Consider the following 72,089-nt stretch of genomic DNA (forward strand, 5'->3'; position numbering starts at 1 on the left):
CCCTGTCGATACCCGGCCACCACACTAGGTCTCGGCATCGTTGTTTGAGCTTCACTATGCCCAAGTGGCCCTCATGCGCCATGGATAAAACACGCGCACAAAGGGCACTTGGGACCACAGTGCAGAGCCCACGTGCAACACAGGAGTCATTCCAGCAGGAGAGCTCCTCTTTAACTCTGGAGTAGGCAGACAGTTCCTCAGGCACCTTGCGAGGCCAGCCATCTCTGATGAAGGTGCACAGCTGGGAGAGGGCCGGATCCTGTTCAGAGGCCTCTTTGAGCTCCTGGAGAGAGACTGTGGTTTGGAGAGGCGTGTGCAGCATCTGGACGATATCCTGTTCCACATGGTCAGACCCAACGAGTGGGGCTGGGGCAGAGACAATGCGGGAGAGCTGATCTGCAACAACATTGTCACATCCTGGTGTGAACTGGAGACTGAAATTTTATTGGCAGAGGCGGTCAGAACAGCGGTGTAGACGCAGTGGTCTGTGGCCCGTGCCGGATGTCGACAGCAGGGCAGTGAGAGCCTGGTGATCGGTTCGCAGGGTGAAGGCACGGCCATACCTGTACAGGTGCCACTGCTCACATGCCCAGACGCACGGCAGCGCCTCACGCTCGCCTACTGAGTACTTCTGTTCGGTGGGGCTAAGGGCTCGGGAGGCAAAGGTGATTGGTTTCTCCACTCCATTCTGTATCTGCGATAACACCGCCCCCACAGCTGCAGCGAACGCGTCGCAGGTGACGAGGGTGGGGCTGGCAATGTCAAAGTGAGCCAACACTGGAGGCGACGTGAGCTGCGATTTGAGGAGGCGAACAGCTTCCGTACAGGCTTGTGACCACACCCAGGGCTCATCCTTTCGCAGGAGCTGGCGCAGTGGGGCTGTGGTGGCTGATTACTGGGGCAAAAACTTCAGGTAGTACCCAGTCATGCCAAGGAAGGAGGCAACCTGTGCTGCAGAGCTGGGTTCTGGGATGCTGTGAATGGCATCCACGTTTGACTGGAGTGGGGATATACCGTCAGCCGACAACCGAAACCCCACAAATTCGATCTCTGAAACAGCAAAGACACACTTTTCGCCATTCGGTGTGAGCTTGTGTTTTGCTAGAGCTGTGAAAACTCTGTAAAGGCGTTCGTCGTGAGTGGAGAACGAGGGCCCATGCACGACAATGTCATCCAGGTAGATGGCCACCCCAGGAATGCCCGCAAGCACAGAGGACATCACCTTTTGGAAGCAGCTGGGTGCAGAGCTAAGTCCAAATGGCATCCTGGTACCGAAAGACGCCAGCATGTGTCACAGAAGCAGTGAGTTTCCTGCTGCTGGGGTGGAGGGGAACCTGTAGATAGCCCTGTCGAAGGTCCAGTTTCGAGAACAGGATGGAACCATAGAACTGCGCTGTGAGTTCCTCTGACGTGGGCAGTGGATACTTGTCAGGGATTACGGCCTTATTCACTGCTCGAAGATCGACGCAGACGCGTAGACCACCTGACTTTTTCATTGCGGCCACCAGGTTGGAGACCCATGAGGAGGCATAACTGGTTCGATGATGCCAGCTTCCAGTAGCTGCTTCAGTTCAGCTGTGACCCCGTCATGGAGAGCAAGCGGAATGCGGCGCAGTGGCTGAATGACGGGCGTAATGGTGGAGTCAACCATGGGCTGGTGGGTGAAGGCAGTCAGGCAGCCCAGACCCTCGAAGAGTGCTGGCCATGTTTGGCGCCACGGTGAGGCGACGTGCAGAATCGCAGACCCGCCGGTGTCCAAGAGAGAAAAACCCAGGTCAGTGAAAAGATCCAGTCCCATCAGGTTAGCTCCTTGGCGTGCCACATGAAAACAAAAATCTGGCAAAACTTTTGCTCCATAGCGTACAGTGAGGTTGACTGAGCCCACTAGTGCAATTTTCGAATTACCATACCCGCAAAGGGCAGTGGAGGGTGCAGAGAGTGGCAGGGAGCTGAAAAAGCGTTTGAATGTGTCCACATTCAACAGTGAGACGCTGGCACCGGTATCCAACAACAGCGGAATGCACACATCATTCAGGTTAATTGTGCATGACTTGAAAGCCACTTCTGGCCCAGAGCTCATGTTGTGAATTATAGTGCTTGAGGATTGAGAGTGTTCATTTGTAGCAACCGGGGCAGAGCGGCAGACATTGGCAAAGTGATTTTGTTTTCCACAATTGCGACAGGCTTGGCTGCGCGCGGGGCAATTCTGCGCTCTGGTAGCATGTGAACGAGATCCGCAGTTTCCACACTATTGCCGCAGTGGTGCGCGTTGCTGCCATCGCGCGAGCATTACCGTGTCAGAGCTGTCGGGGCCGAGGGCACTGTCACTGGGTGTGTGTGCTAGTTTCGCTGCACATTCGGCTGCAGACTCCACTTGAAAGGCAATGTTGACTGCCTGTGACAACGACAGATTGTCGGACTCGAGTAACAGTCTTTCACGCACTCTCACGTTGTTGGTGTGCTCTATCAGTTGATCACGCACCATCTCATCTTGTAGTGCACCGAACTTGCATGAGTTAGCTAACCCCCTCAAATTAACCACGTATTGATGCACCGACTCGCCGGGGAGTTGGTGACGCTGTCTAAAAATGAATCGCCGCAGGAGGGCACTTTGTGGGACAGAGAAGTGTGTGCTTAACAGGGCCACAGCCTCATCATATGTTTGAATTGAGTCTGCTGTGCATAATGTCCCAAGAACACGCTGGCCCTCCGCTCCCAAGCAATGGGATAACAGTGCCTTTTTCCGTGATGTACTCACATTTTCTAGTCCAAGAGCAATGAGATAGGTTTCAAAGGACTGTAACCAGTGAACCCATGGGATCAGCGGCTCACCAGGTAGTGCAAGGAAGGGAGGAGGTGGTGGAAAAGAGATTTCAGCCATCCTTGTCACCAAATATTGCGTTTGCAAAGATAATCCAGAGACCGTAAGCAGAGTTCAGTTCATGTTACTTTTTTAATGGCTGCTCCACACACACACTCCCAGGCAAAAGCAATCGAATACCTATACACATATTAGCATCGAGAGGGAGGAGGTACTAGCGGTTTTAGCAGGCCAAAAAGTGGATAAATCCCCAGGCCCGGACGAGATGTATCCCAGGCTGTTGTGTGAGGCAAGGGAGGAGATTGCGGGGGCTCTGACACAAATTTTCAGAACCTCTCTGGCCACAGGGGATGTACCAGAGGACTGGAGAACAGCTAACATAGTACCATTATTCAAGAAGGGTAGCAGAGATAAACCAGGGAATTACAGGCCAGTGAGCCTAACATCTGTGGTAGGGAAATTATTGGAAAAAATTCTGAGGGACAGAATTAGTCTCCACTTGGAGAGGCAAGGATTAATCGGGGATAGTCAGCATGGCTTTGTCAAGGGTAAATCATGTCTGACCAATCTGATTGAATTTTTCGAGGGGGTGACTAGCTGTGTAGATGAGGGAAATGCTGTGGATGTGGTTTACATGGACTTCAGTAAAGCTTTTGACAAAGTCCCGCATAGGAGACTGGTCAAGAAGGTAAGAGCCCATGGGATCCAGGGGGCCTTGGCGCGTTGGATCCTAAACTGGCTGAGTGGCAGGAGGCAGAGGGTGATGGTCGAAGGTTGCTTTTGTGACTGGAAGCCTGTGTCCAGTGGGGTACCTCAGGGATCGGTGCTGGGTCCCTTGCTGTTTGTGATCTACATTAATGATTTGGATGAGAATGTAAAGGGTATGATCAGTAAGTTCGCGGATGACACGAAAATTGGTGGGGTGGTAAATTGCGAGGAGGAAAGTCTCAGGCTACAGGACGATATTAACGGGTTGGTCAGATGGGCGGAAAAGTGGCAAATGGAATTTAACCCGGAAAAATGCGAGGTGATGCATTTTGGACGGTCAAATAAGGCAAGGGAATACACAATGGGTGGTAGGGCCCTAGGAAGTACAGAGGGTCAGAGGGACCTTGGTGTACATGTACATAGATCCCTGAAGGCAGCGGAGCAGGTAGATAAGGTGGTTAAAAAGGCATATGGGATACTTGCCTTCATTAGCAGAGGCATAGAATATAAGAGTAGGGAGGTTATGATGGAGCTGTACAAAACGCTGGTGAGGCCACAGCTGGAGTACTGTGTGCAGTTCTGGTCGCCTCACTATAGGAAGGATGTGATTGCTCTGGAGAGGGTGCAGAGAAGATTCACCAGGATGTTACCTGGGATGGAGCGCCTTAGCTATGAAGAGAGACTCTACAGGCTGGGGTTGTTTTCCTTGGAGCAAAGGAGGCTGAGGGGGGACCTGATTGAGGTGTACAAAATGATGAGGGGCATAGATAGGGTAGATAAAGAGGAACTTTTCCCCTTAGTAGGGGGGTCAATAACAAGGGGGCACAGATTCAGGGTAAGGGGCAGGAGATTTAGGGGGGATTTGAGGAGGAACTTTTTCACCCAGAGGGTGGTTGGAAGCTGGAACTCACTGCCTGAAAGGGTGGTAGAGGCAGGAACCCTCACAACATTCAAGAAGCATTTGGATGAGCACTTGAAATGCCATTGCATACAAGGCTATGGACCAAATGCTGGAAAATGGGATTAGACTGGACAGGGATGGATGGGCGGCGCAGACACGATGGGCCGAAGGGCCTCTTTCTGTGCTGTAAAACTCTATGACTCTATGACTCTATGACAATGATAACAGCACTATCAAACTCCATGTGCTCAGGCCAAGGCAATCGAGTACCTATCACCTTGTCAGACATAACATTGTCGTTAAAAACCCATCTGGTTCACTAATGTCCTTCAGGGCAGGAAATCTGCCGGTCTGGCCTATATGTGACTCCAGACCCACAGCCTGTGTGGTTGACTCTTAATCTGTCCTCTGAAATGGCCGAGCAAGCCAATCACTTAAGGGCAGTTAGGGATGGGCAATAAATGCTGGCCTTGCCAGTGACATCCCCATCCCGTGAATTAATATAAAACAAAAAAAAACAACTTAACCTCATTGGAGTGCATCTCGCAAAGTGAATGGATCACATCTAATTTCAATGGGGTAGATCTTAACTTTTCGCCAGAGTGTAAAATGGGCGATAGTGAGTCGGCAGCCCCTGTTAAATCTCTCCCCATTTTTATATCCGTCAACTTAAATCAGCAGAGATGTAAACAGGCTGCCGACTCGCTATTGTCTGTGTTACAGTCTCGGGCAAAGTCAAGATCTACACCATTGGAATTGGACAGGATCCGTCACAATGATCTGTTCATGTTTGCGCTTTGTTAAAATCGTGAAAACATAACAAAGAGCAAACTTTTCTTAAATATATGATTGTACCTTTCACACAGCTTGCCGCGGCTTGATAAACGTTAGTTATTTTAATCTGATGAAATAAGGTGATGTTTCTTTGGCTCACCAAATCTGTGAAGAATGAAGTATCAATTCTCACAAGACTGAGCATTAAACACAATCCATATTTAACACCTGTCAGAGCAGTTGGGCCTCATGAAATATCAAAACATATGTACTGTCAGAGCCCCAGTGTTACACAAGCATGAGATTCTAATCTCTAGATGTCATTGTTCTCGGATGAAAGCATTTGTGAAACGATTAATATTACTTTTTTGTTGTTCTGTGAAGTGTATAGTCAGGGGCTCAAAGTATTAAAAATACTTATCTAAAATCAAATAAAGAAAAGACTTGCATTTCTATAGCGCCTTTCATGACCACCGGTCATCCCAAAGTGCTTTACAGCCAATTAAATACTTTTTGGAGTGTAGTCACTGTTGTAATAAATACTTATCTAAAATCAAATAAAGAAAAAACTTGCATTTCTATAGCGCCTTTCACGACCACCGGACATCCCAAAGTGCTTTACAGCCAATTAAATACTTTTTGGAGTGTTGTCACTGTTGTAATTTTCCGTCGTTTTCCAACTGGCAGGCAGTGACTACTGGGGTACCGCAAGGATCGGTCCTAGGACCCCAGCTGTTCACAATATATATTAATGATCTGGACAAGGGAATTGGATGTAATATCTCCAAATTTGCAGACGACACAAAGCTGGGTGGGAGGGTAAGCTGTGAGGAGGATGTCGTGAAACTCCAGTACGATTTGGACAGGTTGGGTGATTGGGCAGAAACATGGCAAATGCACTATAATGTGGATAAATGTGAGGTTATCCACTTTGGTGGCAAAAACAGGAAGGCAGATTATTATTTAAGTGGCAGTAGATTGGGAGAAGGGGAAGTGTAAAGAGACCTGGGTGTTCTTGTGCACCAGTCGCTGAAGGTAAGCATGCAGGTGCAGCAGGCGGTTAAGAAGGCAAATGGTATGTTGGCCTTCGTAACAAGAGGGTTCAAGTACAGGAACAAGGATGTCTTGCTACAGTTGTACAGGGCCTTGGTGAGACCACAACTTGAGTATTGTGTGCAGTTTTGGTCGCCTTACCTGAGGAAGGACGTTCTTGCCATGGAAGGAGAGCAGCGAAGATTCACCAGGCTGATACCTGGGATGGCAGGAATGACGTATGAGGAGAGATTGTGTCGATTGGACTTATACTCACTGGAGTTTAGAAGATTGAGAGGGGATCTCATCAAAACCTATAAAATTCTGTCAGGCCTGGACAGACTAGATGCAGGAAGGATGTTTCTGATGGCCGGGGAGTCCAGAACCAGGGGTCATAGTCTAAGGATAAGGGGTAAGCCAATTAGGACTGAAATGAGGAGGAATTTCTTCACCCAGAGAGTGGTGAACCTGTGGAATTCTCTGCCACAGAGGGCGGTGGAGGCCAGTTCATTAAATATATTCAAGAAAGAGTTGGATATATTTCTTAAGGCTAAAGGGATCAAGGGATATGGGCAGAAGGCAGGGACAGGGTACTGAATTTGGATGATCAGCCATGATCTCATTGAATGGTGGAGTGGGCTCGAGGGGCCAAATGGCCTACTCCTGCTCCTATCTTCTATGTTTCTATGAAACGCGGCAGCCAATTTGCGCACAGCAAACTCCCACAAACAGCTATGTGATAATGACCAGAATACCTGTTTTCAGTGATGTTGGTTGAGGGATAAATATTGGCCCCAGGACAAACTCCCCTGCTCTTCTTCAAAATAGTGCCACAGGATCTTTTACCTCCAGCTGAGAGAGCAGACGGGGCCTCGGTTTAACGTCTCATCCGAAAGACAGCACCTCCGACATTATAGCACTCGAGTGTCAGCCTGGATTTTTGTGCTCAAGTCTCTGGAGTGGGACGTGAACCCACAACCTTCTGACTCAAGGGGCAAGGGAGCTATCAACTGAGCCACAGCTGATTCGATACAAATGCAGATTTCTTCCCTTCCTGTGGTAGTATTTTTGATTTTAATTGTCGTTTGGGGATGTACAGCTCAATATTCTGAGCAGTGTTGTCACTCTTTTTTCGTGTACATTGGCTCTGTCCATTATCTTCCATTATATTGCCAATACATCTGATTGGTCAGTGGCCACTGTGATTGGTGAACTTGTACATTAATGGTATTCATTTTGAGTTCTCACAACAGCATGCAGATGTTGACACGTTCCCTGTTAAAAAGAAACTCCAGGTCACTTTTGAAACGTTGGGAAGTCATCTTAACCTCATTGTTGATAGGGCAAATTTTGGTCTCATTCTCTTCCATTTTGCCTCCTCGATGCAATGCTTTTGTGTGGGGATATTGGAATAGATTTTGCAGGCACAGAGCTTTATACGTTAGGGACTGCACATTGGGGATTTTGTGCTTCGGAATCAGTGCACCCACCCCACTTAGTTTTAAATTTAACCAATGGAAAGTCAGACGAGAAGCATTCCTAAGTTTCCAACATGCACTCTAAGCATGCGAAACTCTGCGTGGGGAGTGCTCATTTTCAAAATCCACTCTATCTGTCAACAAGAGAAAGAAGTCGCACTTATATACAAAGGAAGATGGCTGTGGTGGTTGAAGGTCAATTATCACAGCCTCAGGACATCACTGCAGGTGTTCTTCAGGGCAGTGTCCTAGGCCCAACCATCTTCAGCTGCTTCATCAATGACCTTCCCTCCAACATAAAGCCAGAAATGTGGATGTTTGCTGATGACTGCACAGTGTTCAGCGACATTCACAACTCCTCAGATAATGAAGCAGTCCATGCCCGCATGCAACAAGACCTGGACGATGTTCAGACTTGGGCTGATAAGTAGTAGGTAACATTCGCACCATAGAAGTGCCAAGCAGTGACTATCTCCAACAAGCAAGAGTCTAACCACCTTCTCCTGACATTCAACGGCATTACCATTGCCGAATCCCCCACCATCAACATCCTGGGGGTCACCATTGACCAGAAACTTAACTGGACCAGCCACATAAATACTGTGGCAACAAGAGCAGGTCAGAGGCTGGGATTCTGTGGTGAGTGTCTCACCTCCTGACTCCCCAATGCTTTTCCACCATCTACAAGGCACAAGTAAGGATTGTGATGGAATACTCTCCACTTGCCTGGATGAGTGCAGCTCCAACAACACTCAAGAAGTTCGACACCATCCAGGACAAAGCAGCCTACTTGATTGGCACCCCATCCACCACCTTAAATATTCACTCCCTCCACTACCGGCGCACCGTGGCTGCAGTGTGTACCATCTACAAGATGCACTGCAGCAACTCGCCAAGGCTTCTTTGGCAGCTCCTCATTAACCCGCGACCTCTTACACCTAGAAGGACAAGGGCAGCAGACACATGGGAACACCACCACCTCCAAGTTCCCCTCCAAATCACACACCATCCTGACTTAGAAGTATATCACCGATCCTTCATTGTCACTGAGTCAAAATCCTGGAACTCCCTCCCTAACAGCACTGTGGGAGCACCTTCACCACACGGACAGCAGCGGTTCAAGAAGGGGGCTCACCACCACCTTCTCAAGGGGCAAGTAGGGATGGGCAATAAATGCTGGCCTTGCCAGCGACGCCCACATCTCATAAATGAATTAAAAAAAACTATATAGCGCCTTCCACTTCCTCAGGACCTCCTCAAGAGCTTTACAGAACATGAATTGCTTTCAAAGTGTTGTTTTGTGGACAAATGCGGCAGCCAATTTGTGCACAGCAAACTCCCCCAAAATGAGACCAATGTCCAGATAATCTGTTTTGCTGGAGTTGGCTGTGGGACAATTGCTGGCCATAATACTTATTCCATGCTCTTCTACAAACAGTGCCATGGGATCTTTTTGCATCCATTTTGAACAGGCAGTGTAGACCTCAGTTTAACATATAGCCTGTGAGCTTCTGTGCGAGCTTTCGAACAGCAGTGTGTGGAGAGCAGCAGGGACTGGATCTCCGAGGCACTGACGTTACCTGTTGCCTCAATGCAGATTAAACGATGCAGGCCCGGAACAGGATGAAACCTGGGATCGCCCTGTCCTTTATGGTATCAGGACCGCACTGGTTGATGTGTTAATCCACCCAGGCACCAGAGAGGGCAGAGACAAGAAAGAAAGACTTACATTTCTACAGCGCCTTTCACAACCAGCGGACATCTCAAAGCGCTTTACAGCCATTGAAGTACCTTTTTAAAAAAAAAATACAACAGAAAACGCAGGAAAAACTCAGCAGGCCAGGCAACATCCATGGAGAGAGAAACAGAGTCAATGTTTCAGGTCGAAACCCTTCGTCAGGACTGAGAAAAAAGCAGGAAATGAAACAGATTAAAAAGCAAGTTTGGGGGCTGGGAAATGGGGGAGGGGATGAAAGAACAAAAGGGAAGGTCTGGGAGAGGTGAAGAGACATTAAGAGATATTCAAGGCGAGACGAGATGGTAATAGGACAGGTAAAGGGACAAAAGATGGCTCTCGATGAAGTGTGAAATGCGCTGGCAGAGTGAGAGACAGCTGCCATGTGGGAGAGAGACAAAGGAAAAGGCACAAACCAAAGGTGTGGATAAAGAATATATAAAAATATAATAGGGGCCGAGGTTATGATCTGAAATTGTTGAACTCGATATTGAGTCCGGATGGCTGTAAAGTGTCTAATTGGAAGATGAGGTGCTGTTCCTTTTTTAAGTGTGGTTACTGATATAATATAGGAAACACAACAACCAATTTACACACAGCAAGCTCCCACAAACAGCAATGTGATAATGACCAGATAATCTTTTTCAGTGAGGTTGATTGAGGGATAAATGTTGGCCAAGACAAACTCCCCTGCTCTTCTTCGAAATAATGCCATAGGATCGTTTAGCTGAGGGAGCAGACAGGGCCTCAGTTCAGCGTCTCACTCCCTCAGCACTGCACTGGGTGTGTCAGCCTAGATTTTGTGCTCAAGTCTCATGGGGTGGGACCCACAACCTTCTGACTCCGAGGCAAAGGTGCTCCCAACTGAGCCATTGGCTGACACTGCTGAGAGAGCTCAGTAGCCCTGCTAAAACAATAGCGGGGGGGGGGGTTTAAATTTGGAAGCACCCATTTTTGGGCCTTCCCCCACACCATATTAATACACCCGCAGACAAATGGTGAGGCCAAAGGAGACCGAGGTTTTATGACCTCGGACCACATTACAATGAAGATGGCGTTGCGGGAGGAGGCCACATGGGTAAGTGGCCGGGTCAGATCGCGGAGGTCGGGGGACACGGGTGGGCTGTGGAGGCCGTGATCGGAAGTCAAGGGGTGGGGTGGGGGTGCATCTGTAAATGGTCAAGGCCTACTTCAGGTGTGGGTGAAGGACGCCTCTTACTTGTTCTTTCCCAATATGGTGGGCGGCGCATTTATGATTGGAAGTGTGCACGTGCTTCCTAACAGCCATTTTGATGCCTTAGGAGGCTGCGTAACGCTTACAAAAACGGGTGCTACATGGCCCAATTTAACCACCCTAGTAGTAGGGAAAATGATATAATCTATCATTAGAGATGAGGTAACAGGGCACTTAGTAAAACATAATATTGGCCCAGAAATTCGGGTCGGAGGCTTCCCGCGGGTGCAAGCCTCCGACCTGCACTTACCTAGCGCGCCGCCCATTGTGCTGTGGGCCCGCGTGGGATTCCGATCCTGGGCCTCCTCCAACTGCCGGCGCGCAGTGCTTGCGTATCCCAGGGGTGCAGTTAGTTTGAAGCGTCCCCTGGGATCACGTGGGCCACGGAGAGCCAATTGTAGCAGGGAATCTATTCATAGATTTGACAGGAAGACCTGTCAAATCTATGAATACAATTCAGCCCCAAAACATCACTAAAACTTCAAACAATTTTTTTTTAAATATCACGTTTTTAAAATACCTATAAATTACATAAAATAACTATTTAAACAATAATTTAAATTTTTGAAAAAATTAATTACAGTTTCCAACAGGGCTAAAAATAAACTTACCTTTCTTTAAAGTATTTAAAAATAATAAACCTGTGGAAAAAATGTTTTAATTTTACTTAATTCACCACTTACCTTGTTAAAAGCAGACTTTGCGGCTGCTTTTTAGAAGCGTAGCTCCTGGAGACTTACCCTCCCAGAAAAACCTGCAAAAAAATGTAAGTTCCAGGCGTACGGGCTGCCTCTCCGGCGCACACGTTCAACCTGTGAACCCCTTCCATTAAGGGAACGGAAGTTACGATTTCCCGCGCATGCGCAGTGCATGCACGAAACCGGCACTTTCGTTGGGCCTACGCGTGAGTACCCAGCGCGTACTCACCCGTGGGGACCTGAAGTTCTGGCCCATAATGATCAGGCAGAGTCAATACGGATTTATGAAAGGGAAATTGTGATTGACGAATCTGTTGGAGTTTTTTGAGTTTGTAACTAGCAGGTTAGATAAGGGGGAACCAGTGGATGTATTTTCAAAAAGCATTCGATAAGGAGCCACAGAAAAGGTTATTACACAAAATTAGGGCTCATGGGATTGAGGATAATATATTAGCATGGATTGAGGATTGGTTAACCAACAGAAAGCAGAGAGTAGGAAAATACTGGTCATTTTCTGGTTGGCAGGCTGTAACTAGTGGGGTACAACAAGGATCAGTGCTTGATTCCCAGCTATTTACAATCTAAATCAAGGACATAAATGAGAGGACTGAGTGTAATATATCCAAGTTTGCTGACGATACAAAGCAAAGTGGGAAAGTAAGTTGTGAGGAGGATGCAAAGTGGCTGCAAAGGAATATCAACAAGCTGAGTGGGCAAGAACATGGTAGATGGAATACAATGTGGACAAATGTGAAGTTATCTATTTTGGTAGGAAAAATAGAAAAGCAGAATATTTTTTAAATGGTGAGCGATTGGGAAATGTTGGTGCTCAGGGGGACCTGGGTGTCCTTGTACACAAATCACTGAATGTTAACATGCAGGTGCAGCAAGTAATTAGGAAAGCAAATGGTATGTTGGCCTTTATTACAAAAGAATTGAAGTATAAGAGTAAAGATATCTTACTGCAATTATATAGGGCCCTGGTGAGACCACACCTGGAGTATTGTGTACAGTTTTGGTCTCCTTGCCTAAGGAAGGATATACTTGTCTTAGAGGGAGTGTAATGAAAGTTAAATAGACTGGTTCCTGGAATGGGGGGGTTGTCCCATAAGGAGAGATTGAGTAGACTAGGCCTATATTCTCTAGAGTTTAGAAGAATGAGAGGTGATCTCATTGAAACATACAAATGTCTTACAGGGCTTGACAGGGTAGATGCTGGGACAATGTTTCCCCTGGCTGGGGAGTCTAGAACCAGTGGTCACAGTCTCAGAATAAGGGGTCGGCCATTTAACACTGAGATGAAAATACATTTTTTCACTCAGAGGGCGGTGAATCTTTGGAATTCGCTGCCCCAGAAGGCTGGTGATGCTCAATCGTTGAGTATATTCAAGACAGAGGTCAATAGATTTTTGGACTCTAGGGGAATCAAGGGATATGGGGATCAGGCAGGAAAGCGGAGTTGAGGTAGAAGATCAGCCCTGATCTTATTGAATGGCGGAGCAGGCTCAAGGGGCCGAATGGCCGACTCCTGCTCCTATTTCTTATGTTCTTACATTCCTATAACTTTCCGTTGTTCTGTAGCTTTTTTTAATCCGTTAACATTGGCGGCATATTTAACAGCTCCTGTCCACCTCTCTTTTTTCATCATGTGCTTGCCTGGTTTTAAAAAGCGCACTGAAAATGACAGGATAACAAGCTGTAAGTATATTGCTAGCAATTGTCAACAAGATCTGAGCAGCATTACAGAAAGCCTGAAGAAAAGGAAGCATCAAAGTTTGTCTTGTGAAGAAAAAATGTTGTTTACACCTAAAAGATGACACAGAAGAGCTTGGAATGAGCATGGATGGTTTCCGCCTGAGTCCCTGTCTGTGTAGCTAGAGAGGCACTGGCTGTCTCTGAAACTTCAACAGTGCATTGGGCTGATTATCTTCATAAAGTCATTGGCCCAGAAATTCAGGTCAGGGGCTTCCCGCGGGTGCAAGCCCCCGACCTGCACTTACCTAGCGCGCTGGCCGTTGAGCTGTGGGCCCCCGTGGAATTGCGATCCTGGGCATCCTCCAACTGCCGGCGTGCAGTGCTTGCGTATCCCAGGGACGCAGTTAGTTCAATGCGTCCCCGGGGATCACGTGGGCCATGGGGAGCCAATCGGAGCAGGGAATGCTTCATTCATAAGTTTGACAGGAAGGGCTGTCAAACTTATAAATACTATAAGCCTCAAAACACCACTAAATCTTCAAATACATTTTTTAAAAATCAAATTTTTTAAATAAACTATAAATTACATGAAATAACTATTTTAAACAATAATTTAAATTTTTGAAAAAAATAAGTTTATTTTCTAACGGGGCTAAAAATAAACTTACCTTTCTTTAAAGTATTTAAAAATAATAAACCTGTGGGAAAAAATGTTTTAATTTTAATTAATTCACCACTTATCTTGTAAAAAGCAGGCCTTATGCCTGCTTTTTACATGTCTAACTTCTGGAGACTTACCCTCCCGGAAAAACCTGCAAAAAAAGTAAGTTCGATGTGCACGCGCTGCCTCTCCCGCGTACGCGTTCGACCTCTGAACCCCTTCTTTCAGGGGAACGGAAGTGCCGGTTTCCCGCGCATGCGCAGTGCATGCAGGAAACCGGCACTTCCATTGGGCGTACTCACCCGTGGAGACCCGAATTTCTGGGCCAATTGCCGGCTCTTTGGTAAAGCTATCCAATTAGACCCACACCCCCGCTCTTTTCCCAAAGCCCTGTAATTTTTCTCCCCCCTTCAAGAATTTATCCAATTCTCTTCGGAATGTTACCATTGAATCTGCTTCCACCGCCCTTTCAGGCAGCGCACTCCAGATCACAACAACTCGCTGCATAAACAAATGTTTTCTCGTGTCGCCTCTGGTTCTTTTGCCAATCACCTTAAATCTGTGTCCTCTGGTTACCGACCCTTCTGCCACTGTAAACAGTTTCTCCCTATTTACTCTATCTAAACCATTCATGATTTTGAACACCTCTATCACATCTCCTCGTAACCATCTCTGCTCTAAGGAGAACAATTCCAGCTTCTCCAGTCTCTCCACATCACTGAAGTCCCTCATCCCTGGGACCATTCTAGTAAGTCTCTGCTGCACCCTCTTCAAGCCTTCACATCCTTCCTAAAGTGTGGTGCCCAGAATTGAACACAATAAAGCCCACGATCACATATGATTTTTTAACAGCCTTCTCAACTTGTCCTGCTGCCTTCTAAGATTTCTGCACACACACCCCCAGGTCTCTCTGTTCCTGCACCCCCTTTAAAATTGTACCATTTAGTTTATATTGCCTCTCCTCATTCTTCCTACCAAAATGAATCACTTCACACTTTTCTGCGTTACATTTCATCTGCCATGTGTCTGCCCATTTCACCAGTCTGTCTGTGCCCACCTGCAGTCTGTTACTATCCTCCTCAATGTTTACTACATTTCCGAGCTTCGTATCATCTGCAAACTTTGAAAGTGTGCCCTGTACACCCAAGTCCAGGTCATTAATATATATCAAAAAGAGCAGTGGTCCCAATACTGACCCCTGGGATATACATCCCTTCAATCTGAAAAACAACCGTTCATCATTACTCTCTGTTCTCTGTCCCTTACTCAATTTTGTATTCATGCTGCCACTGCCCCTGTAATATCATGGGCTTCAATTTTGATAACAAGTCTATTGTGCATTTATATAGCACCTTTCATAGACAGCCAATTTATGCACAGCAAGGTCAAACAAACAGCAATGTGATAATAATCCGACAATCTGTTTTAGTGATGTTGGTTGAGGAAGCAATGTTGGCCAGGACACCGGGGAGAACTCCCCTGCTCTTCTTCGAAATAGTGGCATAGGATCCTTTATATCCACCTGAGAGGGCAGATGGGGCCTCGGTTTAATGTCTCTTTCAAAAGACGACATCTCCGACAGTGGAGCACTCCCTCAGCGCTGCACTGGAGTGTCAGATCAGGTTTTGTGCTCAAGTCTCACGGAGTGGGACCTGAACTCACAACCTTCTGACTCAGAGATGAGAGTGCTGCCCAGTGAGCCACAGTAGAGGCGGTTGCCAAGCCGACCCTCTCTGACACTCTGATTGGAGAGCAGCTGCCGCAGGACCTGAGCCCCGCTTCTTCTCAGCGCTCCTGAAAATGGCCGCCATGCCGGTGAACGAAGAGGAAGATGGAGGGAGACCCCCGACTGCTTCATTAACGCAGCTGCCCTTAGTCCGCACTTACTGTGGGCTGAGAGGCTGAGGACTCCGTCCATTTTTCTGCACTTTGTCCTCCAGGGAATAAACATTCCTTGGTGTAAAGGCGCAGGGAAGTCAGGTCCTAATAAATCATATCCTGTTGTTACTGGTGTTTCGAGTTTGGAAACCGTGATTCCGCCCATTTATAATTAAGGCTTGTGTTGACTGAATAAGTGAAATTCAGGTTTTATTACGTGGGATTCTGAAATCTGGAACGCGCTGCCTGAAAGGGCGGTGGGGACAGATTCAATAATAACTTTCAAAAGGGAAATGGATAAATACTTGAAGGGGAAACCTTTTTCAGGGTAGGGCAGCGGGACCTGTTGGACAGCGCTTTCACTAAAAATATAAGATGATCTAGTCATTATCACACTGCCGTTCGTGGCACCTTGCTGTGCGCAAATTGTCTGCTGCGTTTCCCACATTACAACAGTGACTATAGTTCAGAAAGTTCTGACGAAGGGTTCGACTCGAAACGTTGACTCTGTTTCTCTCTCCTCGATGCTGCCTGACCTGCTGAGTGTCTCCAGCACTTTCTGTTTTTATTTCAGATTTCCAGCATCCGCAGTATTTTTGCTACTGTAATAGTTCAGAAAGTACTTCATTGGCTGTAAAGCACATTGGGACCTGCTGAGGACGTGAAAGGCGCTATAGAAATGCAAGTCTTTCTTCTTTTTTTTCTTTCAAAGAGCGGGCACAAGGGCATGATGGGCCGAATGGCCTCCTTCTGTGCTGTGTCATTCTATGATTCTAAGGGGGAAAAAGTCAGTTGTTTGCGCCTCCTGTTAGCGCCTTAAGAGGGCGCTAATGGGGCGCAAAACAACTAGTGCCCGGGCGCGGCGATGTTTGCGCTGCTTGCGAAATTAACTAGACATTTTGCGGCGGCGCTAAACACTACCGCCACGATCTCCTGCGCCGGCAGATCGTGACGTCAGTCGAGCGCGCAATGCCCCGTTAGCGCCCCGGACCGGATATTGAGTGGCGCCCCCTGCCTTACCGCCTGCCGCTAGCAACGACAGGTTGAGGGGAGCGTTATGCTGTCAGAAAGGGACTGGGGGAGCGCTATTTAAAGGTGACCGCTTCCTGCCTTTTTTTGTCGGTGACATTTTTGCACCACGCATTCTGAGAGAGAGAGAGAGACTTCTGGAGAGATTCAACGCTGTGTGAAGGAGTTTTGGGTACTGAGCAGCACTTTGCAGGTTCATTTTGATTTGCCCTTCCTTGCTTTGCCAGCGCTGTGAGGTAGCGCCTCGCTCCTCGGCCTTTGCGCCTTAAGACAGGTGTGAAGCGCCTGATTTAGCGCTCCAATCACCTCCAGGGGCGATAAAAGCCAAGTTTGCTGTCGGAGGCGATAATTAGTGCCAGGCGCTAAACTTTGCGCACGGTCGATAATGGCGCCCCAAATGGGGCGATACTGAATTTTTCCCTCTAAGGTTGGTGCTGTTTTTTTTTTGAGATTTTATTCTTCCATTCTTTGCATTATCCTCCTGGAAACCCAAACTGACTGGCTTGTTCAGACAGTTCCACTCTCTCATTTAATTACTGTAAATATTTCAGAGTGGTGTCTAACTTAGGGCCCTCACAGTTACTGACACTAATTTTTGCCCTCCTGAAGGTAATGTCGAAAACATGTAAAATAAGAAGAAAGGAGAAAGCGGCTTTTGGTATGAGCAGCGGTTGTGTTACCATGGTAACAATTAGACTGCTGGCATATCAGTCCTTGTTTCAGATCATCCGAGGATGCCTATTAAATCATTTAAAGTGGCAAAAAGAAAGGAGGTTGCATTTCTCTCAAACTCGGTCCTCTGTCTGCTTGCAAGGGGCTGAATTTGCTGCTTCCAGATTGGTTGTGCAGTCAGGGCCCACTTTCTAAGTTAGGCCCTGACCCCAGGGGTAAACCGCCTACATGTGAAGGCCTGTCATTAATAAGCTGACAGCCCGGCTCATCACCTGAACTCCCATCGTGGGTGGCTGCTCCTGCCCGCTCGCTCTTGCTTTTTTTTAAAAAAGGTAATCGCTGTCCCATCCCATAATAGTCGGCTGTAACTGAAATACAGCGAAAGCTGTACATGACGGACACCTAAGGGACTGGCATCAGGTGAGCATTTTTTTTTAATGTGCAGCTGTCCTTCTTTTAAAGATGGTCATTGTTCGCATGGTGAAAATGTTCCCAACAAATTTGAAGAACTGGCTGAGATTATGATCAGCAACTAATCAGCTGCAACAATGCTAAGAACCTAAGTTTGGAAGCCGATATTACAACAAAGCTGCTGTGCCGAGTACAGTACCTGTACCGTGGATCCTGCTCCTAAAGACTCAGACGACCTTACGGTCGAGTGCGTATCTTCGGGGCTCGCGTTTGGTCGGGCTCATATCTTCCGGGCTCGCGTTTGATCGGCTCCGCTTTTAGCTTCTGGTTCTCCGTTTGGTCAGGTCCGTGTTTATTTTCTGTCAGTGTGTGTCAGCTGTGGCTCAGTTGGTAGCACCCTTGCCTTTGAGTCAGAAGGTTATGGGTTCATAGTCCCACTCCAGAGACTTGGGCACAAAAATCTAGGCTGACACTCCCAGTATAGTGCTGAGGGAGTGCTGCACTGTCTGAGGTGCCACCTTTCAGATGAGACGTTAAACCGAGGCCTGGTCTGCTCTCAGGTGGATGTAAAAGATCCCATGGCACTATTCAAAGAAGAACAGGGGAGTTCTCCCCGTTGTCCTGGCCAATATTTATTCCTCAATTAACATAACTAAAAACAGATTATCTGGTCATTATCTCACTGCTGTTTGTGGGACCTTGCTGTGCGCAAATTGGCTTCCATGTTTCCCTGATTACAACAGTGAAAACATTCTTCAAAATTACTTAATTGGCTGTTAAGCGCTTTGGGACGTCTGGTGGTTATGGAAGGCTATATAAATGCAAGTCTTTCTTTCTTTCTGGTTCCGTGTTTGGTTGGGTCCACATTTATCTTCTGGTTCCGTGTTTGGGCGGGTCTGCGTTTATCTTCTGGTTCCGTGTTTGGGCGGGTCTGCGTTTATCTTCTGGTTCCACATTTGGTTGGGTCTGCGTTTATCCACTGGGTTTGCGTTTGGCCGAGTCCGTGTTTATCTTTTGGGTCCATGTTTGGTCGAGTCTGCATTTATCTTCTGGGTCCGCGTGGAGCCAGGTGAGTGTGCACCTTCTGCTGTGTGTTGCTCACAAGGTTGCTGCTGGAAGCAGGGACAGTGGCCGTTGGAGTGATTCTAACCCCAGGGACGGACTGGGACAAAAAGGAATCCAGGAACAATCCATCGGACATCACAATCTTCAGACTCGGATACAGTGCGCTTACTTACTGTGTGCCATGTTTTAAGTTGCAAAAGGGCTCGGTGCATTGAAGGCTGTCCATACTTTGGAATATGCGAGTGTCCGTGGATTCAGAGTGCCTCTTGTATATTTTACCATGGAGGATATTTGGATCTCTCAATAAGTGTCTGTTTTTGGGAAGTCTCGGTTTATACAGGTTTCACTGTAATATAATGGAGCAGGATTTTTCAAGAAGTTTTTTTATCCTGATTTTTTTTAAATTAAAAGTAGTAGCAAGGAATAGCATTAGATGGGCAAGGCTGAAATTGTCTGAGACGAGAGGAAATTGATAATACGAAAATGGAAAAATGTGGAGATATTGGGGATAATTTACCTCCCCCTGCCTGGGGCAAGTCAAACAGAAAGCACTTGAAGTGTCCTGGGCCAATATTTATCCCACAACCAACATCACTTAAACAGATTATCTGGTCATTATCACATTGCTGTTTCTGGGAGCTTGCTGTGCACAAATTGGCTGCTGCTTTTCCTGCATTACAACAGTGACTACACTCCAAAAAACACTTAATTGGCTGTAAAGCGCTTTGGGATGTCCTGAGGTTATGAAAGGCGCTGTAGAAATGCAAGTCTTTTTTTTCTCCACCTGACCTGGCCTGAACTAAAGGTGCATTTGCAGATTCAGGGCATTAAACTAGGCCCAATGCACCTCGGGTCAGGGCCTGCTCCTGGCTGGGCCTTGTACCAGGAAAGAAGGGTGTGTGGAAATGCAGCCACTTGCTGCAGACCCAGGAGTCTTGCAGTAGCAGTAATGGCTTCAGATATCAAGGTCTTGTGGCTGCTGTCCAAAGACTGTACCCAGATGCCCCCAGTGCCAACTGCTGCCGTCCCTCCTCACACACACCCCCCCAATCCCTTACCATTTTGGATCCTTGAGCCTTTGTTCCCTTACCCTCTGATGGGAGCCCCTAAAAATCGACAAGCTTTCAGTTTTGAGGAAGGGTCAGTCTTGCCCCCTTCTAGACGGTAGTGGTGGCTTAACTCACGGGGCCTAATCACTGGTGTCCAGGGCCTCAAGAATTCTTAATCTTGCTCAGCCAGACAGTAAAGCCCCCTCCATGGCTTTACTCTCATGGCTGCCCTTTAGTTGTATCTGCTTAAGGCACAAGCAATCTGCCTCTCCTTTAGGGGGTTACTCCGGAAATCGCTGAGGAGTTTAATGGGTGAAGAAACCAGGCATCCTTCTAGCTTGGGACTGAGCATCCCCCAAGCACGTTGAAAAGGAAAATTGGCCCCACTTTTTGGTTTCTCCAGGCACCGTGCTGGCTGTAATTATTTTGCGATCTGGTGACAGACAACTCTATTCAACCAAAAAAAAAATAACGTGTGTGGCAGTGCTCAAGCTTGACTACATAAGAAGAAAAGTGTCAAATGAACCATGTGGAATAATTCAGTTAGTAACAAACTTCAGCAGACATTGTGTTCGATGCTCTTATACAGAAGCTAGCATAAAGAGGAACTGATCACCATCACCCTGTGCTCGCTGACCTACATTGGCTCCCGGTCCAGCAACGCCTCAACTTTAAAATGATCATCCTTGTGTTCGAATCTCTCCATGGCCTCGTCCCTCCCTGTCTCTGTAACCTCCCCCAGCCTTACAACCCTCCGAGATCTCTGCGCCCCTCCAATTCTGGCCTCTTGTGTATCCCACACATCCTTTGCTCCATCATTGGTGGCCGTGCCTTCAGCTGCCTGGGCCCTAAGCTCCAGAATTCTCTGCCTAAACCTCATCGCCTCTCTACCTCTCTCTCCTCCTTTAAGCCGCTCCGTAAAAACGATCTATTTGACCAAGCTTTTTCTCCTTATGTGGCTCAGTGTCGAATTTTGTCTGATAACATTCCTGTGAAGAGCCTTGGGCCGTTTTAGTACATTAAAGGCGCCATATAAATACAAGTTGTTGTTGTTGTTGATATAAGACTACGTAAGGTCACAAAGGGCGAAGTGAGGCTGACATACTTTTGAGAAAATGGTAGAAATTACTCTTGGTAATATCAGCGGATGAACAATTAACCTGATCGTACAACATTTCTCTGACTACTATTATAACTGGGTTATTTTAAATAACTTAAATGCCTCCTTTAAAATAGGAGACAAAAGAGTGATACACTAAAGATCCATCCCCTAATATCAGTAACGCCAATAAAACAACAACTTGCATTTATGTAGCGTCTTTAACGTAGAAAAATGTCCCAAGGCGATTTGGGGATGCGTAATTAGTTAAAAATGGACACTTAGATACAGGAGATATTGGGAGGGGTTGGTGGGGTTTAAGGAGGTCTTTAAAGGAGGAGAGCGAGAGGTGGTGGGCTTTTGGGAGGCATTCCAACAACAACAACAACTTGTATTTATATACCGCCTTTAACGAAGTAAAACGCCCCAAGGCACTGCACAGGAGCGTTATAAAATAAAAAGTTTGACACCGAGCAACATAAGGAGAAATTAGGGCGGTGACTAAAAGCTTGGTCAAAGAGGTAGGTTTTAAGGAGCGTCTTAAAGGAGGAGAGAGAGGTAGAGAGGCGGACAGGTTTAGGCAGGGAATTCCAGAGCTTAGGGCCCAGGCAACAGAAGGCACGGCCACCAATGGTGGAGCGATTATAATCAGGGATGCTCAGGAGGGAAGAATTAGAGGGGCTGAAGGGGTTGTGGAGCTGAAGGAGGTTACAGAGATAGGAAGGGGCGAGGCCATGGAGGGATTTAAAAACAAGGGTGAGAATTTTGAAATCAAGGCGCTGCTTAACCGGGAGCCAATGTAGGTCAGCGAGCACAGGGGTGATGGGTGAACGGGACTTGGTGTGAGTTAGGACATGGGGCAGCCAAGTTTTGGATGACCTCAAGTTTACGTAGGGTGGAATGTGGGAGGCCAACCAGGAGTGCGTTGGAATAGTCAAGTCTAGAGGTAGCAAAGGCATGGATGAGGGTTTCAGCAGTGGATGAGCTGAGGCAAGGGCGGAGACGGGCGATGTTACGGAGGTGGAAATAGGCGGTCTTTGTTATGCTGCGGATATGTGGTCGGAAGTTCATTTCAGGGTCAAATATGACACCAAGGTGGCGAACAGTGTGGTTCAGCCTCAGACAGATGTTAGGGAGAGGGATGGAGTCAGTGGCTAGCGAACGGAGTTCGTGGCGGGGACCGAAAACAATGGCTTCGGTCTTCCCAATATTTAATTGGAGAAAAATTTGGCTCATCCTGAACTGTATTTCCAGAGAAACTTCTGGCCTGTATTCTCTCCATGTTGCCAACCCACAATGGGAGTTGGTATCATGGAGCAATTTTAGGTCAGCGGTTGCTCTAGAATCAATGATTCCTTTTTTTATTAACAATTATTTCCAATAAATATATATATATCTATATATGCTTTTCTTTAAAGAACAGCAGCATCTGTAACTCAATCAAAGTTTTTGCCAATTACCTTAAATCTGTGTCCTCTGGTTACCGACCCTTCTGCCTTGGAGAGGGTGCAGAGGAGATTTACTACAATGGTACCAGGGATGCGGGACTTCAGTTAGGTCGATAGACTGGAGAAGCTGGGGTTGTTCTCCTGAAAGCAGATAAGGTTAAGGGGAGATTTGATAGAGCTGTTTAAAATCATGAAGAGTTTTGATAGAGTAAATAAGAAAAAAACTCTTTCCAGTGGCAGGATGGTCGGTAACCAGAGGACACAGATTTAAAGTAATTGGCAAAAGAACCAGAGTGAGATGAGGACATTGTTTTTTATGCAGTGAGTTGTTGTGATCTGGAAAGCGCTGCCTGAAAGGGCGGCGGAAGCAGATTCAATAGTAACTTTCAAAAGGGAATTGAATAAATTTTTGAAAGGGAGAAATTTGCAGGGCTACGGGGAAAGAGCGGGGGAGTGGAACTAATTGGAGAGCTCTTTCAAAGAGCCGGCACAGGCACGATGGGTTGCATGGCCTCCTTCTGTGCTGTATTATTCTATGATTCAATGATACAGATATGCCTTTTAAGCGCAGTTACTTGTGTTGCTGAAGAATGTAACTCACTGAAGGCTTCCACCTGGTTCAATTTGACATTTACAAAATTGAATATGATTCATTTACATCTGCAATCCTGGTTCATATTCTCAGCCGCAAGTCCACTTGACAATCTACCTGAAATTTCGAATCTGCAGCCCAGCGAGAAATCAAAACGACAACCTCATTTACATATAAAATCCAGCCTGACTTCTCCAGTAGAAAGCACGAAGTGTACAGTCGCAACCCTGGAGGGTAGTCCAACGTGAAGTACGGCTCTGGTGAGCATCACACCAGGTATCCCTATTCACATGCACAGCGGGGCAAAGCAAAACAAACACCAAACAATATTTCCATTTCTAAAGGGACAGAATTGAAAAGCAGAGAAGTGATGTTAAACTTGTACCAAACCTTACTTAGACCACACTTGGAGCACTGTGCACAGCTCTGGTCTCCATATTATAAGAAGAATATAGAAGGACTAGAGAGGGTGCAAACAATGAATTTGCCAGAACTGAGAGGGTATACTTATCAGGAAAGACTGAACAGGCTGGGAAGGCTGAGGGTGACCTGATAAGAGATATTGAAAATTATGAAAGGGTTTGATAGAAACATAGAAACATAGAAGGTAGGAGCAGGAGTAGGCCATTTGGCCCCTCGAGCCTGTTCCACCATTTAATGAGATCATGGCTGATCATCCAAATTCAGTACCCGGTCCCTGCCTTCTCCCCATATCCCTTGATCCCATTAGCCTTAAGAAATATATCTAACTCCTTCTTGAATATATTTAATAATAAGTTGGCCTCAACTGCATTTTGTGGTAGAGAATTCCACAGGTTCACCACTCTCTGGATGAAGAAATTCCACCTCATCTCAGTCCTAAATGGCTTACCCCTTATCCTTAGACTGTGACCCCTGGTTCTGGACTCCCCCGCCATCGGGAACATCCTTCCTGCATCTAGTCTGTCCAGTCCTGTTAGAATTTTATAAGTTTCAATGAGATCCCTTCTCATTCTTCTAAACTCCAGCAACTATAAGCCTAATTGACTCAATCTCTCTTCATACGTCATTCCTGCCATCCCAGGTATCAGTCTGGTGAATCTTCGCTGCACTCCCTCCATGGCAAGAACATCCTTCCTCAGATAAGGCAACCAAAACTGCACACATTACTCAAGGTGTGGTCTCACCAAGTCCCTGTACAACTGCAGCAAGACATCCTTGCTCCTGTACTCGAATTCTCTCGCTATGAAGCCAACATACCATTTGCCTTCTTAACCGCCTGCTGCACCTGCATGCTTACCTTCAGCAACTGGTGCACAGGGACACCCAGGTCTCATTGCATTTCCCCTTCTCCCAATTTATTGCCGTTCAGATAATAATCTGCCTTCCTGTTTTTGCCACCAAAGTGGATAACCTCACATTTATCCACATTGAGAGGTACACGAAGTGGCACTGGGAAGTGCGATAGGAAGGGCAGCAAAGAGGGTTCTCCTTTCTGGTCTCCAATAACTAAGAACAGGAGAGTTAGTCACTATGATCGAATAAGCTTTCATAGGGAACAATATTGGCCGTGAATTTCCAATCGCAGGCTTCCTGCGGGCGAATGCCTCCAATTGGAAAAAAATCTACAAACTTACCTGCTGGTTCCGTAGATCCCGAGGCTTGCAATCTTGGGCCACTCCTCTTCGAAATGCGCAGAGGCCCACATATCCCAGGTTCACAAGCGCCCCTGGGATCACGTGGGCCAGGTGAACCAATGAAAGAAGGGAATCCCCCTTCATACTTTTGACAGTTCTGTACGCACAGAAGTCAAAAGTATGAATGGGGATCACATTTAAAAACACACTAAAATGTTAAATTTTTTAAAATTACATATTTAAAATTAATTAAAATGCCATTTAATTGAATATTTTAAACAAAAATTTAATTTGAAAAAAATTAAATGTTTTTACAAGCTAAAAGTAAACTTACCTTTTTGAAGAGTATTTTTAATTTATAAATGAGTTATCAAATTTCATTATTCTATTTTTTAAAAAACTTTTAAGCTGGTAAAAGCAGGCCTTATGCCTGCTTTTACCAGGCGTAAGAATTTGAGTCATTCAGCGGGCGGAAGTTGTGTAAAAAGCAGAGAAAATATTTTTGCGGGGGAATCCTAAACTAGGGATAAGATAGTCACTAATAATAGGGAATTCAGGAGAAACTTCTTTACCCGGAGAGTGGTTAGAATGTGGAACTCGTTACCACAGGGAATGGTTGAGGCGAATAGTATGGATGCATTAGTGGAGTTTAGAAGAATGAGAGGGGATCTCATTGAAACTTATAAAATTCTAACAGGACTAGACAGACTAGAAGCAGGAAGGATGTTCCCGATGGCCGGGGGGTCCAGAACCAGGGGTCACAGTCTAAGGATAAGGGGTAAGCCATTTAGGACTGAGATGAGGAGGAATTTCTTCACCCAGAGAGTGGTGAACCTGTGGAATTCTCTACCACAGAGGACGGTGGAGGCCAATTCATTAAATATATTCAAGAAGGAGTTAGATATATTTCTTAAGGCTAAGGGGATCAAGGGATATGGGGAGAAAGCAGCTGCAGGGTACTGAGTTTGGATGATCAGCCATGATCTCATTAAATGGCAGAGCAGGCTCGAGGGGCCGAATGGCCTACTCCTGCTCCTATCTTCTATGTTTCTATGAAGCTAGATAAGCACTTGAGGGAGACAGGAATAGAAGAAAACACTGATAGTGTGAGATGAAGTTAGGTGGGAGGAGGCTCCTGGGGAGCATGAACACCGGCACGGCGCAGTTGGGCCGAATGGCCTGTGCTGTGCATTCCATGTCATGTATAAAATCCATTCTGTCCTACCGCCACCAGCTACATATATCATCAGATCCCGATCTGAGAGATTCGAAGTGGATTTCAGTTAAAAACACTATGGCAGAGATGTGGCGCATAAGCATTTCAACGACTTTCCCGACAGAAGTTGTGTGAGATTGAGCAAAACGCTCAGTCGAGATCAATAAGAACTCGGAGGGCACTGTTCTTCAAAAGATTCTGTCATTTTCTTAAACAATGAGAAGCTTAATTCTATTGCAACTGTGGCAGAATTGGATTTCCTGACTTAATTCTGTGTCCAGTTATGGTTCTCTTGTGTTTAAAATATGCACCGCTGCACTATAAGTGGATGTGGCTCCGACCCAGACCAATTAGCTCAGTGAAACGGCTGGCATGTCACTCAGAGCACCTTGCTAGTCTCCGGGTAGAAGTGGAAAGCGTGTAGAGAGACATCTGACATGTCTGATACGCTTATCAATTACTTCATAAAAGGTGATGAGTCGAAGAAGAGATGATGAGTCGAAAGAAGAGATGAATAAGGCTTTTATTAGCTAAGAAGAGACCATGCTTCTTCGTGAGTGACTGAACAAGTCTGAACGAAACCCACACAGTGGTGGGTGGAGTCAGCTGAGGCATGCCTCCATACACAGCGCCACCCAGAGGTGGCAATATACAATACAGTGGTTTACCACATTCACCCCTTGTTTAATGTGAAGTCCGGCGGGGTGAAGGGTACTACAAGTTAAGTCTATCAGGAGGCCTTGTCTGACGTCCTGATCGTCGTGGTGGCGGCGGTGGTGTTACAGCATCCGACGCCGGGTCTGGTGTCTGGGTGGTTGGCGAAGATTCCTGGGGCTTTGGCATGCCGTCTGCAAGGGTTGGGTTGGGAGGGGTGGTGGGGGATAACAGTGGTAAGGGGGATAACGGTGGTAATTCAGGGGTACCCGAGGGTGCGAGATCTCGTATGGAGACCGTGTCCTCCCGCCCGTCTGGGTATGTCACCCAGGCATACTGGGGGTTGGCGTGTAGGAGGTGCACCCGCTCGACCAGGGGGTCCGTTTTATGCGTCCTCACGTGCCTCCGCAGTAGGACGGGCCCAGGAGAAGTCAACCATGCCGGTAGCGAGGTTCCTGATGTAGACTTCCGGGGGAAAACGAACATTTTCTCATGAGGGGTCGCATTAGTGGCAGTACAAAGCAGTGACCGAATGGAGTGGAGCGCTGCAGGGAGGACCTCCTGCCAGCGGGAGGTCGGAAGGCCCTTAGATTTTAGTGCTAAGAGGACTGCCTTCCAAACCGTCGCATTCTCCCTTTCCACCTGGCCGTTCCCCCGGGGGTTGTAACTGGTGGTCCTGCTCGTGGCGATACCTCTTGTTAGCAGGTACTGCCGAAGTTCGTCGCTCATGAACGATGAGCCCCTGTCGCTATGTATATAGCTGGGGAACCCGAACAGAGCGAAGATGTCATTCAGACACTTGATGACCGTGGTACTGGTCATGTCTGGGCAAGGGATGGCAAAGGGGAAACGGGAGTACTCATCAACTATGTTGAGGAAGTACACATTGCGGTCAGCGGAGGGGAGGGGCCCTTTAAAATCGACGCTCAGGCGTTCGAAGGGGCGGGTGGCCTTGATCAGGCTTGCTCTGTCGGGCCTATAGAAGTGCGGTTTGCACTCGGCGCAGATTTGGCAGCTCTTGGTCATGGTCCTGACCTCCTCGATGGAGTAGGGCAGGTTACGGGATTTGATAAAATGGAAAAACCTGGTGACCCCCGGGTGGCAGAGGTCATTGTGGAGGGACTGCAGCCTATCACTCTGCGCGTTGGCGCATGTACCACGTGATAGGGCATCTGGGGGCTCATTGAGTTTCCCTGGCCGATACAAGATATCATAATTGTAGGTGGAGAGTTCGATTCTCCACCTCAAGATCTTGTCGTTCTTGATTTTACCCCTCTGCTTATTATTAAACATAAAAGCTACTGAACGCTGGTCAGTGAGCAGGGTAAATCGTTTCCCGGCCAGGTAATGCCTCCAGTGACGCACCGCTTCTACAATAGCCTGGGCCTCCTTTTCGACGGAGGAGTGTCTCGTCTCGGGGCCCTGGAGGGTCCTTGAGAAAAAGGCCACGGGTCTGCCCGCCTGGTTAAGGGTCGCGGCTAGGGCGAAGTCGGAGGCATCGCTCTCCACTTGGAAGGGGATGGACTCATCCACCGCGTGCATTGCGGCCTTCGCGATATCGTTCTTGATAAGAGTGAAGGCTGCACACGCCTCTGGTGTCAGGGGGAAGGAGGTGGCTTTGATGAGGGGCCTGGCTTTGTCTGCATAGAGGGGCACCCACTGGGCGTAGTAGGAGAAAAACCCCAGGCATCTCTTCAGTGCTTTTTGGCAGTGGGGAAGGGGTAGCTCCATTAGGGGGCGCATTCTGTCGGGGTCGGGCCCGATGACTCCGTTCTCCACCACGCAGCCGAGGATGGCCAGGCGCTTGGTGTGAAACATACATTTTTCCTTATTGTACGTTAGGTTCAGCCGTTGGGCCGTACGGAGGAAATTTGCTAGATTAACGTCGTGGTCCTGCTGGTCGTGGCCGCAGATGGTGACGTTATCCAAATAGGGGAAGGTTGCCCGCAGCGCGTTCTGGTCAACCATTCGGTCCATCTCCCTTTGGAAGACCGAAACCCCGTTGGTGACGCCGAAGGGGACCCTAAGGAAGTGGTAGAGGCGGCCGTTTGCCTCGAAGGCAGTATACTGGCGGTCCTCATGGCGGATGGGCAGCTGGTGGTACGCTGACTTAAGGTCGATGGTGGAGAATACTTTGTATTGCGCAATCTGATTGACCATATCAGATATGCGAGGGAGGGGGTACGCGTCCAGCTGGGTGTACCGGTTTATGGTTTGGCTGTAGTCGATTACCATGCGGCGTTTTGCAGTGGTTTTAACGACTACAACCTGGGCTCGCCAGGGGCTAGTGCTACCTTCGATAATGCCCTCCTTCAAGAGCCGCTCCACCTCAGAGCTGATAAAAGCTCTGTCCCCGGCACTGTACCGCCTGCTTTTGGTAGCGATGGGTTTACAGTCGCGGGTGAGGTTAGCGAACAGGGGAGGGGGGGGGACTTTTAATGTGGAAAGGCTGCAGGTGGTTTGCAGCGGGCGATTTAAAAGTTGTTGGTTGCAGACTGTGAGTGGGGGGAGGGGTCCACCGTATGCTAGTGTGACACTCTTAAGGTGGCACTGAAAATCCAACCCTAGCAGGACGGCAGCGCAAAGACGGGGCAGGACTAGCAGTTTAAATTTTTTATATTCAGTGCCCCCTACTGACAGGGTCACCACACAGTAGCCGCTGATGTCCATTGACTGGGACTTGGACGCCATAGAAATGCGATGGTGCGTTGGCAGAATCGTGAGGGAGTGGCTACGTACCGTGTCGGGGTGGACGAAACTCTCTGTGCTCCCGCTGTCGATCAGGCAACTGGTGGCGCGGCCGTTTACCGCGATATCCATCATGGAGCTGGATAGATGGTGAGGGAGGGCTTGATCCAGCGTCACGGAGGCCAGTATGTGGCTTAGTGAGTCACTATAGTCATCCGCCGAGACGGTGGTCGGTTCCGGTGACGAAATGGCGGTTGAGTGCGTTGGATACGATGGCGGCGGACGCCATGCGGCCGGGGGTACACAAAATGGCGGATAAGATGGCTGCTCCCACGGCCCGCACGCTGCGCTGCTGGCTGGCTTCCCCTTGCAGGCGTTAGCGTAATGGCCTTTCTTCCCGCAGCCCGAGCAGGTAGCTGTCTTAGCTGGGCAGTGCGCTCTGGGATGTTTTAACTGGCCACAGAAATAGCATTTTTGGGCCTGGTTACTGGGCATCGAAGCAGTTCTTACCGGAGGCTGCTGTCTCGGTTGGGTCGCTGCAGCGGTTGGTGCCGGGGGCGGCGGTCCCGTGTCCCACGGTTTCGATTGCCATGTCTCGGCGCCGTTACGGGGGTATGCCTCGAGGTTTCGGTGGGCCTCCTCTAACGAGAGCGCAAGGGCAATGGCCGTCTTCAGGTCGGGTTCCTTGCTTTCTAGCAGTCTCTGCCGGGTGTGGTCTGACTGGAGGCCCCTGACGAAGGCATCACAGGCGAGTCCCTGCGCGTGCTCCACAGCCGTTACCGCTTTACAATCGCAGTCTCTGCAGAGTGCCAGTAGCGCCCGTGCAAATGCCCCTACCGATTCTCCCGGTTGCTGCCTGCGGGATCCCAAGAGGTGTCGGGCGTAAATTGTGTTCACTGGGCGCGTATATTGCCCTTTTAGTAGCTCGAGGGCCGCCACGTACGTATTAGAGTCCCGGATTAGCATATATACTTGATGGCTCACCTGGGCGGTCAAAATTTTCAGTTTGTGATCCTCCTCTGTAACCTGTGAGATTGCGAGGAAGGATTCAAAGCAGCTCAGCCAGTGTTCAAACTTGGCTGATGCACCCACATCTTGAGGGTCGAGGTCCAGGCGTGGTGGTCTGAGGGCTCTCAGCAATGTCTGCTATATCCGTTGCTGTTGTTGCTCCTCAGGTGTCGCCATTTAACTTTTAGCTAATAAAATTGATACGCTTATCAATTACTTCATAAAAGGTGATGAGTCGAAGAAGAGATGATGAGTCGAAAGAAGAGATGAATAAGGCTTTTATTAGCTAAGAAGAGACCATGCTTCTTCGTGAGTGACTGAACAAGTCTGAACGAAACCCACACAGTGGTGGGTGGAGTCAGCTGAGGCATGCCTCCATACACAGCGCCACCCAGAGGTGGCAATATACAATACAGTGGTTTACCACAATGTCTACCTATCAAATCCCTACTGTTGCAATCAATGTGGCAACCGCCTTTGACCTTATCCTGTCCATCCGTCAACCAGGCCAGCGTGCATGATGAAAGCTCAGATCATCTCACAGCTGGGTTAAGGCTGAACGGTCAGAAAATGGGCCATTTTGTTGGCTTCCAAAGGCACAGGAACCCACTAAAAGGGCAGAATACCTGTATCGCCTGATATAATGCACGGCATTTTGTCGCTGAGGTTCTTATTGGTAAGAGTATGAGAGCAATGTCCTACACATTTCATTAAAAAATCACTTGTCGATATTGCTGATGTTCTTTGCAGATTTCAATCACCCTCACCCTGCTTTACAGTTCCTGAGTTAATTCAGAATGCTGGAATCAATTGAATCTTGCAAAGAAATTGAAGACATATAAACCGTGGGTCCGTTTTTATAATGAGGTATTTTACTGTGCCAGTATTTCACAATGCGGAGCGTTAGCAGCTGAATGATCGAATGTTGTTGGTAGATTTATGCATCTGTCACAAAACTGACTATTCCTCCACTCGTTTATAAATAACTGGCGACCCTGAGAATTTTCCCGAAACTAGTTCACTCTCTGCTTCTTCCAGCGGTGAGTCTGATCTGAAAATAACTTTGTGCTTTGAAGGAAACCAAAATGCAACAGTTCTTTGTAGCTAAATGTGAAGTTGTATTTTAAAACTCGCAACTGAATGTGGCAGCCAGTGTGCAACAGGAGGACTAATAGGGGGCGATCTTGCCAGCCCTGGGGAGGCAGGTATGGAGGCGGGACTGCCAGGAAAATGGCAGCATTTGGAGGCGGGTGCCCGACCCGCCCCCAACCTGCCTCCGTGCCATCTTACCAGGAGGCGGGTAGCCAACCGGCACCGGGTCCCGTCTCCTTGGAAGTGGGAAGGGGATTACAGCCTCTTAACTGCCTGTTAACATAATAAGAGGATTATCCCCATGTTACCCACACAAGTGCAGGCTTCCCGAAGGCTGCAAACCCTGCCAGGGTCACCGAGGCGAGCAGTGGGTCTGCGGGGGTCGGCGGAGTGCAAAAGTGTGCTGTGAAGGTAAGTGATGGGTGCAAGTGTGGAGAGGTGAGTATCTGAGGTAAGTGGAAAGTGTTAGTAAAAGTTTACTTACCTTTGTTTCTTCCTGCAGGCTTCAGTCGGTGGGTATGCGGAGAGTCTCGCACCTCCGCCACAGAGATGACAGATGGTGGTTGCATTCTCCAATGCAGCAACCATCTAATTTCTGCAAAAGAAAGAGGTTTGATGAGTCTTGAATTCAAGAACTCATCAAACTAGAGAGAATGTCAGTGTTTCTCAGCTTCACAGAGCTGTCAAACGATGGCAATTCATCTGTCTAAAATTTTTGACAGGTGAAACGTCATACGCTGACGTTCTATGTAACCGGCTTTCCCTTAATTCGCCTGCTAAGCCCGCTGGGCAGGCTTAACAAGGTCAATCAAGGAAAAATAGCGTGGGTTGGCCAGAAGTTGATGGAGGCAGGACTGAAACCTGACCAGTGGGAGTCCTGCCTCCAAAAGCTCCCTATTGGCAAAATCCAGCACAGAGTTTTCAAAGATCTCTTCAGGGCATTCCTCTGTTCCTCACGACAAACCATTTTTGAGATTTTCGCTTGAACTGTCTGCAAAAATTAAAAAGGAAGACTTAGCGACCTTTTAAGTTCTTTTGCTAGCCATTTGCAATGCATTCACATCTTCGACCTGTCTGCAGCCTTTGACACGGTTGACTACACCAACCTCCTCCAATGCCTCTCCTCTGTTGCCCAGCTGGGAGGTACTGCCCTCACCTGGTTCCACTCGTACCTATCCAGTCGCAGCCAGAGAATCTGCAGCAACGGCTTCTCTTCCCGCTCCTGCACCGGTACCTCTGGAGTCCCCCAAGGATTAAGCTTTTGGTCACTGGTCCTAAAGTCTCCTTCTTGAGCTCTATCTCAAATCTTTGTCTGATTACGCTCCTGCGAAGCGAAGTGGGTTGTTTTACTACATTAAAGGCGCTATATAAATGCAAGTTGTTGTTGCTTGGCTACTCACCAATGCAGCAGACATTTACATTACAATAAACAGCAAATCCCATCATTAATCTGGAATTGAAATATATAAAGGGCCAGAAATTCGTGAACGGGGCTTGCCGCGCGTGCAAGGTCCCGATTTGCACTTACCCGACGCGCCTGCCGATCACCTCCAGGGACGCCTGGAATTCATGTTTCAAAAAGAAGAATCCCGGGCAGCGTCTGACGTCACGCCGCCCAGGACTGCAGCCAGCGCGAAGCCTGTAGCGCGCTGTGCAACTGAGACACACCCCTTGAGGTCTCAGTTTCACTGGACACGCCCCCAATGTTTCTGCCAAGCTGCTAAGCATTTTTACAGGCAAAGCAGCAGTTTAAATAGGTTTTTGGAAGTTTTTTGAAGATTTTGGTAACTTTTATAAACTTTTAAAAATGTTTACATTATTTTGAAGAATCTGAAGTAGTTTTAAACAGAATTAAAGCAATTTAAAGACTTTTAAAAGCCCTAAAAGAATTTTTAAAATTCCATTTATTTATTTAGCAATGTCGTCGTCATACGTGTCTTCACACTGTTCCCTTTGGGGAACTGTATGAAGTGGTGGAAGGATTTATGGCCATGATTAACGCTCATTCCGTGGCCGTAGCCATCTTTGAACCAGCCATTAGGGCGGTTAGTCCTATGGCGGGAGGGTTTTACGGGCTCCCACAAGCTATACAAGGAGTGGGGGCCACCCACACCCACGGACGCAAATATCCCACTGGGTGTCAACCCAGAATTTAGAGCCGGAGCTCCGACTCCACTTGCCGGGACTGTCTGGAGCGGGGTTCGAAACCCTATCCTGATCTGGCCCAGCGGCGGGGATCCTACTGCTATGCCAAAGGCCCAATCCGATTAGCAACGTGAAATGGCTGGAATGAGCACAATTCACGGCATTAAAGGAACTCACAATTGAACTGATGATGACCTCAGCAATCTCCTCAAGGAGGTGGAGGCGCAGCGCCTGCTCATCATTGGTAATGAGAAGTCAAAGGTGCCGCAAAAAGGGCAGATGATAGCTTGGTCTTTCAAGTGGCAGCATAGGGCTCCAGTCACGGGGAGGGAAAAGGCGCAGGAAACAGATGGGTGTCACCTTTTGTGCGGAGTGGGCCTTTTGCGTAGCAGTAAGCATCCCCGCCGCTGGGCCAGAAGGAGTAGGGTTTCGAACCCCAGTCCAGACAGTCCCGGCAAGTGGAGTCGGAGCTCCAACTATAAATTCTGGGTGGACATCCAGCGGGATACTTGCGTCCGTGGGTGTGGGTGGCCCCCCCCCTCAGATGGGTTGTGGGAGCCCGTAAAACCCTCATGCCATAGGACTAACCACCCTAATGGCTGGTTCAAAGATGGTTATGGTCACGGAATGAGCGTTAATCACGGCCATAAATCCTTCCACCACTTCATACAGTTCCCGAAAGGGAACAGTGTGAGGATATGTACGACGATGACCTCTTGCGCAATGCACCTCCTTGGACCCTCAGTTGCAGATGCGAGGGGGCAAATCGTGCAATTGTTAAATTTTTCATTTTATTGACATGTAAAATGTTGGCCCAGTAATTCCCTTCCAAATGCGCGAGTACGGTCGGGGTACTTACGCGTCTGGCCGGAGGAAATGCCGGTTTTCAGCATGCACAGCGCATGCGGGGAAAACCGGCATTTCCTGTCATCTGAACGAAGGGGTTCAGAGGCAGAACGCGTGCGCAGTAAAATTCGCCGCTTTCATTCATGCTTTCAGTGAGGTCAAGTCCTTACAACTTACACATGAAAAAAAGCATGGGTACAGTTGCTCCAGAGGCTGCGGAGGAAGATATTTCTTATCGTGGAGCTTCTGAAAGTATGTATGTCTGTATGTATTCCTTTGCGTGTTATGTATATATTCCTTTACTTATGTGTATGAATGTATTATTTAATTATGACTTTCAGAGAAAGTAACTTATTGGAAAATCATAATTAAAAACATACATTCATACACATAAGTAAAGGAATATATAAAACATACATACATATACGTAAAGGAATATATGCGGACATACATACATAATTACTTATTACTGATGAAAAGTTTCTTTCTTAAAAGTGCTGGAAATGTTACATTACTCATTTTAGAACACTCATTTTCACATTCCATTCACACAGCCACAATTGCTCCTTCTACCTACCGTTCTGAAAACCCGTTTAAAAAAAAAAAAAAATTTAAACTTTAAAACTTACTTAAAATTTCTTAAAATAACTTCCCTCCCTTTCCCAAACAAAAATATTGCCTTTCAGAAGCTCCACGATAAAATATATCTTCCTCCGCAGCCTTGGAACAACTTCACACCTGCTTTTTTCAAGTGTAACTTGTAAGGACTTACCCTCACTGAATCCATGAATGAAATCTACGAAGTTCACTGCGCAAGCGCTGCCTGTGCAGTCGCACGCGCTGTGCCTATGAACCCCTTCGTTCCGAGGACTGGAAATGCTGGCGTTCCCCGCATGCGCTGTGCATGCTGAACACCGGCATTTCCAACGGCCAGATGCGTGAGTACCCCGACCGTACTCACGCATTTGGTCACGAATTTCTGGCCCATTATGTTACAAAGTTGCAGGGCATCAGAGGAGTTACAACTGAGCCACTGAATTTTCTTTATAATTATTTCTACACTGAAAAAACTCTTGCAAATGAAACCACAGATGTCTAAAAATTCAAACTTTTGCAGTTGATGTCACTTTAATGTTTGGTTTGCATTACAGGCTCAATTCAGCAACACTTCAAAACACAAAGCTTGCTGCAATTGGAAAGATGGAGGTGGCAGGGGTTGGGGTGTGTGTGTGTGGGTGGAGGGGGGGGATTTCCATTTCTGCCCCTTCAGGTTGGGGTCTCATTTGAACGATGCCAATTCGAGCTGTGGGCACCATTCGGGCACACTTGTGTGCTGCAAAGTAACATTCGTGCCATAGAAGTGCCAGGCAATGACTATCTCCAACAAGAGAGAGTCTAACCACCTCCCCTTGACGTTCAATGACATTACCTTCGCCGATCCCCCCACCATCAACATCCTGGGGGGTCACCATTGACCAGAAACTGAACTGGACCAGCCACATAAATACTGTGGCAACAAGAGCAGGTCAGAGGCTGGGTATTCTGCACAAGTGACTCACCTCCTGATTTCCCAAAGCCTCTCCCCCACCTTTTTTCAATTCAATTCAATTCAAATCGCTTTATTGGCATGATGACAAGGTACATCTTATGTTGCCAAAGCATCGAAAAACATTCATGGTTGAACACATAAATACAGATCTATCCATACAGTGTATAAACAGATATATCCCTGAGTGTATAAATATACATTCATATAATTTGTATATACTCTTTTCTTATATTTACTGGTTGTCCCTCTGTTTATGGCAAGCTGTAACATAGTGCGCCACTAAGGTTACACAATTTCTCTCTTCCCCTAGTAGGTATGGGAGTTTTTGGTCGTCATTCAAATTTCTGAATTCCGGGCATATTTTTGTGAATTTTGGGTAGAACTACAAGGCACAAGACAGGAGTGTGATGGAATACTCTCCACTTGCCTGGATGAGTGCAGCTCCAACAACACTCAAGACGCTCGACACCATCCAGGGCACCATCCAGCCCATTTTATTGGCACCTCATCCAGCACGTTAAACATTCACTCCCTCCAACACCGTGGCTGCAGTCTTTACCATCCACAAGATGAACTGCAGCAACTCAACAAGGCTTCTTCGATAGCACCTCCTAAACCCACAACCGGTACCGCCTAGAAGGACAAGGACAGCGGGAACATGAGAACACCACCACATCCACGTTCCCCTCCAAGTTACACACCATCCTGACTTGGACATTTAAAAAAAAAATTCTTTCACGGGATGTGGCAAGACCAGCATTTATTGCCCATCCCTAATTGCCCCTTGAGAAGGTGGTGGTGAGCCGCCTTCTTGAACCGCTGCAGTCCGTGTGGTGAAGGTACTCCCACAGTGCTGTTAGGGAGGGAGTTCCAGGATTTTGACCCAGTGACGATGAAGGATCGGCGATATATTTCTAAATTGATTTCCTTCCCGAAAGGGCATTAGTGAACGTAGTTTTACTACATTAAAGGCGCTTTATAGATCCAAGGTGTTGCAGTTGTTGGTATTGCATCTGACACCAGCTTTACGGCCTACATTGCGATTAAAGTCAATGGAATTGAATATTGGACGGGACGTATAACAGGCAGCAGATGCGATGCCGTCCGTTTGGTGTCCCGGCCCAAGTGGAATTTCACCCCCTGTGTAGCAGCAGAGTATCCAAGCGTGGAAACATGGCAGCGAAGCCTGCTTCTGTCCTTTCCCCTTAGCTGGTTTGAAAAAAGACTGACTGGCAAATACCTTCAACCAGTCTGCTGGGACCAAGCGGAATTTAAATAACCGTCTGTTGAATTCAACAACCAAATAAAGTTGCCAATCAAACACTTTCCGCCCTGGGGCGGGGGCGAAGGATAATGAATAGAGGTAGGAACCACGACTGACTTCTTTTCCCCAAGGGATATTGCAGCTCTCGTACTGCTTCCATCCCAGCTGAGAACATCTAACTCAAAACAGGTCGGAGATCAAACCTGGGGATTCCTGGTCTGTATGCCTCCGTTCTATACTGGGTTTACCCTTTGGATCATAGGACAGCAAAGCCTTCTGACGTATCAGAGACTAAAGGCCAGTTATAAAATTAAAATTAAAACCAATCATGTAACCATTTAATACAATTAAACATAAATGGCCAACATTATTGTATATCCTCCACATCCATCAAGTCATAGCAAACATATATTCCCTCATATAATACCACTTAGCTTTTTCAGGTGAGACTTGCTATTCATTCAAGCTTTAACAGTAACATCAGCAACTTGTATTTATATAGCGCCTTTAACATAGTAAAATGTCCCAAGGCGCTGCACAGGAACGATTATCAAACAAAATTTGACTCTGAGTCACATTACAGGAAACTTTGTTATATCCGGCACCGATGGGGCCAAGCTGTTGCCGATCTATCAAAACTGCCGGACATACAAAGTTAATGTTGAAGGATACAGAGGTTTTCACCTCCTTATCTGACAACAAACACTGTTGCTTAGCAACAGCTTGTAAACAGTCGGCCCGTACCTTGGAAGTGTCTCTGTAGCTTAGCAACAGCTTCAGAGAGACTTTCCAGAGCCCGACTGTTGAAAACAAAGCCACGAGAAGAAAAAAAACCTAACAAAACGGCTCCTGATTTCTGCCGGTAGATCGAGGTTTCCGGGCATACAACCTCCGGATAAACCAAAGTTTCCTGTATCTCGGAGGGGTTGTGGGGCCGGAGGAGATTGCAGAGATAGGGAGGGGCGAGGCCAGGGAGGGATTTGAAAACAAGGAGGAGAATTTTAAAATCGAGGCGTTGCTTAACCGGGAGCCAATGTAGGTCAGCGAGCACAGGGGGTGATGGGTGAACGGGATTTGGTACGAGCTAGGTCACGGGCAGCCGAGTTCTGGATGACCTCAAGTTTATGGATGGTGGACGATGGGAGGCCAGCCAGGAGTGCATTGGAACAGTCAAGTCTAGAGCTAACAAAGGCATGGCTGAGGGTTTCAGCAGCGGATGAGGTGAGGCAGGGGTGGAATAGGGTGATGTTCTGGAGGTGGAAATAGGCAGTCTTAGTGATTGCAATTGAGCTAAGCAAACAGTTCATTTTTTTACTGTCAATTTTTAAAAAAAAATAACGTGCAAATGTTTGATAATTTTGCAAACTTGATATGTTGCCTGTAATCCTGCGAAGATACAATCTCTAGCATTCTTTTTTATTTCAGATCAATTCATGACTGGCATGGTTTTCACAGGCAACCTTAAAAGAAAGGATACTGTCAAAAATCCAGGCCACTGCAAAATGCAAAGGATAGATGATAAGAGGCTGTTTTCCCAGCAGAGTATTACAGGAGATCATCCACGTACACACCGCGAAAATAGGAAACCTGCTGCAAATACCTGATAATGGTTTCAAATAATAGGGTGTGACAGACACGGGTTAAATACGAGACTTACTGGTTCTCACAGCAAGTCAGATCCTCTTGAAAAGTGAAGGCTGAGGGGTGACCTAATAGATGTCTTTAAAATTATGAAAGGCTTTGATAGAGTTGATAGAGAGAGAGTGTTTCCAATTGTAAGGAAGAGCATAACTAGAGGCCATCAATATAAGATAGTCACCAAGGAATCAAATAGGGAATTCAGAAGAAACTTCTTTACCCAGAGAGTGATGAGAATGTGGAACTCGCTACCACAGGGAGTAGTTGAGGCGAATAGTATCGATGTATTTAAGGGGAGGCTGGACAAACATATGAGGGAGAAGGGAACAGAGGGTTATGCTGATAGATTTAGATGATGAAAGACGTGAGGAGGCTCGAGTGGAGCATAAACGCCGACATGGACTGGTTGGGCTGAATGGCCTGTTTCAGTGTCGTATATCCTGTGTAATCCTATGTAACATTGTTTAAAAGAGAGTTGTAAGGCGGAGCCGTGACTCGTTAAGGCTACCAATTCTAATTGTTGTTAATTAAACAGGGCCTTAGGTCAATCAGAGTTTAATTGTTTTGACAAATACTTGTAAGTTTCAAGTTCCAGGTCATAAGAACCCAGCAGTAAATTACTTTTTAAGACTGTTAACAATGTCTTGTGTGTGACATGTGACATGTGACATCTGGAGTCTGATGAGCAAAACACCTGCCATTTATCTATAATACATTAAAAGCCTTGCATATTTGTGCACTTCCTATCAATTAATACTTACTTCCTGTAACAATTTTATGTGACGTCTATTTCTGTCATGCCTGTCTCCCATGTTTTTCATGATTAAACCTACCTATCCACCCTCTGATTGAGTCTTCCAAGATTGTTCTATTTTTATTCGTTCATGGGATGTGGGCATCGCTGGCAAGGCCAGCATTCATTGCCCACCCCTAGGTGCCCTTGAGAAGGTGGTGGTGAGCCGCCACCTTGAACCGCTGCAGTCCATGTGGTGAAGGTGCTCCCACAGTGCTGTTATGGAGGGAGTTCCAGGATTTTGACCCAACGACGATGAAGGAATGGTGATATATTTCCAAGTCAGGATGGTGTGTAACTTGGAGGGGGAATTGCAGATGATGGTGTTCCCATGTGGCTGCTGCCCTTGTCCTTCTAGGTGGAAGAGGTCGCGGGTTTGGGAGGTGCTGCCGAAGAAGCCTTGGCGAGTTGCTGCAGTGCATCTTGTAGATGGTACACACTGCAGCCACGGTACGCCGGTGGTGGAGGGAGTGAATGTTTAAGGTGGTGGATGGGGTGTCAATCAAGTGGGCTGATTTGTCTTGGACAGTGTCGAGCTTCTTGAGTGTTGTTGCAGCTGCACTCATCCAGGCAAGTGGAGAGTATTCCATCACACTCCTGACTTGTGCCTTGTAGATGGTGGAAAGGCTTTGGGGAGTCAGGAGGTGAGACATTCGCCGCAGAATACCCAGTCTCTGGCCTGCTCTTGTAGCCACAGTATTTATGTGGCTGGTACAGTTAAGTTTCTGGTCAATGGTGACCCTCAGGATGTTGATGGCGAGGGATTCGGTGATGGTAATGCCATTGAATGTCAAGGGACGGTGGCTAGACGCTCTCTTGTTGGAGATATTCATTGCCTGGGACTTGTGTGGTGCCCCCTCTAAGGTAGGGGGCATTGTTGTTTTTTTACCTCTGTGACACCTTAGGTGCATCACCAGGATGGTTGACAGTCTGTCACTTTTCTCCACAATCACACCCACCTTGGAGCTCATTAAAGTCAGGCTGGCTCAATGCCCCATGACCTCTGACATGATCTCAAGCCTCAAGTCCACTGGCAAAAAGCAACATTCCTAGCCATTACCAATATCTAAGCTATGTGCCAGCCATGGCTCAGTTGGCAGCATTCTCCTCTCTGAATCAGAAGGTCGTGGGTTCAAGTCCTACTCCAGAGACTTGAGCGCAAAAATCTAGGCTGGCTCTACAGTGTAGTACTGAGGGAGTGCTGCACTGTCGGAGGGTCAGTACTGAGGGAGTGCTGCACTGTCGGAGGGTCAGTACTGAGGGAGTGCTGCACTGTCGGAGGGTCAGTACTGAGGGAGTGCTGCACTGTCGGAGGTGCCGTCTTTCAGATGAGACATTAAACTGAGGGCCCCGTCTGCCCTCTCAGGTGGACATAAAAGAGCTCACGGCCACTATTTCGAAGAAGAGCAGGGGAGTTCTCCCCGGTGTCCTGGGGCCAATATTTATCCCTCAACCAACATCACTAAAAACAGATTATCTGCTCATTATCACATTGCTGTTTGTGGGAGCTTGCTGTGCACAAATTGGCTGTCACGTTTCCTGCATTACATGTGACGACACTTCAAAAAGTACTTCATTGGCTGTAAAGTGCTTTGGGGTCGCCTGCGGTAGTGAAAGGCGCTGCAGAAATACAAGTCTTTCTTTCTTTCTTCTCACGATTGATTTAAAAAATACTAAGAAAAAAGAAAACATGTTGAAAAACTTGGAAGCAGGCCCTTGACAAAGGGAAAATACGGCTTCTGCCACTCTGTGGAGGGGACCAGCAGGCTTGAAGTCGAATCAGGCTGCATCGGGATGACGGCCGAGCAGGGCAGGGCAGGCGGAACGGGTTGTGTGGAGTGGGGCATATGTCACAGTCGGGCGGGGTGGGGTGGGGGGAAGGGGGTTGTCAACAGTTTTCCCCCAATAGTGGAAAATTGGAAATAGGGGCAATAATAAATGCGCAGCTTGACTTTTAATGATATAGATAGATATAGAATAATAATAGACTATAACAAAATTGTAAATGCTGATTGGGTTTATCCAGTTTATTTCCCTAAGTTGCCTGTTATTCATCAGGGGCCACATGCGCTGAATTCAATATAAACAAGGAACACATTATTAAGTCAATTACATCTCTCTGGTAATATTAATGAAAATGTGAATAGAAGCTGAGTGGTTTTTCTTCACAGTTTGTTTTTTGAGTCTGGAAGGAAATTGCAATGGAAGGCTTAAATTTCTGTCATAACAGCAGAATTCAAATTCTCAAATTGCCATGATGGGATTTGAACTCAGGTTGTCTGGATTATTAATTCAGTAACACAATCGTTACATGACGTAGGCTTTTTTCAACTTGACTCCAAGGCGTGAAACTGATGTTGCGTGCTGGTCACCTGTTGCGTAAATTGCAGCGTGTCTATTGACACCACCGTGTCGGCCAATGCGTTGGACGCAGAGTGAAACTTACAGCAGGAGTCGCAGCAAACAGTCTACCTTGCAGCAAACAGAGCCTATTTACTCAGCAACCAGCAAACAAAGTTCATTTAAAACAGCACACGGCAGCAAACAGTCTACAGAATCTACTTAACAAACACCTCATACAAACTAAAGCAAACTGAACCCATGACCGAAACTATGGCAACTTCTCTCGACAAAAGGGGTGATTTCTCCGGCAAAAATGCAGTGAGTGGGGGATGGTTACACAATGAAAATGATGTGTGTAAAACCAATCCCAGTCACTTACAGCAGTGCAGTCTCCAGGCGTGACTGACGGGGGAATTACCCAATCATCTCCATGTTGGCCGGGAGTAGTGCTGTCACTCTGTGCAGACGAGAAATCAATAGAAATGAAAATCATGCGGTATCTTATAAGGACAACAACGCCAGTAACATGGTCTAAAGGGGTCAAGGGCAGTTTGGTTACAATCTGCCTGGGACTCTCTCCACTGCAAAGCTTCTTCTACGCTGCAGGGTCCCGGTTACACGCTCATCCTTTTTGTGTTTTGATTATAAAACCGTGAAGCAGCTAGTTATGATTTTCTACATCTAAAAGCCCTATATAGATGCAAAGAAGTTGTTGCTGATAATCATGGAATATTACTTATTGGAAATCACATGGAAGACTTTCCTACTGCTTCTGAAAGGTGGAAAGTACTGCACGACTAGACCAAGGGTAGAGGCTAAGACTACGTGGTCACATTTAATTATTTGACGACCCTTCATAAACTTGCAGTCATCCAAAACTCGGCTGCCCGTGTCCTAACTCGCAACAAGTCCCGTTCACTCATCACCCCTATGCTCGCTGACCTACATTGTCTCCTGGTTAAGCAATTCCTCAATTTTAAACTTCTCATCCTTGTTTTCAAATCCCTCCATGGCCTCACCCTTCCCTATCTCTGTCATCTCCTCCAGCCCCTACAATCCTCCGATATCTCTGCGCTCCTCCAATTCTGGCCTCTTGAGCATCCCGACTTTCGCCGTTCCACCACTGGCGGCCGTGCCTTCAGCTGCCTGGGTCCTAAGCTCTGGAATTCCCTCCCTAAACCTCTCCGCCTCTCTACCTTTCTCTCCTCCTTTAACATGCTCCTTAAAACCTAGCTCTTTGACCAAGCTTCTGGTCACCTGTCCTAGTATCTCCTTATGTGTCTCAGTGTCAAAATCTGTTTGATAATCGCTCCTGTGAATCACCTTGGGATGTTTTATTACTTTAAAGGCACGATATAAATACAAGTTACTGTTGTTGCTGTTGGTTATGTTAACATGAAGTAAAATCTTCCAACCACCAAGCCGCTATTGGCTTATTTAGTTTCTCAACAAAAGCATTGAACCAAACAAAGAAAATCCATTTCAGTCAGGCTTCTCCCATTGAACGTACTGTCAAGGTCTAGTTGTGTAGTCAGCTATGTGCATTAATCAGTACTGTCACAGAAGAATAAGGTCCTCCAAGAGACACGACTCCCTGAAGTCAATTGTTCAATGGGATTTACTCTAAATATCTGGCAGTGCTTAGAATATGAAGCAGAATTCTCCCTATTCCGTCGCACTGATCACAAATCCTTCAAACAACCTCGAAGGACAATTGGCTCCCTGGGCATGTCCACAGACATTGTTAATATTGGTCCTTGGTTAATTCAGCAGGGGTGTACATTTTAAGAAGGAAGTGGGAGATCTATTGTTATACAGCTTCCACTCCAGTCCTACGTAAAGTGCCTGAGAACAGCAGAGCTGTTCCTCGAAAAAGACCTTCTAAATAATACTAATTTAATTGGAATCAGATATTTAAGGTGCCCATTGACAATCTCTAGCATACCAATTAATTAACTGCTTTAGTCTAGGTTTCCTGAACATCTATACTATCTGTCAGCTGTATCATTTCACTGGCTATTTTCCCAAGTTAATTAGGTTATTTCCATTCTTCATCACAACTTAGAGAGGCAGCTGGATATCCTGTTTACAAAACATTCTCATTGTCTCCTTTGCCCAGTTGTGAGGGATTAAGGGGGCGATTTTACCAGTCCTGGGGAGACGGGACTGCCGGGAAAATGGCAGAATCTGGGGGGGACCCGTCCCGCCCCCAGCCCGCCTCCGTGCCACCTTCCAGGAGGCGGGTAGCCGACCCACGCCGGGTCCCATCTCCTCGAGGCGGGAAGGGGATTACAGCCATTTAACTGCCTGATAACAGGCAGTTAAGAGGATTATCCCCATTTTTCCAACAGAGGCGCGGGCTTCCCGACGTCGAGAAACCCCGCCAGGGTCACCGAGGCGAGCAATGGGTCTGCAGGGGTCGGAGGGGTCCAAAAGTGCACTGTGGAGGTGAGTGATGGGTGCAAGTGTGGAGAGGTAAGTAGGTGAGGTGAGTGAAAAGTGATAGAAAATGATTACTTACCTTTGTTTCTTCCTGCAGGCTTCAACAGTTGGGGAACCGGAGACTCCGGCATCTCACCGGCTGAGATGACAGATGGCTGCTGCATTCTCCGATGCAACAACCACCTGATTTCTGCCCAGCAGATAGGTTTGATGTGTCTTGAATACAAGGGGGAGGGGATTTTAACTCAGGTGCGGGATGGTGGCATGTTATCCGAATTTCGTGTTTCCCACATGAATCTAAATGGATGTGGGAGACTGATGCAATTTTAACTGAATTGGCCAATTGATTTCCAACGTGTGGGAAGCCTTTGAAAATGGGTTTTTCATGACTGAAAGTTCCCTCCGATGACGTCATCATTGCTGCTGCATTTAAGGTCCACAGCAAGCCTTGCTTCTTCTGCAGACTGCCAAGATTCTTAACTGTGCAGTGTGAGGGAGCTACAGCAAATATAACAAGCGGGAGGGCCAGATCAGCTCCTCGCTTTGATGAGGTGGCACTGCAGGCATTGGTGGATGGGGCTAGGGCCAACAGGGAGGTGCTCTTCCCTTTATCAGGGAGGAAGAGGCCTCCCACTCAGACCAAGGCAGTGTGGATGCAGGTGGCTGAGGAGGCCAACCCCTTGGGAGTCACCCGCAGAACCTGGATACAGTGCAGGAAAAGATTCCATGACCTTCAGCGCACTGGGAAAGTGAGTATGAATTTCCCATCACCCTCAATCTGATCCCCATTGCCTTTCCTCACCAGCACTCAGCTTTAGCAATCTCTTCCTCCACATCCCACTTGACACTGACATCCATGCACCCTTACCCATTCCCTCTCTCTCTATGGTCACATTCACATAACTATTTGACCATGTAGCCCTCACACTCCCTATCACTCTGATGCTTTGAACACAACTGACAACACACAGGGAGGGCCCTTGGTCTTGCAACCTCACTCCATTTTTGTCTCCTTCTAAGTATCTATGATATGCAATCTCTACACTCACTCCTTCATTCTCACTCAACCTCCACTTGTCTCCCTCATTGCATGAAAAGAGAGCTCACAACAAAAGAGAGCGAGCCAGGACAGGAGGAGGGACAGCCTCAATAGCCCACCAGACCCCCTGGGAGGAGGCCGTCCTGGAAATTATGGGAATAGAGGATGATTTGCGCGTGGGGGACGGACAGATGGGTGTAACACAGCAAGCTGGTGACAGAAAAGTTTCCCATCTCTCTCTTTGACATTGCATGAGTCGCTGATAATGATTGTGAAGCTGTAACAAATGGGCTTATGAGCATCTGCAAAAAGCTATATGCATGTAGCCTTTGCATCACATCTCTGACTCTTTCCTTTACTCCCCCACAGGACCATCACAAGCATCCGTCCCCCCTAGCCAGGAAGAAGAGGCTGAGCAGCCAGACTCCTCAGAGGAAGCTGCAACCTCTGAGGGTGCAGTGTCAGCAGAATTCAGCGCACCCAGCACCAGCGCAGACACTCACACCTCAGTGGGACTTTCGGGATATAGAGTAGTGTTGTCACCTGGTGTATCACAGCTCACAAGTGAGCATCAGCAGATTGTGGAGACAGGGACAGCAGTGGAGAGTCCTAGTCGGAGGGCGCAGGGCTCTGCCAGCTCGGCTCAGCAGCATGTCGACCCTCTGCCTCTGGGTCCATCCATAAGATCAGAGGTGATGGAACTCCAGGCACAGATGCAGGAGTCTCTGGCAGGTTTTGTCTCGAAGGTCGCTGTGAGTGTGGAGCGAATGGAGGAGTCCATAGCGAACATGAGCAGAGCCTTTGTGGAGTCATTGGTGCATGAATGCATCACCACGGAAAGGATGGCTACCTCCGTGGAAATGATTGCTACCTCCGTGGTAAGACTGGCTACGGTAGAGGAGAGGATGGCTGTGGCCATGGAGGAGCTTATTCGCCAGGGTATGGAAAACGTGGTCATTGTTCAGAATAGAATGACATCTCTTGAGGAGCGATGGGCATCTATTGAACAGAGAAACCAGACCTTCATGGAAGTCCTTCTGAGTAGGACTGCCATTGCAGATACGGCTCCCCATGGCCCCCCTGATGTGCAGCAAGGTGCTCTCCAGCCATTTGCAGGTGCTGGCCCCTTCTGGCCTGTGCAGCTTCAGGTGTGTGAGCAACAGCCTGGCGCTCCTGCTGCTGCTGCTGTTGCTGGTGCTGCTTTTGCTCCTGGTTCTGCTGCTGCCGCGGCTGGTGTTCGAGCTCCTCTAATGCCCAAATGGGAAGGAAATAAATGGCTCCCATGCTCCTGGTATATGCCTCCGTTGTGGAAGCGCTGAGTGAAGGTGGTGAGAGGGGTTTCCCAGGAGGTCACACTGGAGGTGGGTGTGAGGCTCCAACCTTCCACAGGTGTGGTTAAGCCTTCTAAAAGTTGCCCCAGACCTGAGACCACTAAGTCCTGCCATCTGCAAATGATGGCTGATCAAATCTCCTCTTTAATGGTTGACCTGCAGTTGATAGTCAGCAATCCAATAGTGCTCCCGCCAGGTTTCACATTCGTGTTTCCCACCAGGCATGTTTCATGTGGGAAAAGGGTTACATTTGCAAGGGCCTTTCAAAATAGGATTACAGAGGTGGTTGTTAAGGGCCTTAACGACCAGTCCCGCCTGTTGGATGCGGGACGGAGTCGGGACCATCAGACATGCCTGAGTTAAAATTGCTCGGAGTTGGGAACCAGGCGGGGGAGGGGGGGGTGGTGCCGCCCGCCAATTTTTGCAATTTTAACCCCCCCGCACGCCTCCAAGCCCGCCTCCACGGCTCAATCAAAATCAAGCCCAAGGACTCATCAAACGATGACAATTCATCTGTCAAAAATGACGTTCCCTGTAACCGGCTTCCCCTTAATTGGCCTGCTGAGCCCGCTGGGCGGGCTTAACAAGGTCAATCAAAGGATAATAGTGTGGGTTGACCACAAGTAGATGGAGGCGGGACTGAAACCTGATAAGCAGCAGTCCCGTCCCCAATGCGCCCCCATTGACAAAATCACCCCCTAAGATTGAGAAATAGTTAAGAAACGAATTTTACGCAAAAAAAAAATCACTTTATATTCCGTATTTAAATCTTAGAATTAAATGCCGCAATAGCAACTAACATTACAATGTCTGTGCAGAGGTTAACTACAGCCTGCTTCTGGGCCAGGCTTGCATAGGTTTACATTGTGATTCACTTTGTCACGCCATACTGGAGACTCAATATATCATTGTGTTGGTGTCATGGCTTTATTTGTGTCACATTGACCCTAAAATACTGACATTTTTCTGTACAACTTGAGACCGTAAGACGCCAGAATGGAGATGGAGACTACGAGAAGGGTCATGGATGCTTAGGCATATCAAATTAGCGCAGCTAGCAACCGTATAAATGAGGGAAATCATAGCCATATGATGATACGATTGTGCCAGATGATTACATGTTCTATTGTTCACTACCATTACTAGATTTTCTAGTACTTACCAGGTGATGAAGGACTTCAGTTATGTGGAGAGACTGGAGAAGCTGGGGTTATTCTCCTTAGAGTAGAGAAGGATTAAGGGGAGGTTTGATAGAGGTATTCAAAATCATGAATGGTTTTGATAGAGTAGATAGGGAGAAACTGTTTCCAGTGGCGGAAGGGTCAGTAACCAAAGGACACAGAGTTAAGGTGGTTGGCAAAAGAAAAACAGAGACACGTGGAAACATTTTTTTTACACGGCGAGTTGTTGTGATCTGGAATGCGCTGCCTGAAAGGGCGGTGGAAGCAGATTCAATAGTAACCTTCAAAAGAGAATTGGATAAATACTTGAAGGGAAACATTTGCAGGGCCATGGGAAAGGGGCAGGGGGAGAGAGAATAATTGGATAGCTCTACCAAAGAGCCGGCACAGGCATGATGGGCCGAATGGCCTCCTTCTGTGCTGTATCATTCAATAATTAGTGATGGTGCATCAGAACTGCCCCACATCATTTAGGCGTAATCCGCCACATGAAGCCCAACCACTTTTTCTTTAGTTTTCCATTTTGAAGCAGCCTCACTTCTTTCACAATCAATGACATTTAGTAAAGGCATGCAAGAGGAACAGGCGAACAGATTATTTCTACACTTCACTCAATTGACTTTTTACTCAGATAGTAACCCAACAAATTAAGGGAGTCTCAAATCTTTCCCATTGAATTAATTGATCTTTCCACCCCTTTCTTTTGTCCTTTAGATGGTACTCCACTGTAAAGGGGAGCACCCCCTCTGCCTGAAAAAAAGAAAGAAAGAAAGAAAGTAGGGGTTCGCAAAATCCCCTCAGCCCCCAGAGATTGGGAAATATTAATCCACATCGTGGGCGAAGACTTTGTCTGATTTTAAATTGCCTCTGGGTTGGACAATGTTTTAAAACATACCCAGAACCGCAAAAGGGCTGCGTTAAAAAGCTCGTAGGCTAGGCAGCACTTGGACACTGGAATCAAAGAACTTTGTGAAAATCGCACACTTTAAGATTGTACATTTTATTAAAAGATGTACTCTTGAGTTTGGACTGTTTAAATTGCTCAGGGCATAAAAATGGCTGAACAGACCTCATGGAAACAGAATTTCAAAAGGACAGGCAGGCTGTTAGCATATGAATGGAGCCCAAGCTGTCAGTCACCCTGTGGTATTGGGCGGGTCTGGTAACCTACTAGCTGCTTGTTTGCAGTGGGGAGTAGCCCATTTGAATCTGCCAATCAAAGGCAGTTCGGGAAGTTAGATAATCGATTTGTTTACAGAAACTGCTACAAGGATGTTTGCACAAGGGATTATCCACTTCTGACTGCGGTTTCAGTGACCACAAGACAATGGGTTTCTGTTTACACTCCTCCCAAGCTGTCTACATAGTAATACAACTCCATTCAAAACCCATCAGGATGAATGAAGACATATCAAAACTGCAGCTTTACATTCAAAGCTCAGCACAGAAGAGACATTTGGACTGAGGAAAGGAACAGTTTAAAATGAATGGGTTTGAATCACCCATTACTGGACAATGGGAACAGTTGGATCCCTTTTGTTTTAGCCCAGAAACCTCTGGATCTGGGCGGGAACATTTCGGCCCCAAAATTGGGGTATAAGAGATAGCTTCTCAGAAACATCTCACTCTCTCTGGTCTGCCTCCATGTGCCTCTACAGCGTGGGTGTCTGTCTGAAGAAGTAAGAACACTAGCAGTTAACTTTTAAAACACTGGGGTGTTTCTTTACTTCGGGGCAGTGAAGATCTAAGTTTCACAGGGCACGGAGCTGGCATTGCAGTGGTGAGCATATATTTTTCTGGACTTCCACAAGGCAACTTAGGATAGGCATAAGGGTGGGAGTAAAGTAGGAATTTTGTTCGAAATTGTGATTTTAGTCATTTTCCCTCGTTGTGTCCGCTTTTCCTCCCCTATTTAAGCAATTTTACTGTGATTACTTTGATCGTGTGGTGTAGTTTCTTTAGTTAATAAAATTTAACTTTCTTGCATCCAGACCATTTGTCTGTTTTTAATATATCATTAATTATAAGTTCCTCCAGTCAGAACTGGAAGGGGTGGTTTAGCGATTCGAAACCGCTGATTGGAATTGGTCACAGTGCAGTGGCAAAAGGCTGCCTGACCAGGTAAATTACCATAAACCAGGTAAAGGATGACCCCCTACAAGAAAGAAAGAAAGACTTGCATTTCTATTGCGCTTTTCACCACCATAGGATGTCCCAAAGTGCTGTACAGCCAATGAAGTACTTTTGAAGTGTAGTCACTGTTGTAATGTAGGAAACGCGGCAGCCAATTTGCGCACAGTAAACAGCATTGTGATAATGACCAGGTAATCATTTTTTGTTACGTTGACTGGGGGAGAAATATTGGCCAGGACACCAGGGAGAACTCCCCAGCTCCTCTTTGAAATAGTGCCATGGGATCTTTTACCTCAGAGAGCAGATGGGGCCTCCGTTTAACGTCTCATCTAAAAGAATTAAGGGTTATGGGGAGAGGGCAGGGAAGTGGACGTGAGTCTAGGTTCGGATCAGCCATGATCCTATTGAATGGCGGAGCAGGCCCGAGGGGCCGTATGGCCTACTCCTGCTCCTACTTCTTATGTTCTTATGTCCTTTATGTTCTAAGATGGCACCTCCGACAGTGCAGCACTCCCTCGGCACTGCACTGGGTGTGTCAGCCTAGATTTTTGTGCTTAAGTCTCTGGAGTGGGGCTTGAACCCACGACCTTCTGACTCAGCGAAAGTGCTGCCCACTGAGCCACGGCTGACACTGTACCAACATAACAATTCCCAAATGCAACTGGGTTACAATGTCTTCTTCATTGTTTTCTTACTTTTCTGTCTGTCTCTTTTCCCTCTCTTAATCCACTCTCTTTCTTTCCCTCTCTTTCTTTCCCTCTCTGTCTATAATTTGACTCTAATTTATCCTGTGTTCTTCTCCCTCCTTGGCTTTGTTTCTTTCTCTAGCCTTCTGTATCATTGTTTAAGGAGATAGGGCCATTGGGAATAACGTTCATGAGCTCCAAGATGCGATGTTGTCCTCGTGGCGCCGTTATCAATTCTCATTTCCGGCAATTTGCGGTGCAAATATAGTAAGATCTGAAGGGTGAGGGGAAAAGTCCAGTTCACATCACTCATTGCCAGCTACTCCCCTCTCCAGCAACATATTTTTATGTTATGTCGCTTCAGCAAAAACTGACAGCTTAGAATAATAACGCATCCTTCACCATAATGTTGCTGCCTCTCAAACAGCTGGCATCTATTGTTAAAGAATAATATCATGTTTAATAAAGCACTGAATGAGCCATATGTTCTATTCACATTCCAATCTAAGCTGCCAATCTGTTTGCTGTCTGCTGCTCTGTGATTGAAAAAGTAAATAAGCAACACAAACCTGCAGTGCTACAGTTTAAGCTGCTTTCAGCTTTTTTTTTACATAAAATGACATTGAACGTACAGTACAGAAACAGGCCATTCGGCCCAGCTGGTCCATGCTGGTGAACCCTTCACCCACCCCTTTGTCTAACCCTGTCAACGTAAGCTTCTATTCCTTCCTCCCTCATGTGTTTATCTAGATTCCCCTTAAATGCATCTATACTATTCGCCTCAAGTCCTCCTTGTGAGGTTTCAGCCTGATGTTTCTCCTGAATTCCTTTTGGATTTATTAGTGACTATCTTATAGTTACAGCCCCTAGTGTTGGACTCCCACACAAGAGGAAACGTCTTCTCTATGTTGTTTCATTCTTGCTTTATGGACATCGCTGGCAAGGCCGGTATTTATTGCCCACTTCTAATTGCCCTTGAGAAGGTGGTGGTGGGTCTTCTTCTTGAACCGCTGCAGTCCGTGTGGTAAAATTATCTCCCACAGTGCTGTTAGGTAGGGAGATATAGGGCTTGATTTTCATTGGGCCGTTGAGGCGGGATTGGAGGTGTGTAGGGGGTTAAAATCGCAAAATCGTGGGGCACAAACCCATCCCGCCCCCAACCCGCCTCCATGCCAGTTTCAAAGGAGGTGGATACCCGGACCTGTGCTGGGACCCACCTCCCCGAGGCGGGAAGGGGATTAGTGCTAATTAACTGCCTGTTAACAGGTAGTTAACGGCCAGTTTTAGCATAATCCCTATTTTTAATGCTGAAGTGTGGGATTCCCAACAGCTCCAAACCACGCCAAGTTAGCGAGGCGGACCGTCGGGCTGAAGGGCTTGGAGAGTTCGAGATGTCCGGTGTTCAGGAGAGTGATGGGTGCATGAGTGCAGAGGTAAGTGTGTTTGGTGTGTGTAAAGTGTTTAAATAAGTTTTACTTACCATTACTTACCTTTACAGCATTCCTTCCTTCAGGTCTCGGGAGTCCCTCATCTCACCGTCACAGAAAACAGAATGACCGCGAGCTGTCAAAAGTTGTAGCATTTTGCTTTCTGTTCTGGAGAGATCTCTAAATCAGCCTGAGAGGAAGGAATTAACTTAGTGTACAGATTGTCAGTGTTTGACAGCTTCAAAGGGCTGTGAAACGCTGATATTTCATCTGTCAAAAGCTCTTGACAGATGAAATGTCAATCTGTGACATCACCTGTTGCTGGGTGGCCCTTAAATGGCCTGCTGAGCCCACTGGGCGGGCTCAACAAGGTCAATCAAGTAAAAATCGCGTGGGTTGGCCACAACTCGATGGAGGCAGGACTACAACCCCGAAAGTTGTAGTCCCGCCTCCTATACGCCTCCAAGTATCAAAATCCAGCCCATAGCATCCAACCATGTCCATTGGCTTTGGAAGTGACCACAGCTCCCATTTCCTATGCCACTAGCACATTTCAGGAAGCCAAAGGAAACCTTTGCCAAGTTGCTGTTCATTCCTTTATAATGCACTCACCATGGCCCTTTGAGTCTGGGGAAGCTCAATTTGTACAATTTGATGGTGCTCTCATAACAGATGATTGAGAGGACCATGAAATCCTTCAGAAGTATCAGGTTCCTCAGGGTTGTCGGGGCTATTGATTGGACCCATGTGGCATTTCATGCCCTAAATGCAAACCCTTATATTTCTATTAGGCTTCCATTCTGTAAACGTGCTGCTTATTTGCCACGATGGGCAGCGTTTCTTCCATAGAATTTATGGCATGCTGGGGGCCTATCATGATGCTTTAAATATTGTCAGTCCAGTGCCTCAGGTCTAATTTGACAACTTAGGCAAGTGCCAGAGTGACTGCTGGGTGCCAAGTGATACCTGCTACACTCATCCTAAAATACCCAGGCTGACGTTCTAGTACAGTACATAAAAACATAGAAGATAGGAGCAGGCGTAGGCCATTCTGCCCCTCGAGCCTGCTCTGCCATTCAATGAGATCATGGCTGATCATCCAAATTCAGTACCCGGTACCTGCTTTCTCCCCATACCCCTTGATCCCTTTAGCCTTAAGAAATATATCTAACTCCTTCTTGAATATATTTAATGAATTGGCCTCAACTGTATTCTGTGGTAGAGAATTCCACAGGTTCACCACTCTCTGGGTGAAGAAATCCCTCCTCATCTCAGTCCTAAATGGCTTACCTTATCCTTTCCCTTATCCTTAGACTGTGACCCCTGGGTCTGGACTCGCCCGCCATCGGGAACAGCCTCTAGTCTGCCTAGTCCTGTTAGAATTTTATAATTTTCAATGAGATCCCCTCTCATTCTTCTAAACTCTAACGAATATAAGCCTAATCGACCTAATCTCTCTTCATACGTCATTCCTGCCATCCCAGGTATCAGTCTGGTGAATCTTCGCTGCACTCGCTCCATGGCAAGAACATCCTTCCTCAGATAAGGCGACCAAAACTGCACACAATACTCAAGGTGCGGTCTCACCAAGGCCCTGTACAACTGTAGCAAGACATCCTTGCACCTGTACTCGAATCCTCTCGCTATGAAGGCCAACATACCATTTGCCATCTTAACCGCCTGTTTACCTTCTTAACCGTACTGAGGGAGTGCTGCTCTGTCGGAGGTGCTGTCTTTCGGATGAGATGTTAAACTGAAGCTCTGTCTGCTTTGTCAAGGAGGCGTAAGAGATTTCATGGCAATATTTGGAAGAAGAGCAGGTGAGCTCTCCCTGGTGTCAGACCGTGCAGAGGAGGAATTGACAAATTGACAGATGGTGAGTCACAAAGCAGAAGGAAGCCAAGGACTGTGGGCATGTAAGTGAAGCCTGGCGCAGTTTAATGGAGGTATAAGAAATGTCAGATCTCTGGCTGCATATGTAAACAGATGTTGACCTCAAAGCTCCTACCCTGAAGAGAGGGATTCTAGCAAAGCAGCAGACACATCTGGAGAAATAGCAAAATACTGCGGATGCTGGAAATCTGAAACAACACAAAATGCTGGAAATGCTCAGCGGTTCCGGCAGCATCTGCGGAGAGAGAAGCAGGGTCACCGTTTCAGGTCGATGACCTTTCGTCAGAACTGGTAAAAATGTTGGAGAAGTAACAGACTTTTAAACAAGAGTGAGAAAGTGTGGGGCAGGGAAAGGGAGGAGGGGAGGAAAGAACAAAGAGAAGGTCTGTGATAGGGTGGAAGGCAGGAGAGATAAAAAGACAAAAGGGATGATGGTGCAAGGCAAAAGGAGATAGTAATGGGACAAGTTAAGAAATAAAAGATGAGTCTAGATGAGGTGTGAATGGCGATGGCAGAATCATCAACCGCTGCCATGTGAGAGAAATAAGAAAACATGGGGCCAGGGGTTATAGTCTGAAATTGTTGAAATCGATGTTGAGTCCAAAGGGCTGTAAAGTGCTTAATCGAAAGATGAGGTGCTGTTCCTCAAGCTTGTGTTGAGCTTCACTGGAACAGTGTAAGAGGCCGAGGACAGAGAGGTCAGAGTGGGAGTGGAGCGGAGAATTAAAGTGACAGGCGACCGGAAGCTTGGGGTCACCCTCACAAACTGAACAGAGGTGTTCTGCAAAGCAGTCACCCAATCTGCATTTGGTCTCCCCAATGTAGAGGAGACTGCATCGTGAGCAGCGAATACAGTATACTAAATTGCAAGAAGTACAAGTAATTCGCTGTTTCACCTGGAGGGAGTGTTTGGGGCCCTGGACAGTGGGAAGGGAGGAGGTAAAAGGGCAGATGTTGCATCTGCTGCGCTTGCACGAGAAGGTACCGTGGGGAGGGGAGGGGAGGGCCTGTTGGGGGTGATTGAGGAGTAGACCAGGGTGCTGCGGAGGGAGCGGCCCCTTCGGAATTTCAAAAAGGGGGGGAGGGGAATTTGTGTTTGGTGGTGAGATCACACTGGATGTGGCGGAAATGGCGGAGGATGATCCGTTGAATGTGGAGGCTGGTGGGATGAAAGGTGAGGACAAGGGGGACCCTATCATGGTTCTGGGAGGGAGGGGAATGGGTGAGAGCAGAAGTGTGGGAATTGGTTGCGGGCCGTGTCAACTACGGTAGAGGGGAATCCTCGGTTCAGGAAAAAGGAAGACATATTGGAAGCACTGGTGTAGAAGGTGGCATCATCAGAACAGATGCTGCGGAGACAGAGAAACTGGGAGAATGGAATCGAGTCCTTACAGGAAGCGGGGTGGGAGGAAGTGTAGTCCAGGTAGATGTGGGAGTCAGTGGGCTTATAGTAGATGTTTGCCGATGGCCTATCCCCAGAAATGGAGACAGAGAAGTCGAGTAAGGGAAAGGAAGAGTCGGAACTGGACCATGTGAAGGTGAGGGAAGGGTGGAAATTGGAAGCAAAGTGATTGAGATTTTCGAATTCAGGGCGAGAGCAGGAAACGGCACCAATACAGTCATCAATGTACCAGAAAAGATGAGGGAGGGGACCTGAGTAAGACTGGAACAAAGAATGTTCCACATATCACACAAAAGGCAGGCAAAGCTAGGACCCATGTGGGTACCCATAGCCACACCTTTAATCTGGAGGAAGTGAGTGGAGTCAAAAGAGAAGTTGTTCAATGTGAGAACAAGTTCAGCCAGGCGGAGGAGGGTGGTGGTGGATGGGGACTGGTTGGGCCGCTGTTCAAGGAAGAAGTGGAGCACCCTCAGGCCATCCTGGTGGGGGATGGAGGTGTAGAGGGATTGGACATCCATAGTGAAAAGGAGACGGTTTGGGCCAGGAAACTGGAAACTGTTAAAGTGGCGGAGGTCGTCAGAAGGGTCGCGGATGTAGGTGAGAAGAGACTGGACAAGGGGAGAAAAAATAGAGTCGAGATAGGAAGAAATCAGTTCTGTGGGGCAAGAACAGGCTGAAATGATCGGTCTACCAGGGCAGCCCTGTTTGTGGATCTTGGGAAGGAGGTAGAAGTGGGCTGTGTGGGGTTGGGGGACTATGAGGTTGACAGCCATGGAGGGAAGATCTCCAGAGAATATGAGGTCAGTGACAGTCTTGGAAACAATGGCTTGATGTTTGGTAGTGGGGTCATGGTCCAGGGGGAGGTAGGAGGAGGTGTCGGAGAGTTGGCGTTCAGCTTCCGCACAGTAGAGGTCGGTTCGCCAAACAACAACAGCACCACCCTTGTCAGCAGTTTTAATGACAATGTTGAGGTTGGGTCAGAGAGAACGGAGTGCTGCAAGTTCAGAGGGAGGTAGGTTGGAGTGAGTGAGGGGAGCAGAGTAATTGAGACGCCCAATGTCATGCTGGCAGTTAGCAATGAAAAGATCTAGAGAGGGTAAGAGGCCAGAGGGAAGGGTTCAGGTAGAACGAGAATTCTGAAAGCAGGAGAAAGGGTCAGCTGTGCAGGGGGAAGACTCCTGACCAACGAAGTGGGCACGGAGATGAAGGCAACAGAAAAAGAGCTCAGCGTCGTGCCGAGCTCGAAATTCATTGAGATAGGCCGTAAGGGGATGAAGCTCAGGCCTTTGCTGAGGACTGATCGTTCAGATTCAGAGAGGGGAAGGTCAGAGGGGATGATGAAAACATCGGCAGGGGATGAGATTGGAAGAAGGGATGGGGTCAGAGGAAAGGGAAGGGAAAGAAGGTGCTGGAGCGGCGTTGGTGTCCAAGAGTTTTTGAAGCTTGCGATCCTTGACATCAGAAAGGAAGAAGAAAAGTTTTTTGTTGAAGCGCCGGATGAGATGAAGGATGAAATGGAACTGTGGCCCAGGACAGCTTTGAGATAGAGTGAGATAGGTGATACTGAAAAGAGAGGTCAAGAGTGTTCATGTGACGATGCTTGGCGTTGAGCGTGGATCTCAGGATGTGGCGAGAGCAGTGGTTTGAGGAACGCTGAATATCTTGGAGATATCTGTAATCCTAGGTGGATCTGAAACACGAAGGGTGAAATTTCAGTTGGAATTCACGTGGAATAGGTACACGGCCTCTCCCAAAACGTGCAGCAGATCGCTGGGACAGCAGTGGACGTGCTCTGTGGTGAGCCAACATGCGAGAGGCGTTCAATTCATTGAAGGAACCCCTGAAGAAAGTGTCAGCTGCAGGGGCATCTGCATCCCATCCTCTGCTTCATGAGCGATGCAGGCAAGTCAGTCAACTCAATGTGGAGGCATTGAGTGAAGGACTGTAGGTCTTGAGGGACCATCTTGGAGAAGTCACTGTCAATCCAATTGCAAATTATTCAAGGCAGCATTTTTGAGGGATCTAAAAGACATTCGGTTGACTCTCTCCCCCAGGATTTTAAGGATCTTTATGATTGCGTGAGTTGTGTTTTGCTACTGATTGGTGGTAATCAGAATCCTGTTCCCGGTACCAGTGGTGAAGCTTGCGTCCATGCCTCGGAGGCTGCATCCCCTCGTGGCGGCAGCACAGAGGAGCAATCTTTCAGCTCCACGGCAGAAACATTCATCATTGCAGATCCAGACTACCAAGGACTCAGCTTCTGCCTTACACATTCCACCTTAGGGGCCTCTGAGAAAACAGCCATCTTCATCCTTAGGGGCTCATAACAACTCGCAACAGCCAGCTATACCTTAGACCCCAGGCGCCACACAGAAGTGCTAGAATAGGGCAGAGAAAAGCTTGTGCGGTCACAAGAGTGCGCATGGTGACAGAACTGAATAATGTTCCTGTAAACAGTTGTAATAAATCACTGCATTGGTTAATGCAAAGGCTACTTTCAAAAGGGAATTGGATCTATACTAGAAAAGGAAACATTTGCAGGGCTATGCGGAAAGAGCAAGGGGAAGAAAACTACCTGGTAGATTTTTCAGAGAGCCAGCAGAGGCTTGAAGGGGCTGAATCACCTCCTCCTGTGTTGTATGATTCTATACTTGGTGTGAGAAGTCACACAACACCAGGTTATAGTCCAACAGCTTTATTTGAAATCACAAGCTTTCGGAGCGCTGCTCCTTCATCAGGTGAAGGAGCAGCGCTCCGAAAGCTTGTGATTTCAAATAAAGCTGTTGGACTATAACCTGGTGTTGTGTGACTTCTCACATTTGTCCACCCCAGTCCAACACCGGCATCTCCACATCACATCTATACTTGGTGTTTGGGTCTGTTTTATGATAGGTAATGGGCTGATGTTGAGGCTCAGGATTAGGATGTGATTTCCCGACGTGTGGAGCAAGGATCTTACTTGAACCATTAAGAGGTTTGGGGCAAGGAGGCAGATCTTTGATGGGCTGGCACTTCCAAGTAATTATGCCATTTTCATCTGTGAAATCTGTCCATCTGCCCAATGAGTCTGTCTAGCAGCCGTTGCCAACGCACTTGTTTCCTGTTCTTCATGGGCTGGGTCTTCAGCCTCAGCAGTGTCGCCATTGGGCTCTCTGGCATCCTCTGGGACATCTTCTATCAGGTCCTTTCTTCATTGTGAAATTGTGAAGCGCACTACGCATGATCACAATTGGCGAGAATGTATCTCAGACCAATCCAGACAGCGGAACCTTCCTCTGGGCTTCCCAACGGCCTGTTTAATTCTTATCCTTGTCTTCATGTGTGCTTCATTGTAGCACTCTGCAGCTCTGCCAGTCCTATGAAGAAACAACATAAAAGAAAGAAAGAAAGAAATTGAATTTCTATAGCACCTTTTACGACCTCAGGATGCCTCAAAGAGCTTTACAGCCAATGAAGTACTTTTGAAGTGTAATCACTGTTGTAATGTAGGAAACGCGGCAGCCAATTTGTGCACAGCAAGCTCCCACAAACAGCAATGTCATAAATGACCATATAATCTGTTTTAGTGATGTTGGTTGAGGGATAAATATTGACCAGGACACCGAGATAACTGACAAAAGGTCATCACCTGAAATGTTGACCCTGTTTCTCTCTCCACAGATGCTGCCTGACCTGCTGAGTATTTCCAGCATTTTCTGTTTTTATTATCACCGAGCTAACTCCCCAGCTCAACCACCACCTCCTCAGGGCAACTAGGGATGGGGGAACACAAGAGAGCTTTGTCAACTTCACCCACATCCCCAGAATAAATGTCCAGGTTCTAGTCTTTGTCTTCCGCTCTTCATTTCACTTTGAAAGTAGCCTAACCGCAATAGTCTTCACATCACAAGGGGGAATAATCCCAGTATGGAACATATAGTAATCTCGGATGTAATGCTTAACTTATCCACCAGAGGGAGACAAATGTTAAGGGTTCATTTACCAGAGTTTTAAGGTAATGTTGCATTATGGGTAGAATGACTCATAGGATGCATCGTGCAGTAGAATTAGAAGTGCATGCCTGTAGCTTGTAAGAGGTCTGTTCTTTCCTTATTCTGTGTAAATTAAAAGTAAAGTTTTGAGTTCCTGAAGACTCACTTATATCAATTAATTGGACCTTACTACTCGGATATAACATTTGGCGACGTGGATTAACTGTTTCAACTTGAAGAAGGGAAAATACAAGAACACTGCATCTGAATCATGGCTACTCGAGTAGGAGAGATTTCTGCTTTTGATGTTCAAAATCAAACTTGGGAAGAGTACTGTGAGTTATTGGAGCATTTCTTTGTAGCAAATGATATTGTCGATGTTGGAAAAAGGAGAGCTATTTTGCTAATTTCGGTGGGAAGTCTGACATATAGTTTATTGAGAAACTTATGCAGTCCTGTAAAGCCTGGAGATAAATCATTTACTGAATTAGCGGTCTTGCTAAAGGAACATTTCAATCCCAGACTGAGTGAGATTGTACAGCGTTTCAAATTTAATTCACGGAACAGAATACCGGGAGAAACTGTGTTGGATTATGTAGTGGTGTTGAGAAAACTGGCACATGATTGCAATTACGGGAACAGCTTGAAAGACATGCTGAGAGATAGGCTGGTTTGCGGAATAATGGATGCTCGAATGCAGAGGAGATTATTGTCCGAGACTGGGCTTACATATGAAAAAGTGTTGGAACTTGCTCAATTAATAGAGACAGCGAACCGAGATGTAAAAGAAATACAAGGTTGCGACTGTTGCAAGTTGCAGGTCAGACACTGGTGCACAAGTTAAATATGAGTTGTACACCACAACGTGAGCATTTAAAGGCATGTTATAGATGCAATGGAGATCACCTGGCAAGGGAATGCAGGTTTCTGGAGGAAAAGTGCCACAAGTGTGGGAAAAAAGGACATATAAAATGTGCATGCAGAGCTAAAGCTACCGTGGAGGTTTACAAACCTAAAGGGGGAGAAAAGCAAAACCTAGTAAGAGAAGTGAAAAAACAGGGAGCACATCACATCAGTGGAGAAGCTGAGAAAGAAGACGACGTGTTCATATTGCATAGTATGGTAGAGGACATTCCAAAAGTGGATCCTATCACTTTGTAACTGATAGTAAATGACACTAAGGTCAACTTTGAGGTGGATACTGGATGTGGCATTACCATAATGAACAGGGAAGAATATTCAAAATTGTGGAACCGTGCAAAAGTTCCAGAGTTAAAGTCTTGCTCTATGAAGCTTAAAACCTATACTGGTGAATGAGTGACAACCTTGGGTACAGCTATTGTAACTGTGAACCACAGGGACACCGTGGAACAGCTACCTGTAGTTGTAGTATCGGGTTCTGGACCAAATTTGTTAGGTCGGGGCTGGATAAGAGAACTTAAATTAGATTGGGGAGCAATAAATCAATTGGAAGGAAGCAAACAGTTGTCGTTGCAAGAAGTCTTGATTGAACATGAGAACGTGTTCAAGGAAGAACTTGGAAAATTTAATGGCCCCCCAGCTAAGATTTATGTCGACAAAGAGGCACTGCCAAGATTTCTTAAACAACGATCTGTGCCTTATGCCATGAAACCGAAGGTAGAGGCTGAGCTTGATCGTCTTTTGCGGGAGAACATTCTGGAACCCGTGAAATGTTCAGAATGGGCAGCTCCAATTGTACCTGTTTTAAAACCAGACAATTCGGTAAGAATCTGTGGAGATTATAAATTGACTGTAAATAGGGTGTCTAAACTAGAACAGTATCCTATTCCTAAAACTGAGGATCTTTTTGCAAACCTGGCTGGAGGGAAGAAATTCACGAAGCTGGATATGAGTCATGCATACTTGCAGATTACACTAGATGAGGAATCCAAGAAGTATGTAACCATAAATACACACAAGGGTTTGTTTACCTATAACCACTTGCCATTTGGTGTCTCATCTAGTCCAGCTATCTTCCAGAGAACAATCGAGGGTGTACTGCAAGGGATTCCACATGTTTCAATTTATCTGGATGATATTCTGGTGATGGGAAGAACCGACCAGGAGCATCTGAGCACTCTGAGAGAGGTACTGCAAAGATTGGATAAGGCTGGGTTATGGCTCAAGAGGAGTAAGTGTACTTTCATGGGGAATGAGGCTGTGTTCCTGGGACACAGAGTGGATGCCACTGGGCTCCATCCAATCAAGGAGAAGGTAAAAGCACTGCAGGAGGCCCCAGATCCTACAAATGTGACTGAGTTAAAAGCTTACCTGGGACTGCTAAACTATTATAACAGGTTTTTGCCAAACTTGTCAACAGTGTTAGCACCTGTTCACAAACTACTACGCAAGGAGACACAGTGGCAGTGGGAAGAGGAACAGAGGGTTTCCTTTGAACAATCCAAGAAACTGATGCTGTCCTCGGATGTTCTGGTTCACTACAATGCAGAGAAAGACATCATTCTCTCTTGTGACGCTTCACCTTACAGGGTGGGGGCAGTTCTTTCACACTGTATGGAAGATGGAACAGAAAGACCGATCGGGTTTATGTCTCGAACTCTAACCCCAGCGGAAAAAAACTATTCCCAGTTAGATAAAGAGGGATTAGCAGTAATGTTTGGGTTACAGAGGTTTCATAAGTACATATATGGCAGGAAATTCACCATATGCACAGATCATAAACCTCTTCTATCTCTTTTTAATGAGATGAAAGCAGTACCACAGATGGTGTCACCCCAAATCCAGAGATGGGCAGTGATGTTGAGGGCATATGAGTATGTCATCGTTTACAAAGCGGGCAAGTACCATGGGAACGCAGATGCCTTGAGCCGTCTTCCACTACCAGGTACACCTATCCGTGCAGCTCCAGTGGACAGAGTTTTGATGTTGGGAACTGGTCAGGTAGTGCGCAGACATGTGGATCAGATACTGACCAGACAACGGGAGATCGAACTGGAGGTTCCAGAGGAAAGGTTGGAGGACAAGTTGTTCCCCAGTTATCCAAATGCACTGGTGGTGCCACCACCATGAACAGAGACAGTTATACCTGGAGACCTTAATCAAGAGGAAACCATCGTAGCAGAGTCAGATACTCTGAGTACTGCTCAGGAGCAGCAGGTGGCTCTACCACAACCAAGCAGGGACTGGACTGTAAGACGTTCAACAAGGCCTCACAAGCCGCCAGAGCGATTAATCACAACCTGCCAGATTGTTCAGGATGGACTATCGTTAAAGGAGTTTCCTTATGGACTTCTTAAGAATGTTGTTAAGAATTGTTGTAACTTAAGAGGGGGGGGATATAGTAATCTCGGATGTAATGCTTAACTTATCCACCAGAGGGAGACAAATGTTAAGGGTTCATTTACCAGAGTTTTAAGGTAATGTTGCATTATGGGTAGAATGACTCATAGGATCATCCATCTTGGATGCAACGTGCAGTAGAATTAGAAGTGCATGCCTGTAGCTTGTAAGAGGTCTGTTCTCTCCTTATTCTGTGTAAATTAAAAGTAAAGTTTTGAGTTCCTGAAGTCTCACTTATATCAATTAATTGGACCTTACTACTCGGATATAACAGAATAGCTAAGGTCAAAGGTGTGTTTTTATACTGGTAACTCGAGGTGGACATGTAATCAGCACAGACAGTATTTTCTACTAATAATGAAGCCTTTTAAAAATTCAACGTTTCTTAGAGTTACTGGTTCCTTGCGCTGCTGATTTTTTTTAAAAACAGTTCTGTTTCATTCTTAATTAAAATCTTGTGATTTTTTCTAACCTATAAACTGTTTTGCCATCAAGAATGTTATGATAGAAATTACTCACATCTTCCTAACAATCAAGGTGATTTATGTATGTAATTCTGCAGCTGAATTGCACTCAATTAAAATGTAATGAGTATTTTGTGGTGAGGAAAATATTTTTTATAAAGTCATTTTTCAGAAAACTATAACTTCCTCAATATTACGGAATTATTTTTAGGTAAACATATTATAATTTTCATTCCCAAGCCTACGATATTTAACTGAATGGAGTGTGTAATTTCACATTTTATCAAATATAAATGGGGAAAAATTCAGTTGTTTGCACCTCCCGTTAGCGCCTTAAGGGGGCGCTAATGGGGCGCAAAGCAACTAGCGCCCGGTCACGGCGATGTTTGCACCACTCGCGAAATTAACTCGACATTTTGTGGTGGCGCTAAACACTACCACCACGATCTCCTGCGCCGGCAGATCGTGACGTCAGTCGAGTGCGCAACGCCCCATTAGTACCCTGGACCGGATATTGAGTGGCGCCCCCCTGCCTTACCGCCTGCCGCTAGCAACGACAGGTTGGGGGGAGTGTTTTGCTGTCAGAAAGGGACTGGGGGAGCGCTATTTAAAGGAGACCGCTTCCTGCCTTTTTTTGTCGGTGACATTTTTGCACCACGCATTCTGAGAGAGAGAGAGAGAGACTTCTGGAGAGATTCAACGCTGTGTGAAGGAGTTTTGAGTACTGAGCAGCACTTTGCAGGTATATTTTGATTTACCCTTCCTTGCTTCGCCAGCACTCTGAGGTAGCGCCTCGCTCCTCAGCCTTAGCGCCTTAAGACAGGTGTGAAGCACCTGATTTAGCACTCCAATCACCTCCAGGGGCAATAAAAGCCAAATTTGCTGTCGGAGGCGATAATTAGCGCCAGGCGCTAAACTTTGCGCACGGCCAATAATGGTGCCCCAAACGGGGCGATACTGACTTTTTCCCCTATAGTATTCAGTGACTAAATACCTATGATTTTGTTTTTAGCTATGATTAACACTCTAAAGAAAGATGTATTCCTATAGCGTCTTTCACGTTCCAAAGCGTTTCACATCCAATGAAGTACTTTTGAAGTACTGCTGTAATGTAGGGAAAATCAGCAGCCAATTTTGAGCACAGCAAGGGCCCACCAACAGCAATGAGATAAAGCACCTTGTAATCTGTTTCTAATCGTGTTATTTGTGGGATAAATGTTGACCAGCACACAAGAGTAACCCCCCCTGCGTTGCTTCGAATAGTGCCGTGAGATCTTTTACGCCCACCTGAAAGAGCAGAAGGGGGCCTCGGTTTCATCTGAAAAATGACCCCTCTGACAGTGCAGCGCTCCCTCAGAAGTGTCAGCCTACAATATGTGATTAAGTCCTCGGAGTGGGGCAGCTTAAAAGGCAAGTGTAGTACCAGTGAGCCAAAGCTGCCACCAAATGCTATACTCATTCTTTATATGGTAAATTTTCAGCTTTTCTTGTAATTAGCTTTGAGTCTTATGGATCTCTAGCCTTGCTAAAGAGGCAAGATGTTTGCATGGGCCCCTCCTTCAGAATATCCTGCATATGCAGAAGGGTAGAAAACAGATGGTCAGTGCTGGCAACTCGCCTTTCATTCCAGTTGATGGCTGAATTCCAATAAATATCTCCCGAAAACATCTCAGAGTGCAAAGCATGGAATGTTAAGCATCCTGTCAAAGACCTTTACTGTGCCAAAAGGACTATTGGCGCACTTGCGCGTGTTTACCCTCAATAAAACCCGCCTGGTCCCAGTTTATTATCAATAAAGCCTTTTTTTTATTCTACCAATGTACCAGCCTGCATACCATGCTTTCAGTACCGTTCACCCATCAGCCGCTGTGCTTGCTGACCTACATTGTCTCCCAGTCTGGCAATGCCTCAATTTTAAAATTCTCATCTTCCTTTTCAAATCTCTCCATGGCCTCGCCCCTCCCTATCTCTGTAACCTTCTCCAGTTCTACAACCCTCCGAGGGTCTCTGCGCTCCTCCAATTCTGACCTCTTGCTCATCCCCGATTTTAATCGCTCCACCATTGGCGGACGTGCCTTCTGCTGCCTCGGCCCTAAGCTCTGGAATTCCCTCCTTAAACCGCTCCGCCTCTCTACCTCTCTCTCCTCCTTGAAAATCTGTGGAATTCTCTCCCCTAGAGAGCTGTGGAGGTTGGGTCATTAAACACATTTAAGGTGGAGATAGACAGATTTTTGCAAGATAAGTGTAACATTTGCATATTGAATTATCATTGGCCCGCAGGCATCTGTAAGAAATACCTATTATATTCACATGTGATCACATGCTGAGTTGTCATTGACCTGCAGGCATCTGTAAGGACTGCTATTGTTTTGAAGACCCAGGCTAGGGTTCCTAACGCCATCTTTTCCCCAAGGTGCTGTATAAGTAAGATCACAGACCTAATGCTTCATAAAGGAGTTAAACTGTAATACTCCGTTGTCCTGCAATTTATTATTTTTGTACAAAGTGTGCAAAACAAGACATGGTGTCAGAACAGGGATTTGAAATGGACATCGTTGGAGCTCCCTTACCTCGAATGAATTGGGAATCTTTGAACTTACATAGAGAATGGCACAAGTTCAAGCAACACATGGAGTTGATATTCTCTGGTCCACTGAAAAGCAAAGGGGAGGAAGAAAGATGCAGCTACCTTCCTGTGGATCGGAGAAAAAGGGAGAGACATTTTTAACACATGGTCTCTCACCGCGGATGAAGCAAAGGTACTGAAAAGTTATTTTGACCGATTTGAATCATATGTGATGCCCAAGACAAATACAATATTCACCAGGTACAAGTTTCAGGAGAAAGTACAAGGAGCTAGTGAGTCGTTTGATCAGTTCGTGACTGTTGTGTATGTACCTTTAAGGGAAGAACTGGTTTTAGACTGCAGTACCGGCAGTAACCACCCCTGTATAAAAGGCCCTAGCAGGCTTCTGTATTTTAGTCTGACGTTACCCTCCTGTTCAGTAAAGTACCTGTTAAACTGTTCTCCCGAAGTCCGTGTATTATTGAGGCGCGGACTTTACAGTGGCGACGAATAAGTTCAAACTCACCTGCAGTATTGCATCATCTCACGGGGATCTCACCCTGAGAGGAGGTTTCTTGGAGGTCGTAGTCTGAGCAACGGGCGTCGACCACAGGCAACCGCCCAAAAGATTCATCGGTGTTCGGAGAATTGCGGGAGAGGCTGTGGAGAGCTGAGCTTGGCTCCCCAGTTAAGGTGTTCCAGCAAATCGTGCTGACCCTTCCGGACTGCGGCGGGCTCAAGCTCGATCGAGCGGCTCTACAAAACAGGCCGCGCAGCATTGCCGGGAAAAGAAAACAAGAGAGAGAGAGGGTGGAGCGCACAGGGCGCGGTCGGTGCTCAAGAACCGGGCAGCGGAGAGATAATAAACGGGGGGGAAGGAAAGCGAGACGTGCCGAAGCTGCGGGTCGCCGCCATTACTCTGTAGAACGCTTGGAGCAGCGTGGCAGCAAGGGGAAGAAGGAAAAGCGCGGGAGGCGCCATTTTATCCCGTTGGGGAAGAAGGAAAAGCGAGGGAGGCGCCATTTTATTCCATTGGGGAAGAAGAAAAAGCGCGGGAGGCGCCATTTTAAATCACCCAAGATGCCGAAAAGTGGCAGTATCACTGCTTTCGACTACGAGGTAGAAGACTGGACCACGTATGTGGAAAGAATTGAAGTGTACTGCAAGGCAAATGAGGTGGCTGATGGAAAGAGGGCGTCGGTATTATTAAATCTGATGGGTGCGAGTACGTACGGCCTATTGCGGAATTTAATTACCCCAGCTAAACCAATGGAGAAAAGTTTTGAAGAGATTGTTAATATCTTACAGGAACACCTAAACCCTACACCGCTGCTGACAGCAGAAAGATTCAAGTTCCATAAAAGAAACCAGCACAAAGATGAGAGCAATGCTGACTATCTTACGGAACTACGCAAGTTATCGAAGCACTGCCAGTTCGGAGCAGGACTGGCAGACACCTTACGGGATAAGTTTGTCTGCGGGCTCCAGAGTGAAGGAACCCAGAAACGACTACGTTCGAAAAAGGACCTGACGCTAGAACAGGCTTTCAGCGTGGCAGTATCCTACGAAGCAGCAGCATGGGGAGCTGCGGAAATACAACAGAAACCACAAGAATACAGCGCTAACGAAATGGCGTATGGAGCAGAAAAGTGCTATCGCTGCGGCAGAACAACCCATGAGCAGAAGGACTGCTGGTTTAAGGACAAAGTATGCAGGCAATGTGGAAAAATGGGACATATAGCAAGAGTCTGCAGGTCGGGAAAGAAAACCAACACGACAAGAACTACTAAGGAACAATACAAGAAAGTAAAGAAACTGACAGACAGTAGTTCGGAAGATCAGGAGAGTGATAAGGACTCCGGGAGCAGGAGACTAAGTTGTCTAAAGTTACACAACGTGATCGCAAAGGAGGGTCACCGAACCATTTGGGTCACCCTCATGATAGCAGGGTCCCCAGTAAAGATGGAATTGGACACAGGATCAGCCCTAACTGTCATGAATCGACAAGACTATGAGCGGCTATTCATTACATAAATTTAAAACAGAAATAGACAGTTTCCTAGAAGTAAAGGGAATTAAGGGTTATGGGGAGCGGGCAGGAATTTGGACATGAGTCTAGGTTCGGATTGGTCATGGCCCTGTGGGTAGCGGAGCGGGCCAAGGGGCTGTGTAGCCTGATCCTGCCCCTATTTCGTGTGTCTAATTCTGTTAGATTCAGGAGATGGTTCTGTGATAGTGGATTAGCGGTTAGGATCAGATCAGCCATGATCTTATTGAATGGCGGAGCAGGCTCGAGGGGCCGATTGGCCTACTCCTGCTCCTATTTCTTATGTTCTTATGTTCTTATGTTCTTATTCTCACACATACCCTTAAAGGACACGTCCATTGTATTGAAGACATACACGGGGCAAAAGGTCTACCCCAGAGGAACAATAAGGGTGCCAGTTAAATATAACGGCAAGGAAACACAGAAACTATATATGTATATACTACGAGATGGAGGACCACCATTATTGGGATGTGAATGGATCCGAAAAATACAATTGGATTGACATTCCATTCAGGCGCTAACTGTGACTGACAAAAAGGATGATGATGTCGCACCTGGACGTCTGTCACAAATTTTATCTGATGCGGAAGAGGTGTTCCAACAAGGACTTGGGACTCTAAAAGGAGTAAAGGCAACCATAAAGATTGAAGATAACGCAAACCCAAAAAATTTTAAGGCCAGACCGGTGCCATACGCGATCCGCCCAACCATTGAAGCTGAACTGGAGAGTCTGGAGCGTTCGGGTGTGCTGTCCAAGGTGGACTGGAGCGAGTGGGCCACACCCATCGTTCCTATAATGAAGAAAGCATTGAGCAGCACGCCTGGGGAGCCGAAGAAGGTTCGCATTTGTGGGGACTTCAAGGTGACTGTGAACCCAGTCCTGCACACAGTACAATATCCACTTCCGCGGATAGAAGATATTTTCGGCTCACTATCTGGAGGGAAAGGTTTTACAAAGATTGATCTGGCCCAAGCGTATCTACAAATGGAGGTGGAAGAAGCATCTAGAAAATACCTCACGATAAACAGTCACAAAGGCCTTTAACAGTACAATCGACTGGTCTTCGGGGTAGCATCAGCCCCGGCTATTTGGCAGAGGGCGATGGAACACGTCCTGCAAGGGATCCCGGGGACCCAGTGTTATTTGGACGACATCCTGGTTACAGGCGAAAATGACAGTGAACACCTTGCCAACCTGGAGCAGGTGCTCACGAGATTACAGGAATATGGGCTACGAGCCAACTGCCCCAAATGCGAGTTCTTCAGGAGACAAATCCTGTATTGTGGCCACATGATTGATGAGGAAGGGTTGCATAAGTCGCCGGACAAGATTGAGGCTGTAGTCAAGGCTCCAGCACCGGAAAATGTATCGCAACTGAGGTCGTTCCTCGGGTTGGTGAACTACTACCATAAGTTCTTGCCGAATATATCTACAATTCTGCACCCACTGAACACCCTGCTGCAAACTGGAGTAACATGGAAATGGAGTGATGAGTGTAAGCGTGCCTTTCAGGAATGTAAATGCCTAATCAGTTCGAAAGAAGTATTGGCCCACTACAACCCAACACTACCGGTTCGGTTGGCATGTGATGCATCACCCTACGGCATTGGAGCGGTGCTGTCACACAAATTCCTTGATGGTTCAGAGAGGCCAATAGCCTTTGCATCACGCTCGCTAACCTCAGCCGAGCGTAACTACGCCCAGATTGACAGGGAGGCCCTCAGCCTGGTGTGGGGGGTGAAGAAGTTCAATCACTATCTGCACGGGCAGAAATTCACCCTACTGACTGATCATCAGCCCCTGGTCTCCATTTTTAACCCAAAGAAGGGCGTTCCAGTGATGACGGAGCAACGGCTGCAAAGATGGTCACTTTTTCTAGGGGCGCATCAGTACGACATAGAGTACAAGGGTACGAAACAGCATGGAAACGCTGATGGGCTGTCGCGCCTACCGTTGCCTACGGTAGAAGAAGCACCTGCAGTGGACCCTGTTGAGATATTCCATGCGACCATAGTCGAATGTTTGCCTGTTGCAAACTCAAGTATAGAGAAGGAAACCCGAAATGACCCGACACTCTCTCGGGTCTACGATTTGACGGTGAAGGGATGGCCAGCATATGGCGACTCACTGTTGCCAGCATTCTCGCCAAGGAGAGAACAGCTGTCAGTGTGCCGGGGGACCTTGATGTGTGGATCCCGAGTGGTAATTCCACCTAAGTTGAGAGATAGAGTGCTCAATGAGCTTCATGAGGGTCATCTGGGAGGGGTAAAAATGAAGAGCCTAGCCAGGGTGTTTGTGTTGTGGCCGGGAATCGATAAAGAAATCGAGCATATGACCAAGAGATGCACAGGATGCCAGAAGGTCCAAAACGCTCCACCACAGGCCCCGCTACATCCATGGGAGTGGCCCTCATCTCCATGGCAACGGGTACACATTGATTTTGCTGGTCCATTTATGGACTCAATGTTTCTAATCGCTGTGGACGCTCATTCGAAATGGCCAGAGGTCATTAAAATGTCCTCCACCACCACGGAGAAAACTATTGCAGTCCTAAGGACCATCTTCGCCAGGAATGGGTTGCCAGAACAGATTTGCTTCGACAATGGGCCACAGTTTGTGTCTGAGGATTTCCGGAGGTTTCTGAGGAATAATGGGGTGAAACATTACACATTTGCCCCATATCATCCAGCCACAAATGGATTGGTTGAGAGGTTTGTTCAGACCTTTAAAAAGGCCATAAAGGCAATGTATAATGACGACATACCACTACAACACAAGATGGATAATTTCTTGTTTGCTTACCGGAATGCGACACATGCAGTAACCAACCAAACTCCAGCCGTACTGTTTTTCAACCGGAGACTAAGATGTCGCTTGGATTTGCTCAAACCAAACATAAGACGAGATGTTGAGGATAAGCAATTCCAGCACATAAATGAGAAGCCAACCAGGAGCTTCAAGATAGGGCAACCAGTCTTGGCCCGCGACTACTGAACAGAAAAACGGCAGCCAGGAACGATATGCACACAGCAGGGACCACTAATGTACACAGTGGACGTTGGAGAGAGCATCGTGAGACGCCATGCTGACCAGATTCTAGAGTCACAGGAACAAGCCAAACCCATACCACGAGCAGGTGCACCTGGTAGTCAACCCGAAGTACAGATTGCGTCTACCTCAGAAGCAGTGGTATTGGAAGCTGACGAACAAACCAATGACAATGAACCAGAATCAACTCCGCCGCAAGAACAGGATACTTGAGAAAGGCACTATCCAGTCAGGATCAGGAAGCTTCCTCAAAGACTGAACTTATAAATGATTATTTCAGTTGATGTATATAGTACCCAGAAAATTGTAATTAGTTATTATTTAGTTGTTAAATGAAAGTTATGTACTGTTTATCTAAAAGGGGAGGAATTGTTGTGTATGTACCTTTAAGGGAAGAACTGGTTTTAGACTGCAGTACCGGCAGTGACCACCCCTGTATAAAAGGCCCCAGCAGGCTTCTGTATTTCAGTCTGACGTTGCCCTCCTGTTCAGTAAAGTACCTGTTAAACTGTTCTCCCGAAGTCCGTGTATTATTGAGGCGCGGACTTTACAGTGACTGAGTTAAAACTGCTGGTAAAAGACTGAATATGCAGATAAAGATGAGATGGTCAGAGACTGCATCGTGTTTGGAATACATACAGCTAAAGTGAGAGAGAAACTTTTGAATGTCGGGTCCGGGCTAACGCTGGACATAGCTATGGACATAGCTAGATCGCACGAGATAACCCAAGCACAGTTGAAAACCATAACCGGCACCACGAGCAGCTCACGTGAACAGACGGTGCACGCAGTTAATAGACACACACCAAAGAACACCGCCCAGAGAGCGTGTTACAGAACAGAAAGAACAGAGAGAGTTCTAAAAATGAGTGACACAGACATAAAATGCTTCAAAAACTGTGGATACTGTGGAAACAAGTTGCATGGAGAAATGGAGCATTGCCCTGCCAAAGGAAGGCAATGTGCTAAATGTGGTAAACGGAACCACTTTGCTAACGTTTGCAGGACTGTTTTGGGGACAACAGTGCACACAGTGAGTGACAGCCAAATGCCAGATAGAGAGCCAAATGCAGAGGAACTGTATATTGATTCTGTGTCACAGAAAAAACAGATTTTTGAGACTGAGCAAGCCTTTGCTGATATTGAGATAGGAAAACAGGGCACAGAGCTTAAGCTTAAACTAGACACTGGAGCTCAGGTTAATGTAATTCCTCTGAGTGAGTATCACAGCTTGAAGGATGAGTGTGAGCTACAGCCCACCTCACGCAGACTGACCAGCTATGGGGGTGAGCAGCTCATTGT

This window comes from Somniosus microcephalus, chromosome 1 (assembly GCF_052327205.1).
Source record: "Somniosus microcephalus isolate GS21.2 chromosome 1, FLI_Smic_1.0, whole genome shotgun sequence".
In the NCBI taxonomy this organism is placed as follows: Eukaryota; Metazoa; Chordata; class Chondrichthyes; order Squaliformes; family Somniosidae; genus Somniosus; species Somniosus microcephalus.